We start from the raw sequence: 72089 nt of genomic DNA, 5'->3' as shown, positions 1-72089 counted from the left end.
GGAGGTGAAAACTAAAAAGTCCTCTAACACGGCCAAATTTGATCGCATTGTGAAACAAATCGACGTGCATCTGTATGGGGGTAGGGTACTATCCTTGTGCAAAGTTTGAAAGAAATTGACCTGGGCATCTCTGAGATATCTGCGTGAACGAACGGACGCACGGACGGACGCACACACGCACGCACGGACGCACGCACGGACATGACCAAACCTATAAGTCCCCCCGGACGGTGTCCGTGGGGACTAATAACTTTTTGCAGAGACCAAACTTACTGAAATAATTTGGAAGGTGTAGGGACTGTGCTCCCATTAGTTGCGCCTTAACACTGAAAGTTAGTTGGAAGTTTTGATTCAATACAAACAGTATCAAGGGATATAGAATTCTACAAAACTAAGTGTTTTAGTATGCAGGGAAGAAAACATTCCGATATGTGTGAATAAGTTAGGTACTAGCAAGTACTGTTTGGATTGTGCAGCTGTCACATAGTCTGCCAGTGCAAAATCCACTGCGTATCCATCCTCGACATCATTTAAGTAATTTACGATGTCAGGAATTTCTGAACTTGGATACAAAACAGCTGTAATGCAACAAGACGTTGCAGGGCGTATTGAGTACATATAGGAAATCAACCCGCGATATTGGAGAAACATTTGCCGGCCAATGACGTGACATAAAATAGCAATATAGACAAAACTTGCTAAAAACACATAATAGGTCCATTGCAGGCGGGCCTTAGACCTCTGTCTCCACATTACATCATAGGCTAAAGCCACAATACTGGCTGCTGTTGATGTTATGGCAATGCCTTCCATTGCAAACCAAAAGTTGCGTGTAAAACCAGCATGTGGTGTTGGAAAGTTCAGCTTCAAGAAAGCCCATTTTTCATCCCTTGAAACATACTCTCCTTTGTACATATAACTTTCAACTTGATGTTCTAACACGTCATTGAGAATTTCATAAAAGTTTTCATGGGGTAGAGCATCGTCTTGCAGCAACAGAACATACTTTGACTTGTAGGTGGATGCGACGTTCAAACAAAATGCGTAATCATCATTTTCTTTTGTGAGGATGTTGTGCAAGCTATCTGGTTTTTGCTTGAAATCAGTTTTGCTATTGTTCACCATTGGAAAATACTTAGATAACTCTATAGCTTCAGTGTTATCAGCAGGGTCTACATCAACGTTGCAAATAAAAATTTTGTTGTTATGACCAAAGTTTTGTCTTCTTAGTCCTTGTTCAACTCTGGAGAGTGTCTGTGTCAAGTATTTGGGGCTAATATCCTTGTGTCTATTTTTGGTACGGGCCACTGTGACAACACCTACAACAATGTGAACGGCTTCACTTCCGAGGCTGTACTTCCCAAGTGTTGAGGCAGGGTCCAAGGTTTTCAGGTAGCTTTCGGAGGCTTTGATTCTGTTGTCATTAGCCTCCAAGACAAGTTGAAAATCCTGGTCTTTATTGGGCATGAAGTAACGTGAGTACGGAAGCCGCTGACAAAGTATTGGTAAAACAATTGAAAAAGTGACACTGTACACAATGACTGTACACATCAGGTATTTGAAAGTACGCTTACACTTCATGAAATGAGGACAGACACAGCTTGAGAAAGACATGATGATGCAGCCAATTCCTGTGTTTGGTACTCAGAGTTGTAGGGTCTCTGTATGTAGAAAATCACACCTAAGGCTCTATTTCCTCTGCGGTCCAATCACTTTATTTTGAAAGCATTTTTCAGTCACCGAATCTACCTCGTTCCTGAAAAATGGATGGAAATTTGCTTTTGAAATATAACTTATATGGCTTTGTACTGTGGACACTCTGTGGATATCATATACTAAAGTAATAAAGCACACCCAGCGATGGTATACCATGAGTGATAGCAAGTGCATATATGAAGTGAACTGGTCAAAATCGAGTGGTATACTGTCACTGGGTGTGATTTATTGCTATTATATCATAACAGTATACTGAAATTCTGGTGTGGAACGTCAAAAACAGATTTTTGCTGAAGCTGAGGGCTCACGGCTATGCCAGCTGTGGTATATTGCCAATATACCATGGTTCTTTTCGCGTCTTGACAATCAGATCACTGTATTTGTGCCATCAATATACTGGTATGATATAATTACCGATAACTAATGATACACTTTTGAGGGAAAGTCCACAAATATGGTATACATATGCAAATGCACCAAGAGATCGTATGGGAGCGACCATATGACCAGTGTAAACACTGTATCCAAGGTACGATGGTGATTGATGAAAATTAAAACATGTCTGTCATAATCTACATCATATAATTTAAATGTTGCAGCTGTGATGATAAGGTGCATCTAGAAATCGTGCACAAAATACATTGTTTGTATACAAGAAACTCGCACAGGTGCAGTTCTGAAGTGAAACCTGTTTCCCTTTAAAGGGCTTGTGGTGCAATCAATATGATGATAACCCGGGAAGATAAGGAGATTTTACAACATGAATATCAGTGTTAAGGCACAGTACTATCATGAACACGGATGCAGATACCCTACTCAGACCAACCCTACCTTCTTGGTACAATTATCGAGGTAGAGCAAATTTTACCTGTACGGTACAATTTCAGTTACCCAGACTGCTCTGCAGGGGTCAGTTCATACTTGTCTGTAAACTGATCCAAGACATACACACAGACACAGACATCGTATAATTTAAATGTTGCAGCTATGATGATGAGGTGCATCTAGATATCGTGCATGAAATACATTGTATGTAAACTTGTAAAACAAGAAACTCGCACAGGTGCAGTTATATATATATATATATATATATATATATATATATATTATATATATATATATATATATATATATATATATATATATATATATATACATACATACATACATACATACATACATACATACATATTATATATTATAGCCCAAACATGGGACTATGTGCCCGAGGGTAGGTGACCATTTGCCCGACGTAAGGAGGGCAAATGGTCTCCTGCCCGAGGGTACATAGTCCCTTGTTTGGGCTATAATATTTTTATTACATGCCTCTCTTACTCAGTTTGCACCAAAAATATTTACGTTTATTGGCAAATTATAGTCAAATGCTTTATTTTCATTTTAGACGAAAAACGGTTAAAAATAGAACAATTTTCATCATCGAATGGCGCATTGATATATTTAAACTACTGTTATGCGGTTTATCAATATTTTTATGCGAAATTTTCCAAAAACCGGATTTTCTGTGCAAAACATGCAATTTCAAGACTTTTACGTCGAAAAGTTTTCAAGTTGAAAATAGTTCCGGTTCACTTTCAGTCCAGTGATGACTATGCGGCCCGCGACGTCATCGGCGAGTTACCATTGAATCCTATGGAGCGCGCGACGTTCGATATACGAGGCATGTAATAAATATATATATATATATATATATATATATATATATATATATATATATATATATATATATATATATATATATATATATATATATATATATATATATATATATATATCCTCCCGCAAACCCTTAAACCAGCTTGCAGCAAATTTGCGGTAAACGACCAAGCTGCTATATATATATATATATATATATATATATATATATATATATATATATATATATAATATATATATATATATATATATATATATATATATATATATATATATATATATATATATATATATATATATATATATATATTCCTCCCGCAAACCCTTGAACCAGCTTGCAGCAAATTTGCGGTAAACGACCAAGCTGCTGCAAATTGCGGCAAACAAGGTTATTGCTGCAAATATGCAACACATGATAGGACATATTACCAACTATTTCATTACCAGGGCGTACAGTTTACCATCGCAATTCATGACCGGTCATTATGTAAGCAACACAAAATTGATCTTTCATTTATATTTTATCTTCATCTATTTTTATAACAGACAATTCACTTTTTAAATTATACCTGGTAGATAATGGACAGTTTAGTTGGTGAGAGTGACATAACTCAGCAACATTGCTATTTTAGGATGGAGATAAGAATGCATCTATAGTATAAAAAGAATACCCTTCAAAGATCTGGTTGGGTAGATCATTGTTAGATCGACAACTGAAATTTAGGTAAACAAGACTACTTCTTTCATTTGACAATATTTTTGTTTAATTTATACAACTGTGTTCTTGTTCTACTCCCTACAGCATGTTGAACTGTCCAGTATTCGGCTTGCTATCACAGCCTGTGTATGTGTACCATGCATTTGTATCACTGACTGTCAATCTGGACTCTAATTAAATTATCACCTAATACATATTTATATTTACAGGCTTTGTGGACAAACTGAATATTGTGTGTTTGAGCATGCTGTGGGGAAGCAGCAAGAATCTGAGTTGATATATTGCACAGAAATATTGCAAAAATCATCAACAGTTGCAGCTTCTGCCCTGTTACTAGGCTCGTTTGGTTTTTTACTACAAAGCATATATGTGTAGCTTTTTTCAAGATAAAATCACGAAATGTGACAAATTGGTTCTAGACTTTGTTAAAGTATTACAAACTTTACAACAATTGGAAGACATAACAATAGCTTCTCTGTCTATAAATAGACAAGAAGCTAAAATGGTATTTATTTTTCACTTAATTACCTACAAAAACTTGAAATTGGAAAATAAAAAATATAAAGGGTGGCCAAAAAATTTTCAATCCCCCCACAGGCAGAGCAAAATTTTCGAATCCCCCTAACCGTTTTTTGTGAACGTCACTGTTCTCTCTCATTAATATGCATACGTAAACATTTCTCCGCATTTTCCGCATAAACGACGAAAATAAAACCTGCGAGTGTTAGAATGTCTATTTAGCGTCACACTTATTCGTAGGAATTGATGACTGAGTCTACAAGATGCAACAACAGCCGCGGATACAACGACAAAATTTGTCCGAATTTCAGCATGTTTGTCCGAAAGTCGCGCGCGTGCAGCTATATTTAGTAACAAATCCGAAATCGCGATCAACGCTATTTGCATCTGAAAAATGAACCACCCGCATATTTGCAACAAATAATTTGCTGCAAATTTACTGCACAGCTTGCAGCAAATTTGCAGTAACAGCTTGCAAGAGGCCTAAAATATCGGTAAGGGTATATACACATACATGTATACACACAGACACACACACAAACACACACACACAAACATACACACACAGACTCAGAGACTGCAGAGAGACAACTTGATGAATATTGGGCAGCTGCTAGATAATATTATGCATATATATCAATTATCCCCAATGCAAACCACAGGGTCTACGTTCTAACCATAGTCCTCTATGTTCTAACACACAGGGTAAACATCGAGGTAGCAGCGAGCAAAGGCACTAAACTCGTCTCGTCGCGATCGGTGCTGATTACAGACTACAGTAATATAGTGAATCGGTACCGATCGCGAAGCGACGTGTCCAGTTCTGTTGTTGTACTACTTGTAGCGAAGATCCCAAAACTACGCGTAAACCCAAATGATCTATATCATTTATTGGGCCAATGATGTTTTACTGGCAATACAGGGATGCTACACTTACTACAACAGCTCCAGGCTAGGCTGGTACCAAAATTATGTCCGATTTGCTGGAACACTGATCGACGACTGTCTTTCACCGTCCCACTCCATTGTCTGTGCGCTGACCCATGTGACCCAGAATATCATGTGACCTGCATTTGGTGTGACACCTTGCGCACGAAGAGCGCCATCAGCGGTGAAGGACTTTTCAGAGCACAAATCATGGGGAGGGGGGGGGTACTCGAGTACGCGGGTCAGAGAGTCATGCCGCCTGGATGTAAATGTTTCATGTGGTTGGTGGCAATATTTGATCATGTATAGGGATGTCAAAGGTCATAGTCCAAAGTTAGTGCACACTGTACATACTGTGTCACAATAATATTACAAACACTTTTTCAGTAAAAAGAAAATCTCTATCCAAGGGATTGGGACAGCTCATGAATCTACATGTCCCCATTTAACTACCACTGATAAAGTATGCTCAAATATAGCCACTTTGTTTTCATTTTGGTGCGCGCATGCGAGATGTTATCGCTCCATTGACGTTTCGCGTACTTGCATTCCCATTGGACGAAAGTTCTGCTGTCAAATGTCGTTCATTTGATGGTAGAATCAGTGCAGTTTTTTGAATGCCAATTCAAAAGGGTCTTGCCGCTACACAATCAGAAACTTTATCTACACAGTGACGAAAAACGGAAGGTCTACATAACTGAATGTTGAATGGGCCGGAATTCTCATTTATTTACCTATTAAAATTCATAGGTCAAGTTGACAAAAAGCGACAGCAAAACAGTGACACGAACTTAAAGTGGCACTCCCACTTGGTACCATTTTTAAAGCACATTTTTTTTTAATGCCAGCGGTCGATATTTGACGTGGCGACTGCGCGCGGATCGCGAGATATCGATAAAAACATGTCCTCAAAAAAGTGCAAGTTTGAATTCCGGTGGCCCACCTAAATTCAGCTTCCGAACATCGAACGTTCGGCACTGGGGCCATTGTCAACGAAGCTATGGAGTACGAGTCTACGCTTACGCTGCTGTATGCCACAGTACACTCAGTGTTACATTTTTCGGACAGGGTAGTACATTTCGCCCAAAGTCGTTTCGTAAATGACCAGCAATACGAAATCTTATTACCATACCTTTCGAAACTTTATTGTGGTTATCCTCAAAATCAGTTGACACGAAGGGAGTGGTATTTCGGGGTCAAAGTTGCCAAAGTTTTGACCCCATGTTGAAGGCGTAATAATCGGACTGCAATCCCAGAAATCGGACGTCGTGTTTGGAATGTGATTAGAAGCTAAGTATTGATAATTTGAAACTTGAAACCACCGATTTTTAATTTCGATGTGTTTAGAAAACTGTATATAAGAATATTTTATTATAATTAGTTATGTTTAATCCATGGACGACTCAACTATATTTCGACGTGATAGCTCTTCGATATCGGACACGGGCTGTCTCCGTGTGTGTTGCTTTCGGCACCTTGTATCGTACGGTGGCTAACTTCGCTAAGTTTGTTCAGTGAGTATTACTTATAATTGTTTCAATTGCATATTTTGTTTGTATTAAAATCGCACAGGCATTATTTAATAAAAATAGCGAGTATATTTCATCGTATGGAATTATTTACCTGTCAAGTTTTTACGCGGTAAGTCACTTACTACATTTACACATGCTAAATATTGTCTGTCCGAAAACTTGTACACTTCTTACGTTCATTAAATGTACTTTTTTTTTCTCGAAACAACTGCGCAGTTTTCGTTAAAACTACATGCAATCGTAGCGAACAATGGAAAGAATATTTTCAAAATCATTATTCTCCCCCACATTCAAAATTCAATGCTAAATCAGGACTTTAGTCAAAATTTCAGTTACTTTGACCTGACGGCAGTATGTTGACAGTATCACTGACGCGGTATCAGACGACAATTTGTGACCGCCGCTCGTAGCGAACTCAATAGCTTCTACCAAAAAAACTATCGAAAACGAGACAACATTGTCACCTTACTTAATATGAGGTCACACGACCAGTAAAACGCTATCGATACGGAGCGAAGTGAGTGTAACTAACAGCATGTCACTAAATGTCCGAAAACTGAGGTCGTCCGAAAACTGTCACACTGAGTGTACCACTGGCGTCGGTGATCGGTCATGCCCCCTTGGGGAAAGCCTAGTCGACGTCTTCAACTGACTCTGAGAAAAAACGGAAAACAAAGTTTGATTCCACCAGAATTCGCATAGGTGACTAGCACATTTACGTGCGATTGATACATAGCCGCTGGGATCGAATGGCGACCTCAGTTGGTATTTACTTGCTTCCCAAATTATATCATTTTTAGTACCGGTACCTGCTAAATCTGATTTCTATGGCAGTAAAATGTTTATTCCAATTCTTGTAGACTTCTGAAAGGTTGACCTAAGGTTTTTAGAATATGGCAACCATTGTTGGTACCAACAGTTCCAAGGAGAATTTGTGGGTAAAATAAATTGTACTGCGCCCTCATCCCCTATCCAGACCACACACTACTCCTTCAATCCTGTGATCACTGAATAAATACATGCAGAAATGACTAATTTACTCCTTATTATGTACCATCTGATCAGTTTCAGGATTCTTAGCATTGTCTCACAGATGCGGATTACCAGTACATGTATTTCAGATATCATAGGGTGATACAGGCAACTTCTGTATCTGTCTGTCATTTCTTTTATGTGCCGTAAGAGAAATCATATTGTATTTCATATGATTCAAACTATATGTATGTCTACCCTAATACTTCACGTAGCAGGGAAGTCTAAATGTTGAATGTCATATTTTACTGTATTTGCAGGATATCAACTCCTATGGTGTTGACTGGGATGGCCCCATGCCTTCACCAACAATCATCAACTGAATCTTATGTGGTGGTAGTACCTGAGACATGCTACTGCAACTGACAGAACAACTGCGGGAGGAGCTGGGTATTTTGATTGAACCACTTTCCAAGTTGCATTTGGTGACTTTGGGGTTGGGATTGACTTATATTTAGAGACCTTGTTAACTCCTTTTGAAGAGTCTCGAATAACATGCAAAAATCAAGATTTTTCTCTCACAGAAATCATAATGAGCTGGAAATATGGCAAAGTATCTGGAAATACATTAGTGCTGCCTATTTTCTGATTTGTAGCAGGGGGTTGTGTGTTCTGCTCTTGTGTTAATGCTTTTATTCACAGCAGTTTTATGATAATCTTATATCTGACATTTTTGTTGTGGTTTTGTCGCTGCAAAGTGTTTCTTAATGTCAGAATTGTATGCTCTACATTGACTGTCTGAAGTAGTTTACTCTGTGCAGTTACGAAGATGTACCGCCCTATGAGACATGTTGCCACTGATATCTGGCACATTCGCTATGCTGTGTCAGTTTTCTGAGATGAGACTTGAAGCTTGTCATGTTCAAAGTGAGAATAAGTTCATTCAGCCACGGGCCGAAGTTTTATGTATAAACCAGTAAAACCACAAGTTTACTGGTCAAAATTTCCATCCTATGATATTAAGTCACATTGCAATGTTTGGTGAATTCCAAAATTTCTGCAAATCAGTATTTCAGTATTCCATGTGAGGGCGCCGTTTTGTATGGTAGACCAGAAGTGGGATATATACCAGTACTAAGTGGCTGCAGATGAACATGTAGTGAACTGTTGTCCGAGGATAGATCAGATTTTCAGCAACCTTGAAAAGTGTACTTGTTATTTAGTAGCATAGCGCATGCCTTACATCTTTTGTGATGTGCTTAGTCTTAATTATGTTATCCTGAACAGACTGCAGTGAAGGCTTAGCCCTAACCAACAGTTCCAATGTGTGGAGCAGCCCAAAGATACTTTCATTGTCGGACATTTTGGAAATCACCCATTTTACTTTTTGTAGGGTTTGACACATTTAAATTGTTTAACCATGTAAAATGGCTTCAGTTATACATGTAAGAGCAGTGCCTTTTTCAGCTCTGGTGATAAAGTACATGTTGCATAAAAAATGTTAAATATGATGTAAAGGGCGAGGCAATTGGTTTTTAAATTTTCTGCATCTTTGATGGTAGAGTACGCTTGGGAGGACAGATATTCAGGTTTTCAAATTTTATCAATTCTCTTCTGATCTACCAATTAGGTCCATTTTAAAGGTCTGGGTGTAAGACAAGTTTTAACCACCTTAGTTTTTTTTTTGAAAATAAAAAAAAAATATTGTTCTACACTGAGTTAACACAGGGATGACAGCGAATGTTAATTTCAAATATTGGGAAATCATGGGTAATTTGTCTCAGTCTCTAATACCAAATTTGCACAGTCACCCCTGATTTATCATTGTTATTTTGGTAACAGAATGGTCAAAAGTTTCATTGAGGAAAGTTTGAGCCAAAGCCCAAGTCCTTCACTTTCAATGATGCAGCAAATACTGCCTTAACTGCTTGCCTGCCTATCTTTCAGAACTTTGAGTGTACACAGAACAAAGGTTTTACATACTGTGGTCATTACGTATTGACCTAGAGTTCATAATCAAAGGTCACTCAAAATTTTATGGTTTTCTGTGATTATCAAGATTTGATCCGGCATCCACAGTTGAATAAGTTTTTGTAATTTCTGTGAGGTTTTGTTCGATAGAATAAAAACAGAATGGAAAAAACATGTTTGCACATAGGATAGTTTTATTGAAAATATAACAAGGTCAACACCTTATAAATATATTTTTATAAAACACAGCATGCACACTTGAACAGTCTGTAAATCTAAAGTAAATGTGTTTTATCAGCAGAAATTTAAAACTCATTTCAATTCCACTGACACTTGTACATGGATAACAACATGCCGCTGTCACAGTTGCCATCCAACGTAATTTGCTCCATTTTATCTGACATTTCTCTGTTTTTATCATGTGAATGTTTGATGATCATTTTTTCTGTTTGTCGTTGTCCTTTCATTTTTTTTCCATTTTTGATGTATGATGGGACAGTGCTTGAGGTGTTAGACACCTGTTTTTCTCACATTCCTGGCCGCTGGTAGTGCGGGATCGACAGTGTGGGAAAAATCGATCCCACACTCTCAGAAACCGTCCCACACTCTGCAGTAAATATTACACAAGCTCTGATTGGATGATAAACAGTCTATTTTGTTCCACGCGCAAAATGTTATCCAATGGCACGACGAGTAACACATGGACTAGAACTACAAAGTAAGTAGGTCAAAGTATGGTGGCAGACGACAGAGTTGTCACGATTTTTGATAATATTATACGAGTCCAATATGAATTTAACGCATTTTGTGGTCATGTGAGAAAAAGAATCTCACACACCAAGGACCTGGGATCAGATTTCTCACACTCGTTGGGGATATTTTGACAAAATATCCCCAACTCGTGTGAGAAATCTAATCCCACGTCCTTGGGGGTGTGAGATTCTATTAGTCTCTACCATTCCCTGGCTTCTGTTTTAGTCTTGACTTTTTATTATACATACATGCTCAACTGTGTTGCAAAGGGGTTTTCTCTTGCAGTCTAGTCGGGTTTTTTAGCGACGAAGTTACGTAAGTGAGGAAGCTTATAGAGTTGGGAGAGGCAAAATTGACGTCATTTCCGTCAACAACTTCCGTAAAACTATTTTGTCACACCACGTGATCACCACTTCCGTAAAACTATTTTTTATTTTTGGGTGTCTATGTTCTGTCTTGTAATCTTTGAATGCCAGTGAGGAAGTATAATAAATAAAATAAAAAATAAATAAATAAACAAATAAATAACTATGGGATGATTTTCATTAAATTATTTATCTTTCAAAATTTTGTTTTACAATGTAGCTGCAACTCCTAAGTGACTGGGCCTATTTTTGTACCTTTCCTCCTTAGAGTGACGTGAAGCAACTCCAGTGTTAGTTGATTTGAAAATGTATTGTCACTCGGTGTAAGGAGTGAGCTTGACATTTTGGACAGCTTTACTACTGTTAGCTATCCTTCATATGCATGCTTCCTCAAATGGCGGAGTGATTTGAATATTAATAGTGTCATTGTCTTAACTTTGGCAGCCTGGCAAACTGAGGCGCTGTAAATGTCAAAGATCAAATAATTATAGTTGAAATAGCTTCTGAAGTTATTGAGAAGTTATTGCATATTTGTATACTTGTATATTTGAAATTGGCAAATAAAGTAAAGTTATCAGTAAATAGGGGTAACGTTACAAATTTCTCTGTATATGACAAAGCTGTGATATAATTTTATTTAAAGACAATTTCACGGCACATTGAAACAGCAATAAGCTTAAACCAGTGTATGAAATTTCAAAATCAACTTTTCAGCAACACTGGAAAAAGGGATAGCTTGTGACATGAAGTGGAGCGATGCAACCAAGCAGTGGTCAGGGGGGGGGGTGTCACACCTATTGTTGAAACTTGAAAATTTAGCTATCGCAATGGTGTAATTCTGTGGCAATTTGGGTGAATTTTAGATATGTACACACCATTAATGCTAACATAAATTAAGCGTGGGCAAATATATCCATGTCTTGAACAAAAAAAATTGAAAATGTGTTAAATTCCAATTTTATCAACTAAGAAACTGAAGCGAGTGTTTGGGAACACAATAAAATTTTAAAATGAGAACGAGCAAGGAAATTTCAGCAAGTTCGTAGTTGTTTGAGATTTATTTATTTATTGTTTTTTTTTGCAATTTATGGAATGTATGTATCTTTCCTGTCCAAGTTTTGTAAATTAATACGCTCAGATCGATGGGCGCAAACAGAATCACTGTTCTGAACATGAGTAGAGTTAAATATTTCCTCTGGTTATGCGACGTAGTTGTCTACAGGAGGAAACTTGTCCACGCGACAGGCGACTCATCGCCTGCCTGAAAAACCGACATGTTGGTTTTTCCATGCGACCTCGCCTGACCTAATCACGACATCGTACAAACAAGGCAACGCGACAGGCAACTCAAGTTGATCAATCAATCAATCTTTTATTACTCAACACACACTGACAGAGAGTGTGGTATGGTACATTTCTGAAGAAAGAAGAACGTTCAAAACTGAACACCATCAAATGGATATTAAAATCCAAGTAAATTGAATTGAAGTACATAAATAACTCTGACTGTAAAAAGCTTACTTTAGGTAGCTACTCGGGGAGGGGGGGGGGGGGGGGTATCAGCAAACACCAGAATTCCTTATAAATATAGCAAGGTTCAGAAAATTCTGTTCCATAATCTTTTTCAGGTTTTCTACTTTTTCTTCAACACTCACAGTGATAGAAAAATCTGTTCTGCTTTTCTGGCACAAAATTGATCTCTCAGAAATATGACACTTGCATTTGAATAAAAAGTAATGATGTAACTTTTGATGTTGATTTTGCTTTCCTAGGAAGCGCTTCCTCGATATCATTACGACTGTCATCCACTTCAGTTATGTCTTCTGTGTTGCATGCAGTACCTGTAGTAACATCGACATTATGATGTTTGTCAGTTTGTGATGTGCTCGGCTGCTCTCTATCTTCTGTCGATTTGTCACCCACAAGTTTCTCTGACTCAGAATCTGAAGTATTTCTTCCCTTGGAAACGATTCGGTCTGAATTCGGAGGTTTAAATCCATGAAAATATACACCGATACCTGTGCGCCGATCAACGATTGTGTTGCATTGCGATACCTGTGCCTACACAATGCTAAAGCTGGAATTTTCCCAAAGTCCATCATTCATATACACAGTTCGCTACACTGTGTGCTTGGGTCACCGTCATATGTCAGTATTATGTGGATGTCTTTTGCTTGCTGTGTTTTGTGCGCGATTTCTGCGCTGTCAGTAACTTTTTCAGGGCAGATGATGGCCTGACTGTGTCACAATATTACAAACACACTTTTTCAGTAAAAAGAAAATCTCTATCCAAGGGATTGGGACAGCTCATGAATCTACATGTCCCCATTTATCTACCTCTAATAAAGTATGCTCAAATAAAGCCACTCTGTTTTCATTTGTACTGCTGGATAATGGAAGCACTCATCACAAAACAGACTTTGACCATATACTCAGCCACCGCACTTGAACAGAAAGGTCAGAGACTTTAAATATTTTCACAAAGCAAAACTGTGCATGGCATTGTACTACAGCGTGCAAGACAGTTGCACTGAGACCTTGCAAAATCTGTTGCTATGGGATTTACAACAAATAGTATGTGAATAGCAAAATTTTTAGGTTTGTAAATGTAACAAAAAAGGATCACTCCTTTTTCCAACATCAAATTTTCAAACATGCGATTTAATCTGTTATAGTTCTGTTACCATAGGGCTAAGTACTCTGTCCACATTTTGTTACAATCTGCTTTTTGCAATCTACTGAATATCAAGATTAAGACCTTATGCCCTTTAGAAAATCTCCAATTTTTGTTGCATGTATAAATTTGTCACAAAAATATTTACAGAAGCTTTGCATCTAGTTTTGGGAGATGAAAAGCTATTTTAAAATGCCCATTTGCTTAAAACATTTTATTTACATTTTTGTATTCTGTCAATGAGTAAATTATATAAAAACATAGAAAATGAAAAATAAATGGAAAAACAATTTCTCGGATAATGGCTGCAATGAGAGTTTGCCAAAATTTGTCTCATATGATATCTGTGGCCAGACTGTATGTTCTCACATTGTAACAAACATTTAAATATGTAAATGTGGTGAGTGAACACTCATACAGAAATTTTTGCTTTACATTTTTTTTCCCGTAAAAAACTCGCAACCATCTTTAGTGAATGAAAGGACAACTTTGTCCTTTGTCATTCATATTTGTACTTTCATTCCGAGTATTGCCAGTGGTTTCCCACCATTTTATGATGGAATCATCACTCATGCCAAATGGTTTAACAATGTCATGTGCAGGAGGGTAAATGACTGTATTCCGAATCAAGTATTCTCGCCCGCTTTCCTTGTACGCTACACGTATTCTGTCCCGCACTGTTTTGGGATTTACCCAATTGGTATGTGGTGTGTCATCTGGTATATTATGCAGAGCGAAAGAAACTTCAGGCTGGAACAGAATGAAGCTGCTGGTTGCTCCAAAAGCGTATCTGGAGTGTGAGCTTGGATAACATGGTGAAAATGTAGTGATGAATAAAGTCACCTTGTTGAACTCAAAACACCATCCTCGCTTTCCGATGAAGGATTTTCTCATACAATGATAACTGGCTGGGTCAGAGTCAGATATGACAGTCAACACACGCCGGACCCCTTCACCTAATGTCTCTGGATTGCTGGTGAATTCCTTGCCAGATAGTTCAAACACAAAGCCATCCAAGGATTTAATTGCGCATACGGCAGTGAACTTCATAAACATCGGAACTGATCTGTAGGAAACAAGAAGAAAACATGAAACTGCAATCAATGAAATGATACTGGAGCTGAAGACTTCTCTAATGGGTCACGGTATCAACATTAGGTACCATAAATACTAAATGTACAAAGGGCAACTGGGAAAGTTAGAAACATACCTGTATGAAAGACTCTTTTCTCAAACAATGTTATCAGGGCTTTGTATTTTTAGGGGGAGCTGTCAAGAAGGGGTTTCAATATCAACATGGTATTGAAAAAAATGCATAAAAATATATTGTCAGCTAAAGGCTTCCTTTCAAGGGGCTGTGGATAGTGTCTACAACCTCTTGAAATGTAGCCTGAAATATTATCGGTGTATGGGTCTCCGGCAACTCCATCGAACCAAAGACTAAAGGTGCAGTGCAGGTTGCCATGGTGAACTCAAAGAAATGAAGCTTTGCCAACAACTGACGTGGCAGCCTTGTCAAACATGCAAAATGAAGTTTTAGCCTAATTAAAATGGTTATCACGCCATTTTTTGATAATGGATATTCAACACTACGCCATCAGTCCTTGTTTGGATTGGAGTTTGTGGAGACCCATACACGACTGAATCTTTTAATGTACTTGAAAGGAAACCTGAATATTCATAAAAATATTGCAATATCCAACATGGTCATGGGATTCCACCAAGAGTTTCTTTAAAGCTCCATAAGCTATCTTTTGACTACTTTTCAGAACTTTTGTTTTGTGGTTTCCCTACACTTTCTGCATTGAATCTTTAAACTGTAATTTAATGCCAAGTATTTTGCATATCCACACAACCTATATGAGTATAATCTACATTGTTATTGTTGAAAATTGTATTCAAGTCCGGACTAGAATTCATTTGTAAACAATAAACAATGATCACTACACACATACACGCCGTATTGACAAAAAGAATACTTGAAATTTCAGCACGACAAAACAGATGAGGGTCAACCACAGTTAGTTGATATACAGAAGTAGAATACTGAAAAACTTTGCCACAAGTTACAGCTTATGTTCCTTTAAACATTCTACAGTATCTCACTTTGTGACAACACCTTGATAGTGTACATGCAACTTTTTTCTTTGTCTCATCCTGGTGTATTTAATGTCTTCATTGATGAACAATGACAGTATGACTAGAAATTTGCAGGAGAAGAAATCTCACAGATTACCAGTCACACTTCTGTTTGTAATATGATATAATGAAGAATTCACTCTTCTGTTTGTAATTCTCTCCCCTTTTTGTACTATTTTGCCCTTCTAAAAGTCTACAAGACACTCCACACCAAAACGAAGTCACACTACACCATTTCTTCCCATACCAATTCAGATCACATCAACCTAGTAACAAAATCTCTTCGTACTAACAGTCACTTCACTCTGAAAGCATTTCACCCCCAAGACCACTCCTTCTTGCCCAAAACTGTCATTTTATACCAGTAAAGATGAAAATCTCCGCTAATGCTCAGAAAGATCTCATCACCAATATGAGGCGATATATTCCCATAACCAAGGTCTTGAAAGTTAACACATTTCAGGCATACAATGTTGCCAAGCCCTAACAACGTATTGGGAGATGGTGTTGCCATAGTCACATACTTTTGCTATGCTATTACTATTAGTGCTAATAGGGCTACATTTCAACATTATGCAACTGATGATGACTTAGGGCACGGTCCCTAAGAGGGACCATGCTTAGGGTAAGCCGGTACCTTTCTATGAATCAGTTTTGGCACGAAATGGTTTTGGGATGATGTGTGGGTTAACCTGGTTTTAGTGCAAAGTCTCTAGATCCTGAACAACAATAGAAACAGAAGAGTGCTTTTTCAGAATGTTTCATTCTTTGTCATCTGCCTGAAAGAGAAAAGTGATATTACAAACAGAAGAATTAAGTTGTCATAACCAGCAATGGTGGAAACGGTTTGTCTGCATAAACAAACAAATAAACAATCAAAATAAACTTACCTCTTCACATTTTCCTCTGTAAGAAAGAAATAAAGTAGCGATGAGGAATGTTTTCAAATAAGTTCAATGAAGTATGACAATTGCACAAATTTAATTTTAAAACAATGTGGATGACCAGGAACACCTACAGTATTGCAAGCTTCTTTTGTTTGAATTCCAGACCTTTCGTTGAGTTTTTATGATGAATGTAAAATAATACTGTGACATGCAATGTCCGTCTATTGTTAATAGTACCTGGATGCACACCCTCCAGAAAGTGTATTAGTATAAAAGTTAACATGAAAACATACATACATACATACATATATACAGACACCACCGACTCACAATATAAGCTCTTTTTGGTATTTATACCGCATATGAGCTAAAAACACACACAGTTGCAGGTGATGGTTTTGAAATCTCTTACCTAGGGTCAGCCGATCATCATAGTCACATGATCCCCAGAGCTTGGCATCTCTGGCAAAAATGCACTCCGTATTCATTTGTATTGCTTTGAAATTATCGATGGATAATACATGTTCTGCATCATAGGAGACAAAACATGACATGTCATGTTCAAGCTTTTGCTTGACCTCTTCTGGAATATCATTTTCACTTCTGTGGCGATTATTCCCTCTGATCTTGAGTTTGAGAGGAGTCTTTGGGCCATCAAGGTCAATGTTTCCAATAAACCTGGCAATTATCCATACCACTGCAAGTTAAAAATAATGATTAGCAAAATTGCCTCAAAAATGAAATTTTATCGTTTTCCACTGGTCCAGGTGTACAGACACAGATACAAGTTCAACCATAACTATATTATAATGTGATCTGTATAAAAATATTGCCTTAAGTTTGAGTCTAGTATAATGACAACACATAAACACTATATTTACGTGTGAACATCAATTACTGGTATCTACAATATTCAACAGAACAGTGTTATCTAAGTCATATGAGATAAGTGTATACAGAACAACAGGATGTACAAACAAGTGTAATTCTTTTGTGTGGTTTTATCCTATCAATCAATCATCCTTTATTCAGTATTGCAGGCCTCCGGCCTTTCATACAATAAGTGACAATAAATATACAGACAGATACAGTTGGGCTTACTACTTGAAAATGGTTACATTATACAAAGAATTGAGAAAATCCATGTGTAATATCAATTTGCCTGCAATAGACCATCCCGTGTCTTGAAACTATGGTAAATAAACTTTGACAAGTTTATTAAAGTATGGGGGTTCTGGGAATTTAATAGGCTGGTATATTTTAATCACTGATGTTTGTTCATAAAAGAATGGCGAGAGGAATTTTTCCTTAAATCGTTATACACGGGACAAAGAAAGCAGAAGTGAAATTCTGTTTCAACACATTGCAAATTACATAACTGGCATATTCTATTTTTCTCTGGCTTGATCTTTAAAACGGCCACCTCCAATAAACAGGTTATGGTTAGAAATTCTAAATCTACAAATAGCTGTTCTAAATATTTCAACATTTACACAACTCAAATACTTTTCGAAAGTCAAAATACTTTTAAAAATACGATATGAGTCCAGCTTTGAGGAATTGGCTAGATCACATGACCATAGTTGACTACCAATATCAAAACACCTCTGTTGAAAAGTAGAAATGAAAAGTAATTCATTGCCTACAGACTGCATATCCCATGTTATGCCAAAACCAAAACTGAACAAAAGCTCTTTGACCTTTTTGGCCCAACTGTGGTAGCTCTTCTCAGCCATTTCATATTGATAGTTGTAACATTGTCTAATGTAACTATCATTATCACTGTGAAGTAATTTCAACCAATACTTCATAATACGTGGAAGGCGGAGTGTTTTCAAAGATTGTCGACCAAGTTCACCCAGGACAGCAAGATAGCTTGCACCTGAACTGACCTTTAGAATGTGTTTACAAAATTCTGTGTGAACCCTTTCAACATCGTTCCCATCATGAAATCCCCAAACCTCGCATCCATACATAAGTATCGGAAGGATTTTACAGTCAAATATACGTAAAGCTAAATTAATATTTACATTTTTAAATTTACTGAGATAACTTTTAATGCTGTACATAGCCTTTCTACCTTGTTTAGCTAAGTTTTCTTGTGCCTTTGACCAAATTCCATAACATGACAAGGTCAGGCCAAGGTAGTTAAAATACGACACAGTTTCAACGTGCACCCCATTAAGTTTCCAATTTTCATAGTTTCTGAACCTCCCTCCATTCCTAAATACCACAATTTTGGTCTTAGATACGTTAACTCTTAACTTCCACTTGTTACAATAAAGGCTCAATTTGTCGAGTTGTCTTTGTAATCCAATTACAGAACTACTTGTGACGGATAAATCGTCAGCAAAACAGAGATACAAAAGCTTCAACATTCCTACATAGATACCATTATACATTCCATTCATAAGAGCTTCACCTATGGGTTTATCATATATATATATATATATATTATAGATATAGATATAGATATATATATATATATATTATATATATATATATATATATAGATATAGATATAATCCTATGGTATTTTGCTCTGTTTGACGTCATTGTATACGAGTGTTTTTTTGCGGACCTGTACAACTTCGAGCCGAAGGCGAGAAGTTGTGCAGCTCCACAAAAACATGAGTATACGATGACGTAAAACAGAGAAAAATTCCATGGGATTATATATTTATCACATGAACAGTCTTCTTTTTCTTTGACGTGGATGGATCAAAATCAATGTAATAAAGTGCATGATTTTTATCGCGATTTTGTGTTTTATTTACGCGGATTACTTTTATTTAATGAGTAAAGCGGCCCGTCACCCAGGGGATGTGCAAATGTTGACAGGTATACTTTCATTCCTGTGTTTCCTCTGCCACTCTTGAATTCGTAAAATTACTAATTTTTTAGATGATTTACCAATTTTTTTCATTGTTGATTCGTAAATATACAAATGCAAGGAAGAGCAGCTAGTTGATTGAGAGCTGAAGGCCCCCAAACCTCAAAATAGTTCTGTCTAAGCACATGTTGTACTTAATTTGAATCTGATTGAATGATAATCCGTATTGGAACGGTTAAGTTTACTTATGAATTTCAAAATTTACGAAAAGTTTCAATACCCAATTCGTAAATTTACTAAAAAATTTCAGAAGCTAGAGAAAACACAGCATTCGTATTAAAATCCAATTAAGCCTAAATTTTGTTACACCGAATGGTATCTCCACCAATTGGACATACGGATTCGTTTACGTGTGTATGTCAATCATTATCTCGAGCTGGATCGATGCCAAGGCAAGTCTGCCATCGGCGGACATAGCTTTCACTGCACCAACGACGGATAACCATAGTATTTTGAGTTATTTCAAATATTTACAATTATATTTTTGAAGTTAATGCAATGACACGATTGAAACAGTAGTTATCATTCTTAGAGATGCCGTGGCTTTTAAAATATCACAAGTTTATGACTTTGGCGAGCCAGAAAGATTCTGATCAAAGACACACAGAGTGTAAGCTTATATGCTTGTAGTGGGCACTGCTGTCACCGGTATCCGCCGGTGGCCATCTCATCGGTCTGTGTCGCGACGTGCGCGTACGAATGGTACCAATGCAGGAAAAAGTTCCGGTCGATGACGTACAACAGGGGTATGGATTTCTTATCTGTGCTGGGTGGTGTACGTGACACAGGTGGAGATACGGGCCAGTTCATGTGATAAAATTATATATATATATATATATATATATATATATATATATATATATATATATATATATATATATATATATATATATATATATATATATATATATATATATATATACACTATATATATATTTAGTTCTGTCTGATGATTGCAGGATGCATGAAACTTAAGTAACAGATATTACTTTGTACTTGAAGTAATTTTGTGTTTTATATATATATATATATATATATATATATATATATATATATATATATATATATATATATATATATATATATAATATATATATATATATATATATATATATATATATATATATATATATATATATATATATATATATATATATAATATAGAGATATATGATAGATTAGGAGAGAGAGAGAGAGAGAGAGAGAGAGAGAGAGAGAGAGAGAGAGAGAGAGAGAGAGTGATCGAAATAATCGGTGGCAATGGTGGCATTTGCCACCAAAACTGTCAATCTGCCACCAAAATTTTTTTCTGGTGGATTTTTCTGCCACTAAATTTGGGTCATCATGTCATCGATCCTACGGCTTGAATGAAGGAACATTGAAGGAACATGCGTTGTCTGACTGCGGAAAAACTCATTACGAATAAGTGTGACGCTAATAGCCTTTCTAACACTAGCAGGTTTTTATTTTCGTCGTTTATGCGGAAAATGCGGACAAATGTTTATTTATGCATATTAATGAGAGAGAACAGTGACGTCATTTGCGATCAGCGCTATTGCGACATTTCGGCATGAATGAAAACACAGCGTGAATCCAAACTTGTGATTGGCTAATCTCCATATCGATGACAGCAGCTTTTGTACACTTGACATGTTGTTGCACTCTGTGATAGCCGCATATGCAGTCATACGGCACAAGATAAAAGCATGTTGTGACATTTTGAAAACAAAGCCAAACTGCAGCCTGCATGAATTTATAACAACAAGGCAGTATTGCTGAAGGCAATGAGTACTTGGGCCGAGATAGAGTAATTTTGAGGACTGTACTACTATTCAAATATGGTCTTGAATTTCCTCCTGTCAATTAGGCATTTGATTAACTGGTTATTAAACGAAGCAATGGCATGACAACGGCAAAATATGTCTAGCAACTTTTGTGGAGTTTGAGGCAGGGGTTCTTTATTTATAGTGAAATTGCTTAAACTCCTTAAATATTCAAATTACAGCAAATTTCTTTTGTTCTCGATGGTAGATGTCTAATATTTAGATGGGCATATTTAGATTTCTACCCTATAGTTATCCCTATATACCAAAAATCGGACATCCAGCTCTATTGGCTTGCTCAGAATTAGATATGCGAATAATTAATGAGGTAAAATATGTGGTGTCATAAGGTGTCCCATCATACCAAATATGAAGGGTGTAGCACTTGTGGTTACTGAGTTGCGGACAAATATATATATTGATGTCAAAGGTCATTGAGGTCACGTGACATTTTGTCAATTAATTGTATTGCTAAGTTATTCCTATATACCAAAAATCAGACCTCTAGCTCTATTGGCTCGCTCAAAATTAGATATGTGCATAATTAATAAGGTACAATATATGGTGTCATAAGGTGTCCTATCATACCAAATATGAAGGGTGTAGCACTTGTGGTTACTGAGTTGTGGACAAATGTGTAATTGATGTCAAAGGTCATTGAGGTCACGTGACGTTTTGTCAAACAAATTATATTGTTAACTTATCCCTATATACCAAAAATCAGACCTCTAGCTCTATTGGCTCGCTCAAAATTAGATATGCGCATAATTAATGAGGTACAATATGTGACGTCATAAGGTGTCCCATCATACCAAATATGAAAGGTTTAGCACTTGTGGTTACTGAGTTATGGACAATAATGTATATTTGAGGTCAAAGGTCACCAGATTTTTGTCAAAATGTCTGAGATATCTGCGTGAACCGATGGACTCACTGATGGACTCACGGACGGATATGACCCAATCTATAAGCCCCCTGGACTTTATCCGTGGGGAACAAAAAACTGTGTCACTGCATCCTTTAGGCAATATGAATACGATGAGAAACTAAATTTTATTTTCTTGGCTTTATAAATGAAAGTCTATGGAGAACTGCCTTATACATGGGAGTCTATGGAGGTGTAAACTAAAAAGTCCTCTAACACGGCCAAATTCGATCGCATTGTGAAACAAATCGACGTGCATCTGTATGGGGTTGGGTACTATTCTTGTGCAAAGTTTGAAAGAAATTGACCAGGGCATGTCTGAGATATCGCGTGAACGGACGGACGGACGGACTGACATGACCAAATCTATAACTCCCCCAGGACTTCGTCCGTGGGCACTAAAAACAACGCAACAGTTATTACAGCTACACCGGCGGTAGGTTCATATCCAGAGCCCCGTACGGTCTGCCGCCGTCTTGAAAACAATCTCATAAACCTGGCCATATGGGCAACTGTGTGTGAGCAGCTGGATGCTTGACTTCCCGGAGAAGGCGAGCTGTCACGTTCAAGCTCAGGATTATTTGTCGATCAAATTTCAGTAAATTTACCTTACCTAGATGAAATTTTGTCTATATGCTGAAATTTCGCCGAAGTTTGACAAAATTGCATCGATTTTTCAGGTTCATATCCGACATTTTTGAGTTTTGAGTGCAGACAGAAATAAGTTTTGAGGCAACATGGCTGCGACCCCATGTTGACCCCGGATGCGCTATTTTGCGGGTTGCGGGCTGCGGGTTGCGGACATAAAAAAATGCGTGATTTTCGGTATCATTTTCGCTAGTAGTTAGAATAAATGCCAAAATAGTATCTAGATGTATTTGTTTATGGAATAAAAGCCGTGAACTTCTTGAATAATGCCGTTATTTCAGCTTAAATCTGGTAAAGCGCCACCAACGTCAGAACAGTCCATTTCCCATCCAACATTCGCCGTTGCACAGCGCACTGCCGATCGAAGCTTTCGAAATGATATGACTGAACACGGATGAGTAACAATATGAGCACAAGACAGATTTCACAACAACTCGCTATATTAACTTTTTATGTTATGATTAGGATGGATAGTTTAAAAGTAAGTTTCGGATCGTTGACAGCACAGATGAACTGGGAGATGAACTTCAGTTCGTTGAAACTGGACACGCCTAATAATTGTTACTTTTTCATAGAATGCCATGCCCTTCTCACACTTCAGATTAGTTCAACCGCCGATAAAAGCACAATATTCAAAATCGTTTTCAATGCCGTTTAAAATTATTCTATTGTGGTGAACACGATAATAGTCCTAGGAAACTTTTCATAGTCACGCTAGATCAAATGCATGGAGCGACTATCATACTGCAGGTGCAAGTCATACCACGTTCATGATATTAAGAGATACACAATTATTGAGAGCTACAGAACACAAACTCATTCAAAAATATTCCTATTAGATCGATTCCTGAAATAAGTCAACGCACCGGTGTGTTTTTCCCGCTGAAATTCTCGCGTAAAATGTTAGCGGAATGTCGTTCTCTGCGGTCGCGACCTCGGTTGAACCGAAACGGCAAAGTAAACTAAGTCCTTTGTTGTACGTCTTTTTCTTTTTAAAGATTTCATGAAAAATACAAGGCATTTAATACACATCACTTCTACGCTTTTTGAAGTCAAATCTTTCTATAACTTACACATTGCATTTAAGTAGGCATTGTTTAATTTTCTGTATGTGTTGCCCTGGAACCGAATTGTGAATGGATGCATTACAAAGAATTTACTTCCTATGGCCTGATACTAGAAATGTAACAATTTTCATTCCGCGATAAGTGGCGACATTTCCGAGGCGCGAATTTTTTTTTGTCAGTCTGGTATTATTCTCACTGACATCCATGGCAAGAAAGAAAAGTGATTCAGATCCGAAATTATTTGTAATGGCCAGGCAGGTCGGAATAAATAAAGTGGTCCTCGGAATCGCCGCTTTTAATTAGCAGATTTTGATTTTTTTCAGAAACTTGACGTATTTTCACCCACTTGGTTGGTCTGTTATAGCATATTTAGTCCAAAAATCAAGTTTACAGCATTTATGTTTTCAACAGCCTTCAAATGTACAGTATTATGTTAAAATACATCATATGGAATATGTTGTGTTTCATTAATTTTAACCATCTTGACCTGATGTTGAAATATGACTTGGCAGGAAAAGGGATACTGTACGATAGACCTGATCATGATTATTGATAATAGACACCTTCTAAAGGTTTTATTTCGTATATACTAAATGCCATATTACATATATTAGAAATCTAGCCATAATTCTAAAAGCCCGCAGCTCGCAACCCGCAGACCGCAACCCGCAGCCCGCACTATAGCAGATACCTGTTGACCCCTAGCCCTGCGTACGATGCTATGTGGTACAGCTAACACACAGCATCGTACGCAGGGCTAGCGAGAGAGTTGCCGACATCGACGGTTATTTACGAGAAGTGAATAAAAGACTGTCATTTTTGGAAGCGATCGAGTAGCTGAGGTAGGCTGGGATACGACTTGGGCCCAAGAACGCTGAATTTCGGCAGTAATTTGGCTTTTTACGTGAAGTCCCAAAATGGATTTGAAGTCACCGACCCTAGCTACGTACGGGTCTTTGCAGGGCTGTAGCGGAACACACAGCATCGTACGCAGGGCTAGTTGACCCCAAGTGAAAATGTGTTCGCGATCAAATCTTCCTATATTTTTTCAGAATTTTCGACAAAATCATTGCTTCTTACATCTTTTGTAAAATATAAAATATTAATATAAAAATGCGATGTGCCATGTCTCCAGATTTCTAAAATATCGTTCGTTGACCGTTCGACGGAATACTCATTTCGCAACTTGTGACGCAGTTGAAATTCAATACTGACCGCCAAATAATCTTAATGAGACTAATCATTCTAGACATCCTCCAAATTATCCAACCATTCGCGTTAGAGTTCAGCTCGCTTAGAGGATCATAACATTCTTCGGCCTTCGTTTAGATCGACCCTAATCTCTCCCATTTAGGAAATAAATACACAAGCTACCTTGACAAAACTTCGTGCACCATCCAGGACCAAACACACTACAAATCTGTCTTGACGTCATCATCTCCTTACATGGTAATCGGCATACCGTATTTTTAGCAAAGGAGACACAGAATACGTCGGAGTATTCAGTTTCAAAACGTATTACATTGTGTGATGTTGTCAAAAAAAGGTAATGTTACTGCAGTGGTATAAATTACAAAACACAAAAGTTCAAATCAGTTTATTTTGGACTGGCTTTACCCAACATTTCATATTGTTTCTTATGCCAGATTTGACCACGTGCTTACTGGCGACCCCTTTACATGCAAATTTTGTGTCAAATGGTGTGTTCTCCTGGAAAAACAAACGTACGATTTCTATATGAAGGAGGCGAAATTTGCCCTCAAAACTCGAAACCACCCCTCTGGGGTGTACCTAGCTATTTTGAACGAGCTTCTCGAATCTGCAGCTCTATTTCGAAATGATGGTCTGGTTTTCTCAGCTCAAGGATAAGTGTTCTCCATCGCTGTGGGCATTACTATTCTCAACTGGGGGTACAGTTTCCAGTCGTAATGTTTTTCATTGTGTCCGGGATATAAAACCTTTCCTTTTCACAATTTTACTTCGGTTAACACTAGTCCACATCTTGTCAGCGATTAAACATGTTTCAAGTTTAAATGTTAAATTCTGGTCTCGAGCCCTCTTGTTCGACCAAACTGAAATTACCCTCCCACTTTGGCTCGTCCAGTGGGTGTAGCAAGGGTCGTGCCATCGCCTAGGAAACGGAGGGTGCATTAATTGTTGCATTTCGATGCACATTTTGATTATATTCAGAAGATTTTGTGGCAAAAACTCAGATAGAGAAGCATTAATATTCACATCTCACTTATTCAAGACTGGCTGAGAGCAGCACTTCCATTCAGTTAACATCATTACGCCATTTATTATGCCAAGAAAGATGAAGCCAAGACATTTTGCCCTCCCTGGTCTCAGCCAGGAATGGTTATACCTTACAGAGTTTTTTCCCACGGAATGAAAACAAATGTACTTGGGCTGAGGCCCAGTACAATAAATACTTGCAATTCATTAGCCAGTACAGGGCTCAAAAATTCCTATCGCCCGACGCCCGTGGCTGGTGAATTTTGCGTTCGGGCGCGGCAAGTACAATCAATATCAATATGCTTCCCGGCCGTCCGACGGGCAAGTGCACCAGCGGTTGAATTAACTAAGCTCTGGACAATTCAAGCTTGAAGTTGAAAACGTATTTCATTAGGTCTGTACACACCTACAATCATTGTAAGTCCTTCAACTCTCAGAAGTTTTTTCTGAAAACCCTTGAAAATCAGCCCGACATGCTCGCGACATCGCAAAATAATCGTTCTCACTGTTGTAAAACACAAAATGTCGTAAAAATAGAGTTTTGCGACATGTTCTCTCCGACGACACGGAGTGAACTCACTGTTTTGTATGTGTGCTGTAAAGTGGTATGCTCAGTGGTTGCCATTCTCTTTGTGCAAGTGTATGAGTCGTACGACAGTCGATCGGCTTCCCGCGATAGTGTAATTGCACCATGTGCTTGGTAAATGGATGTAAACTTATTCGAAGCCATGGATCTCGGCAATGCTTACTGTTCAACGTAAAACAACCCACAGTTGAAAAAGTACAAGTTTACATCATAGTCGAAACGGGCTCAGTCGACCAAGGAGGCCACATAAGCTTATTGCAGCTACGTATTGCGTGAGATGCAGACAGTTTCAAATTACGTGATGTACATATGCACACTAGCAAAGCAGTTGTTTGTGATCTCAGCTTGATAATAAAGAGCAGCAGCCAGCCATGCACATTGTAAATCACACAATCTTATTACTCTTATGCAAAGATTTAATTTGGATTAGGTTGTGGAAAAATTCCAAATTCAAAGATGTTTTCTAGATGGCCAAATCTACAGAAAAAACTAAAGTATTCTCACATTTCTTCTGCGACATTTCAGATTTGGTAATAGTCCTTCATTCTAACAAGAATGTAGTTCATGTTTGAATCTGTTTTTCCCTGTTTGAATTCACTTCATATGGCCAAACTCTTGCTCTCTGTTACAAATTACTAGTACAGTTATTATAAATTTAAGGCAAGTAATTTTTCCTCTCAGGCAAGTAAAAATGAAATTCACGTGTCCCACGGTTAGTAAGTTTGAAAAAATATTTTCGAGGCCTGCAGTATGAGTTGATTTTTTGTGACGTGTACTCACCATATTTTCAAGAATTTATAAATTAGAATGAGTATGATGCAATGAAAAAATGTTGTATTATACCAATCACATGATGTGTTAAATTGCCACCAGATTTTTCATAATTGCCACCTGATTTTATATCCGGTGGCAAACTTTTGCCACGAGAAATAAAAAAGTATTTCTATCCCTGATATATATATGTATATATATATATATATATATATATATATATATATATATATATATATATATATATATATATATATATATATTTTAATTACAGGCATGCAGACAGACAGACAGACACAATCTCAATGGATAAACCATGGAGGTACAAACTTACAACATGCACCGCAAACAATGCTCAGGGCCGACAGCACGCCAGTGTTCGTGGACAAGAGATACGCCACTACTAAAACTCCCGTTGCCCACAGTAAAAATCCCATGTTCATACAATTATAGAGTCAGCTTGCAGCATAATGAGGCTTCACGTGAAGAGGCCGCAGTATGCAATATGTAGTAGAGTACTGTATTTACTGTACGGCTGGATGCGAGTAAGAGTATACACATCGAGTCGACTGGTCTCCAGAATTTCCCTGGTTTGAATGTGAGCAGACATTATTCATTTGACCATAAAGTTTTCCAGATTGGGATGACTTATACTAGTATGCGATGAGCCACGCTCCAAATTCCAACGTGGAAACGAAGACGTCGTATCACACACACTGATACCATCACCGGTCATGGGTCAAAGGGTCAATCGTCCAGAAGTAGCTTCCGAGCATGCGCTGTCAACTTGTAGTCGACCCTGTCTGTTGACATTGCATCGGCGCGCGGCACACGTACGGCCAGTGCTATGTAAACGTCGCTAGGCGACGTCAGTGAGCTAAATCAGTGGGTTTTCACTTGTATGTATTTAGCTCACGTCATGGCATCACTCTGTTCTTGCAGACGTATTTCGTCCTCAGCTGGGTCAATTCAAAGATGTTTCTCTGTCAATATACGAAGGAAGTACACAACTCCCGGGGTGCTTGGGGGAAAACCAACTGTGCCTTTCCTCCGGACCGCCGCCGCGATACCGAACATCACAGTGCTTTTTTTCAGAGGTGACAGATTGACAAGATTTAGACAATTCTCAATCATTTCTGGGCTGAATGATGTCATTCATACTCCAGATTCACGAGTTCAAGTTAGCAGGTAAGATATGTCGATATTCTTGTTCCTCCAGTTTTCCTTGAATCGTAGAGAATAGAGCAGAGGTGTACAACTTCATGAGTGCATGGAAAAAGAATGCTTCTCCATATTCAGATGATGTTTTATTTAGATCATGGCGGTAGAGCAAGACAAGCGAACCACAGTTCCGTTGAGGGAGGGATGAAGTCTGTTGACAAACTGGCGCAGCCACACCAGACTCTGTCAGTTGCTGTTCGGTACGGTATCCCTATCACGTGATTTAGGGACTGGACGTAAATTAGCAGGGGGGAGGGCCGGGGGGATTTCGTAAGAGAGTGACCAAAAATTTATGACCCTCCCCCAAAGCAAGGCTGAAAAATTTATGACCCTCCCCCAAAGCAAGGCTGAAAAATTTGTGACCCTCCCCCACTTTCAAAAAAATAGAATATTACAAATTGATCGAATCTTCAACGATCAAAAATTGAGGTGGGGATTTACAACACAGGGCAATATAGATGGATACCAGGAAGGGATGTCTGCAAATTTTTTATTTGCTTCTGCTTGTGACAAGAACAAGTCTAGATATGGATGTCAGCATTACCTAAGAATACTTTCAATGACATGGTGTCAGTCCCATTTGACCAGCATGGTTAAAACTAATCTTGTAGAAAAAATCTCGATAATTCTATGCTACAGATTTTTCAGTACTTTTAATAAAAGGAAAACCCCTGATTTCTCTGCCTACACAATATGCATTTTGATTGTTATGATAATAGTTTAACTCTTACACTGTTAAACCTTTTTAACCCTTTCACCACCATGGTTTGGCCCAATCCCATTGTTATCAATGGTGAGTGTGGACCTGTTTACAGGGAATTGGGGTGAACAGGTTAACTTAGTAAACCAATCACCAGATAAAGGAGTACTGGTATTCTTGTTTCCAGTGTGGTATGGGTGGATTGTTCTGGGGAACACCATAGGATAAACTCTATGATTAAATTAATTCATTGTTTGATTTTCTGCACAAGTTTGATGAAATGCTCTATTTTCCAATTTTTCAGCACACTTGTAAATGTGGAACAAACCACAAAAAACAGTTTAAGACTTCACTGAACACAAAAAAATGACACCACTGCTCAAGTGTCATCAAGCTAGGCTGACAAACTGAACCAATACAGAGCATATCATGCTAAAATACAGCAGCTAATACTGAAAAATTCTTAAATCTTATGAATTTATATAACTCTGACCTGCAAAGTAAACAACAAAACCAACATCATGTCCATACAGCATTGTTTCAAATTACAGTGACTGACAGGCAAAACTAACAAAACAGCAAACATGGAATTTAGCCATTTTCATTGGCCATTAAAAGGACAAAGTCACTCATTTTTGACAAAATTTGGGTCATTTTAATTTCCGTTGAATATACATGCTTTACTGCTGCTCACTGAAATGGGCTTAATTGCAATCTCTTGTTGTCACAGGTCAACTCATATGCATGCATGGATATAACATGTGGTCACTTAATAATTTAATTTAAAGTATGTACCAAAAATTGTCACAGTAAATTTCACATGTTAATGTGTCTTATAAAAAGTGAAAATTGAATTGCAATAACCTGAGAGTGAGCATATTTCAGTGAGAATAATCTATCAAAAGAAATTTAAATGGCAAAATAATGTCAATAATGAGCAACTTTGTCCCTTTAACTTGGTACATATCTAGTAGAGATTCTTTTAATTCAAGTGTCAAGCAGCATGACCATTGCACTGTTGAAGTATTAAAATGGTGGCAATGAATATTTTTATAATTGGTGCATTGACAAAATAGTACTGTAAAATATATATGTCGACAAAAAGAGCTTTGTTCAAAGTATCATAATATTAGCCATTTCTGAACAGGGATGTAAGATTACACCACCATGTGAACTCACAAATATTTCCAATATGAAAGTGCAGTCCTCTGCTGAGTGCCGAATCATGTACCGGTATGTTGTACACCATGGAGGTAGACACCAAGCATAGCATTATGTGAAAAAGTTAAAGTCTTGGTACTAGATGACCACTAAACAAGATTGGCAGTCCGCTTGTTTCAAAGCTATTTAAAAACTTTCTTCTGGGCCTATTTCACATCATATTTGACCCTCTGCACTTGACCTGCAAGCTTGGTACGTACTACATGTATTGTGGAAAATGACAGTAATTTCAACGTCATTTTAAGTCAGAGATTCGTCATGTAAGTCATTAATTTCACTCAATTATTTCTGTCCGTTCTTCCTGACTGTCAAAATTGATTGAGGTCTAAGTATTGAAAGTACTTAATTAAATGATGATTTTCACAAATATTTTTCACTTACGACTTGACTAAATTGTCACTACTTCCAAGTGTGACATGTGAACATCATTCTAAAGATATTCAAATACCTTCAACGCATACAAGTTTGTTCACAAGTTTCGCGCTGTACCAAGAAGTTCTCTGCATGTAAACTGTACATTTTAGCCTATCATTTTCAGGAAATAAAGGTCTGTATGTTTAAATGATTGACTTATTGGCTTATGAAAAATATATTTTGGATCAGAAGGATGTTGATATTGCAATTCACAAGTCTCGGTGTTGTTTTCCCAAGCAGGAGCGTATCAGTATCACCATGGAACTACCTAGCTCTGCATGGCAGGGCTGTGAGTTACCAGCGCGCGTTATACGGCCTCCTACCACAGGCCGTATAACGCTGGTGACACACAGCCCTGCCATGCAAAGCTAGGAGCTACCACACTCTTTTGGTAGTACCCTGGTATCATATATTGCTTTATGTAGCTGCAGTTCCGAAACTGAAGGGTTTGCCTTTTTTCGAGTTTAAGCTTTTAGATTTTAGGGTTTGATCAAGTTGACGTCCTACCTAAACAGCAGTCCAAATATTGAGGTACAACGGCAATATTGCCCTACGCTAGGAGGATACTGTATGTGTACCACCGTCGCTACGCAAATACTATTTACCCCAAAGAGCTCTCTCTCTCTACCGGGTGCATAGGCCTTCGCGTTGCGACTGTGGTTGCACCTGTGTGATGAGTATGCCGTTGTTGGAGGCAATCAAAGCAGCCAATAGCTGAATACTCTTACCATTCTCGTAGGGCTTAGACTACTACACCAAGTCAATGGCATATATCATGTAAAGTAGGCAGTAAATATGTGCCCTTTCACTTTGGCTTTGAACTGCACATGTGGAATTTTATGATTCAACAGACTGTCCAATAATTCCAATAATGAATGCCCAAATTGGCTCATAATGGAATAGAGCACACTTATACTCCATTAAGAGTGATTGTGATAAGTAATGCTCTTCAAATGTTTTCTTTTATATTAATGCACATGCATGTGCCTGCCATTTTTTCTAAGGAATTATAATTTAATATTTATCAAAATATCAGTGAAATTCATAATTTTGGAATGTATCACATTGACAATTGAGGGAATACTGGAAACACAATGTGACACTGATCTCAATAACAATGATATATGGTCATGTACAATGTATTGAGCAGTTCAATCTCTACATGGGGAGGAAATATGGGAAAGTACAATGTATGTTTAAAATGTGTTCCTGGTACAGATATAGAACTACATGTGTGCATGACCCCATTATTCACTGGATTTTATAATATTCCTGATAGACCTGTGTAGTCAGAGAACTGAAAATACCTGTACATGTGCTCATTGCACTCATATCAAATCCAGTTTTACAAAATGTACTATTGTGTTCCAGTAGACAATGAGACGTTTTGGTCATGTTGCCCTGTTTGTGGGGAAAGGTCAACAGAAAGGCATAATGCCTATTCAAGCAATAATTTAAGCAAACAATTCAAAGTATCGTCATGGATGAATGCTATAGTGTGAAATTATGGTGTTTTAACATTGACAATACTTTGTCAATTTTGTGCCTCGTTTCTTTGCATTTTAAACATATATCACAGAGAGCAGCCTAGATAATAGAGGATAGACTGATCCTGATTTGACACAGAAGTGGCAAACACTATTTCATGACCAATCAAGTCTCCATATTCTGAAATGACGTTGGGATATCACCATATTTAATCAAGTTCAATCTGAATACGTGATCAACATGGCTGATTCACTGTATAAATTACCCACATTAAATTTCAACAAATGTCATATATCCTGCCTTCACAACACAAATGAACACTATCCATTCCAAAGATAGTTCCCACGTGATAAAGCCAATATAAACTTGAAAATGCCACAAGTAGACATACCAATCAGATGACTGTACCTAAATATTGAAGTATACTAAAATCACTTTTCTGGAATCAAAAATATTAATTATCACACCAAAGCTTACTCTTAATTTCAAACAATAGTATCTCTAAAAACTAAAATTCATGTACCTATAAAGTGACTGATGCAGGGTGGAGCTTGGCCTTAAACTTTAAAGGGAAGTGGCTTATGAAAGAGTGGAATGAGAAATAATATTGTCAAATAGTTATAGGTTCAAGATTGACTACATCAGTGGAACAATGCAAGATATTGTGGTAATATCCAGCAGTGTTTTTGTTAAGGGCGGTACCTAGGTAAATGTTACCGGGGTTCCCCGGTCATTTTACCAGGGTTAGCCTTGGTATATCAGTGCAGTCATACTAGCGGACAACAGAAATTTTACCAGGGTTCCCAATGTTCCCCAATCTTAGCAAAAACACTGTCCAATGTTTATTAACGAAACACACTACATGTACACTGGGCAGCCAGAGTGCCACGGGTTAGCTGAGGAACAATAGATTGGATTTGCTATAAACTTAATGGCGATAAGACTAGCAACAAGAGAGACAATCCTATTTAAGATAATGGTGGGGAAGAGATACACAGAGAGTTGGGAATGAGCACTTAATAGAAAGTAAGAGGCAGTGTGCGAGTGATGTCATGTGAGCATAATTGTCTATACAAACAATTTTGCTTTCTACCTTCAGTGCACCAACAACAAGCCCAAAAATTTGTGACCCTCCCCCTTAGAGGAGCTCAAAAAATTGTGACCCTCCCCCAAACAGAGGCTCAAAAATTTGTGACCCTCCCCCAAATCCCCCCGGCCCTCCCCCCCCTGCTAATTTACGTCCAGTCCCTTAATACTTACATGTATTAACTGCACAATACACCAACAATGATCTAAGTGGAATATTTTTTAACGCTTTATGAAGCTGACACGTCCATGGACAAGTTAAATATTTTGATTCTCACAAATCTGCACTCCCTCCTTTCTTCACCATCCTGTATAATATTTCAAAAAGTATGAAGGCACAACCTGCTCAACAGAGTCCATATCTTTTGCTAGTGTTACTAATGTGTGGGATCGTGTGCCCCCATTTTGTTTATACCTTGGTGTAGGTAGATTGATAGACCAATTTGCACAATGTACATGTTGAAAATGATACTGTGATGGAGACTCCGATTTTACCAATACATGCTTGAAATCCTACTTTTGATCACTGTAGGAGCAGATTTTCCACGTTTTAAATTTTTGTTGGAAATGAAAATGAATGTACAGACAGTGTATAAGGCCCACAAGCGTGTGGGTTAAACACTTGAAGGTGGATATGTGAAAAAATACCCATGGTCCTAAAATATTGAGTGTAAAAGATGAACTCGGCCATTATGGTTCAAGAATGCAAAAAGAGAAACTAAATACTTGTGATGATAGGGAGATTGACTGAGAATTTCAGTAGCAATAAACTATACATGTAAGCTGGTCATTCAGGAAAGCAAGTGCATTTTGATACAAAACTTGATATGTACAGTTTGCATGTCAGTGGCAAGGTTATTTTGAGCATTGAGTAAAACTACTGATTGCCAGCCACAATCTCTACCCCTGCTGAAATTAGAGTCTAACTTAGAAAGTGTTTAATAGTCAATGACACTATCGATTGCATTTGATATTATCATTTCCTCTGACATATTATTCGATTCTACAGTAGAAGTTTGGCAATATTATCTGACAAGGCACACAGTATGTCTTATTTGTCACAGTATCTGTTACTTTCCTGCAATCATCACATTCCATTAAATCTACTAATTGTTATAATGGTGTTAATGCTAAAGTGTGTGTTTTGCAATGGTTTGTTTGGGGTCGGGGAATTTTGATCTGTGATAGTATGAAAAATAAGAAGTTGAATCTCAACTCACCCAAATCAATTAAATATCTATCCTTAGAGTTATGAGTCCAGATGATGCCAACCCACTAGGATTCATCCATGGTGGTATCGTCTTACAGATGATAGGGGAAGCTGGGTACATCTCTGCAACAAAATACTGCAACAGCCAAGAAAGTCGGGTAAGGATGAATCAAAAACAATTTTTTTTCTCTCTCTTATTTTTTATTCCTCATGTGATCATAGAAAAGGGACTATCCCTGTTGTAGTATGTCTTCACCGGTATATCCTGAAGCAGTGAGATACGGCTTGAATGTCTGTCATAAACTCAGTTATTAAACAACAATCTCAGTCTGCAATTGATGAATGAAACATAAAGACAATCGGATCTGATGTGTTATTGCTATAATGTAGTTCAAATTTGTTTTATGGAATTCTTATAACTGTTTATGTACATATCACAGCAACTCAATGACATTATTTGCAGTCACAAGGCAATAAAGCTTGCTTCGCGGCATTAGCCAGGGCTGAGAGGACAGATTTTTTGCAGTCAATGTTTGTCGGGGAATTTGCCAAGGTCAATGCAGAAGTCACCTACACTTCCAAGCATTCACTTGAAGTACAGGTCACTGTGTTCGCTGAAAATGTCATGAAAGGTAAGATATTTGAATTATAGCTCAGTGCTCATGTTGATTTGAAAAAACTTGCACACCAGTTTTGGTAGATTTATTAGGTATAGAGAGAAAAGTCCTTGTCAGAATCAATAGCAGCGATTTTAGGGCTGTACACAGGTACACGTAAATGTTACCAGGGTTGCCCTTCATCTATCAATGCAATCTGATTTCGAGACAACAGAAATGTTAAATTGTTTACATTTGCTTTCAAACCTTAACGCTGCATTTATTGAGTCAACAGATCACGTACATGTAATTAATAAAGACCAGTGTATGACATCACCACCACCCATGTAGAAAATAATTATTTTTTCAAAGCATGCTGAATTGCCTTTCAAATAATAGTATTTTGCATGTAGACTACTTTATCCTTGCTACATGTATCAAATCATTATCATTGCAATGTTTCCTTGTTCAGCACTTGCAAATCTATCAACGATGAGCAACAATGTTAAATGTCTTGCAGGTACTCAGAGGTTAACCAACAGAGCACATCTGTGGTACGTACCCGTCAGTGTAGATGATGGTAAAGTTGTTGAAGTGCCAGCCATGACATACTCATCTCCAGAAATGGAAGAGCAAGGCAGATTGAGATATGAGACACAGAAGTCACAGAGACGTGATGATATAGGACAAACTAGAAATGCTGTTGAAAATGAATACTTCCATAACTTTGGAATTGAAAGTACGTATGCTTATTGACTTATATTTTGTAATTCACCGTTTATAGTAGCTCAGCAGTTTAGCTTACTTGACATAAGAGAAAGTAGCTTAGCAAATTTCATTCAAGGCTTTTAGCTCGGCTAATTTCCTCTCATGTGCAGGTGATTTTTGATGAATTTTCTTGCCAGTGTGCTGTTGAGCAAATATCTAACATGTTTGTTATTATTTTCTCAAGCAAAATATCTTAACTGAAAAGCAATTTTTTGAGGTGTTTAAGAATATTTGTGTGTCAAATATGTAAAGTTTTGCAGTAACAGAGCACCTGGCTGTGTTTACAGATAATAGATGATCATTTTTTACGTTAACTGTGTCAGTGATGATTAAAGGGACAAAGTCGACCATTTTCCATGAATTTTGTTTAATACGAGATACTACTTATATTGTTTGACATGTTGAAAGATACTGAATGAATGGATGACCATGCATATATTCAACCCCGGTTTTAGACATGATACATGAACCCATCGCGAAAATGAATTAATGGTCGTGACCATTATAAATGTAATTCATTTTCGCCATGATTTAATTTAATTTGTCTACAACTGGGGTTGAATATATGCATGGTCACCCATTCATTCAGTATCTTTCAACATGTCAAACAATATAAGTAGTATCTTGCATCAAACAAAATTCATAAAAAATGGCCAACTTTGTCCCTTTAAGATGAATCTTGAGAAAGTGTGCTTGGTTGGTTATTGAACCCCCTTTGGCATCTCAAACAGCACTGACAATATTTCATTTCGAAAGAAGTGATGTTTATTGATTTCATCACATTATGTATGATTGTCTGATCCATTTCCAAAAAGTTACAACACAGTGCCTTATCTCTCTGCTAACCTGCAAGATACAATAAACAATACAAACCCTTATTTCTACACAGGTGCCATAGTCTTAATTTAATGCTAGCATTTTTTTTTTGAAAAGCATTTCCTGATTTATTGAAACTTTGATGCATGCAGCAGACAGGTCCACCATCAACATGAAGTATTGTGTCTACAAACAGCACTTTTGTTACGGTGGAGAAACATTGGTAAATGATTTGGACGCCCGGAAACATTTCTGCTGTCTCCCAAATCTGATTGCATTGATATACATGTACGTGTACCAAGGGGCACCCTGGGAAAATGAGTTGGGAACTCAAGTAACATTTACCTGCTTACTGCTGTTAAAGGAAAACACTGACACAACTGTGATCAATGAAAAGTAAACATAAAAAATGTAAAGGAATGATTAGAAAATAGAAAGTATGAAGGAAAATAATGATATAATTTTATGATAAGGATGTTCAAGTTACTAATACATCCTGTACCTCTCTTACTTGTGTCTCGCTAGACTACAAACAGTTACTTTTGCAAGTTTTTGCCTACTTTAATCAGATTTAGATATGGATATATTATTGATTACTGGTCTCTTGACTAGCCTAGGCCCAATTCTATGAAGATACTCCAATGATTAATACATAAAATTGGTAGTATTTAAGTCTGTGAATATCTGTGAAATCGAGATCCATAATGGGTAACAAAGTATACTTGTATTCTGGAATCAACAACGACATCACTTACTTTTTCCACTATAGAGTAATCTGTTGAAGTAAGAGAATATGTTTCTTTTGTTTTGTCTTGTGCAAAGGTAGAACTTCGCTTGCTTGCACAGTTGTCATTTATCTACTTTACCAATTTCCATGTTAACTATCGCTGATGTATTTCCAAATGGCCCCTTTCTTATTTAGAATATATTTTCAGTGGGCAATCTTAGAAAAGGTACTACCACTAACCTCTTTTGGAATGCAAAGAAGTGATCGTGTGTCAGTTGAAGGTGAAATTTTGAGGGCTTGTGGGAAGATTTTGCTTGGAGTTGAAGGGCGCCCTCAAGTGACAGATCTTCAAATCTAGTGGTGCTTCAGCAACAGCATGAACTGAGGCTAACATGTTCACTGTACTGTAACTGTATTTGATAGGTTCTCAAACGATCTGAAAACTGTTATATTTCATTTCTTTTGTTCAGCTGCTGAGCCGTATACAGTGCCATATTCCCAGTCATCGCTGACCCACTTCATACTTTCTGCAGACTGCACATTGCAAGGTTATGTGAGAGGTGGTACTACAATGAAACTCATGGATGAAGTTGCTGGACTGGTGGCCATAAAGCACTGTATGTCACCGGCAGTAACTGCCTCAGTTGATGCCATCAATTTTCATAAAAAAATCAAACAAGGTAAGAGTTGATTTCTGTTCCTTTTACAGATAATACAATGCTATATTTTTATCTACGGATTGAACATGATTATACCATAAGGCCAAACTTTATATATATATATATATATATATATATATATATATATATATATATATGTTATATATGTATATATATATATTATATATATATATATATATATATATATATATGTATGTTATTTCTTATGACACAGTCTGTATATTATATATATATATATATATATATATATATATATATATATGTATGTTTTCTTATGACACAGTCTGTGATTATATGGATTGAAGTGCAGTGGTCGTCGCGCTGCGCGTGCGTGATTTTTTGTTGATAAACATAATTTTTGTAAACATAAGTCTTCTCAACTTCAATCGGAGTGAGATGGGAGCAGTCCCCCACTTTGTTAAGGCCTTTGTAAGACTCAACATCATGCAATAGTAAAATATTAAGATCGGAAACGAACTTCAGTGGTGTATTTCTATCTATAAACTTGTGTAGAGCTACGAACATTGGGACACTACACTCAGCACATTATGTCGCTGAGTTTACTGCACGCAGACACAGTGAACAAAAAGCTTTGATCGCGCGCGATCACGCTGGTTGTACACAATGCTATGTACAGTACAGTGAAAATACATAACTCAAATGATCAACATTGCCTATATATGTAGACCAGCAACAAGCACAATGCCTAACACAAAAATTACACTCAAGACCATGATCGGCAAGCCAGAGCAGGACACGTGAGATGTTGGTGGGAGACGGTCACCGCGTTGACGTACACGGATATAGCTAGAGAATCCGGTCCCACAACGTACCGGCCCGCTACGACTTGGCCCACAACCAACTGTTGATCACCATGTCTTACTTCTCCTAGTATTACGTGGTAAGAAATAGTAAAATGACAGGAAACAATAAACAAAACGAGCGGGTTTTCGCGGCATTTGGCAGGGAAATTGCACGGCTACACCGTGCATAGACGTATCGAGAGATCCTGTGCCCCGTCCTGTGCAAGGTCATGGCAGTGATCCAACTGCTAGTGGTGTAGGCCTACCGGTGCTGGGCAAACTTCGTTGTTGTACCTCCTGATTGCCGGGTAGGTCTGAATCCTCTTTCAAGTGAGATAACCCCTACATAACAAGAAGACCTATGAAAGGTCCTTCGCTTGACTTGATACCTGTACTCGGAATTCTCGTTTGCACCCCCAAACGAGGTAAACTTTGTAGTTGAGTTGGATTCTCCACAGCCGAGTGTAGCGCGCCATATACCTGGTTTGACACGGACGTTCATACAGACCACGGAACGGAACAGATGCAGAGATGCTTCTTGCTGCAGCGGGCATTGCTCTGCGAGCTGTAGATTTCTGTAGTTTGGGTTGTTGTCTTTGTACTCCTGTCGGGCCTATTGAAATGAAGCTCTCGTCCTTGCTAGCGATGTCGAAAACTAGAGCCCGGTCGTTGACGGTTGATAGTCTGTTGGCGTATACATGCGTACGTCTAGCTCTATGGCTCGAGCGATAACAGTAGCCGAGCCCCATTCAACTGATTCAAGAAAATCATGAGCAAATGTGATCTCAATCCAGCGTGCAATCATTGTTCAATATTCAGCAGATATTTAACTTAGATTAATTGACCTTTTATTGCGTGTTACATTTGGATAGTTGGTATGCTTGTGACAGATCAGCCGCCATTTTAACAAGTGGCAATATCGCAAACATTACAATCAACCCGTAACATGTGCGGCGTTCTTGGATTTGTTTACAACAGAGGGGGACCCCCTCAGGAGGATGCGCAGCGCGACGACCACTGCGCTTTAAGCAGTTTGAGAAAAAAAAATCAGTCCTCAACATCTCCTTGTCACATTGAATCTTGTAGCTATGTATAATAAGAAAAATCCACATAACACAAATGGTGTACATTTTAGCAGTTTTTAAACCTTGTCTTTAAGCATATACAGTATGTTATACTGTATATATGTTACAATGTATACTTCATTCAGTTATTCAGTGCCATTTTCAGTTTAAAAGTGTTATTTTTAGACTCTTGCTAGTCATTGGCAGAGCTAAAGATGTTCAGTTTTTTCTTCAGAGCCTAAAGAACAGAAAGTGACACCATGGTAGGTTAGTTACACATCGCCATTGTAACACAGTCAATAACCATCAGTAAGGATAGAAATACATCACCCATTAGCACAGTATTTTACTCATTAGCAAGTATGACATATCAATAGAGAACTCTATCCAGAAGCTATTTGTTAACATGAAGAAAGTGAAATGAGTTTCTTTTTAAATTTCAGCTGGATTAATCAATCTGTTTGCTCGGCTTACTTACACCAGTGACAAAAGTATAGAAGTCCAAGTACTGGTAGATGTACAGTACATATCTCTGACCCGCAGACAGATATATAAAGAGCGAGCATGTGATGCCTATTTCACTTTTGTGTCACTGTCACAAAAGGACTTCTCACCTCAAAAGATTCCACCTTTAAAGGTATTTATATGTTTTTGATCTTTTCAGCCCAATATCCAAGGTTATAGGTCAACCTAAACCTATATATTGAATGTTGTGCACCAATTAGGGTTCAATTGTAACTTATATGATGACGTAGAGGGCAGTATAGTCATCATTTGACTGAAAGTGAACCGGAATCATTTTCACTTGACAACTTTGGGACTTGAAAATCATAAAATTACATGATTTAATTTGAAATTCGGTTTTTAGAAATTTATGCAATAAACAAACAGCATAACCATGATTTAAACAGATCAATGCGTCATTCACAAGTTTTTGTATTTTTTATCAAATTGTTATCCTTGTGGAAATAAAGCATATGATTGTCAGAGGGGTATATTCTAGTCCAGACTAGAATTCACTTGTCAGCAAATAACAGTGCAGTCTGTACAGGTACAGGCTGAGTTGACAGGCTCAACTCTATGTGTCTCAACATGCTGTTGGGAGTGGAACAAGAAACAGTTGACATTAAAGTGGCACTCCCACTTGGTAACATTTTTAAAGCACATTTTTTTAATGCCAATGGCCGATATTTGACGTGGCAACTGCGCGCGGATCGTGAGATATCGATAAAAACATGTCAACAAAAAAGTAAAAGTTTGAATTCCGGTGGCCCACCTAAATTCAGCTTCCGAACATAGAACGTTCGGCACTGGGGCCATTGTCAACTAAGCATGGAGTACGAGTCTACGCTGACGCTGCTGTACGCCCACAGTACCACTCGCGTCGGTGATCGGTCATGCCACCTGGGAGAAAGCCGAGTCTTACTGACTCGGAAAAAAACGGACAACAAAGTTTGATTCCACCAGAATTTGCATAGGTGACTAGCACAGTTACGTGCGGTTGATACATAGCGGCCGCCGAGTGGTATGCATAGACGCATACCACGCGCGCGGCGTACTGTGTGGCAGACGACAAAATGTAGTCATCGGAGGCGGCTAATATTTGACACGTAAAAACTGATGTTTATGTGGTATTGGTTAAAAATATAGTACAACTGATTTAGAATAATGAAAACGACAAAAACTAAGGAAAAGTTTCACAAAACTTACTTTAGGTAATGGCAGAATGCTGTATATAAACTCTTTGCAGTGGGAAGTAAATTAATCGCGTCGTTCGAACTTATTGTAGAACTCTCTAGAATATCGTCAATCAGCACAACAACAAACCTTCGGGGAATTTCGGGTCAAAATCAGAAACGATCGTAAAACTTCGGGATGTGAAAAATACATCGGAAATGACATGTTTTTATCGATATATCGCGATCCGCGCGCAGTCGCCATGTCAAATATGGACCGCAGGCATTAAAAGATGTGTTTTAAAATGTTACCAAGTGGGAGTGCCTCTTTAAAAACGAAAAAACCTGCAAGAAAATCATCAAACAGATAATTAATATTTACCTATTTTGGATATTTTGCAGCTGTTGACTGAAGTTGAGGTAGAAAGATTTAAAAGTGGACATGAAAGATACAAAGCCAAGAAAGCTTTGAGAAATGAAGAGAAACAGAGGAAGGCATAGGTGCAATTTTTGTGTGAAGAATAAATTTGTATTGCAAAATGCCTGGCAGTCTGTGTACGTTGCAACATAACCGGTGCTGTATTTGATAGCTTGATTTGTGAAAGCAGTTTTTCCACATCAACTTGACTGTCCAACTACGTCATGTTTTCATGAAGATGTAGCAATGCAATATCCGGGTGCAATATTCTCTGTTTTGAACTGACAAACACAAAGTTTATTGATGATTTTATGACAAACCTAGTTAGATTGCTGTTGGTATTTTTGGAAATTTTGCTCGTTATTTTGTATTTAAGTTTTGGTAGTCAACAGCACTGAGTTCACTTGGCATTATTAATGTTAGCACTGTTAATGTTGTAAAGCTGACAATAATTTAAATGTGAAGCCTACCCCATCATTGTGACAATGGATCCTAGGCAAAATCTACAGATGGAAGTGAGACAGTATGCGTTCTGTAGAGCCAGTACCACTTCTCAAAGCCAAGGTCCTTTGTTTTCAAAGGTTTACATGCCAGTGTGCAAAATCACAGCTCCAGATGTAGACGTAAGCTCCTTTTACATACTCATAGTTTGTTTGATAAGCATATGATTATTGTAGTAGGTGCCTCAAAAGTGAAAGATTTAAACTTTTGCTCAAACTCTCCTCAATGAAACTTTAGACTATTCTCTTACCAAAACAAGAATAAAAACCTTGGGTCACCGTGCAAATTTGGTACTAGAGAGACAAGTTACCTATGATTTCCCGATATTTGAAGTTCAAAATGGCCGCCATCCCTGTGTTAACTCTATGGGCAAAAATAAAATTTTTGATTTTCAAATTACTAAGACAGTGAAAACTTTTCTTACACCAAAAGCTTTAAAGTGAGTCCCCACAAGTAGTAGATCAGAAGAGAAGTGAGAAAATTTGAAGGCCTGAATGTCTGTCTGTGAGACGCGTTCTGCCTAAAGGTATACAGTCACCTGTAATCTAAATATGCCCATATATGGTCAGAGGGGTGTTCCTTGGTATTCAAATGCCCATGTGAGGGCGCTGTTTTTAAAAGTGGCCACCCGCTTAAAATCTGTGATTGGTTAGATTTTCTCTCTCCATGGTAACTGTGGCAAATTGGAACAGGTGACAGGGTACCTTTAGTGGAAAGTGTTGAAGGAACCAGGAGGTAAAATTAGCAGTGCAGTATAAACAACAGCTTGAGATAACAGAATGTACAGTCAGAAATTTAAACATCTTTCAAGATGGTTCATGATCTTCCAAGAGTTGTCCACACAATGAAGTTTTGATATGAAGACAAAATTCAGTTTTTTCTGTACCAATTTATTTAATAAGATATATTTATATTTTTAAGTTGCATCAGGGAATTTTTGTGTAATTTGTAAGATATGTTGTCCACAACAAGGCAGCGCACATATATCTGAGCTCAAGAATGTATATTAGTGTCCAGCAGGTGTCAAAAAAGGCATAAGACACAGCTTACCTCATACCCATGTACTGTTTGTGCTTTATATGTGACATTCTACAAGCATCCACCTCAAACAGCTTTAAATATCATAAAAGATTAATTTGTTCTCAAAGGCTCTAATGTTTATTTATTTGTTTTGTTTCTCATTGTTGGTCTCTTCAAAGAAATGTTAATTATGTATGCTTGTTCTAACCTGTCAGACAAGCCCACAATTAATACCCAACTTGCAATGAGTTAACTGTTCAGAAGTGTACCAGTACCATGCTAAAATATGTCCCAACATTGACACTGACTGTGATTGGCACATGTAATTCTTAATTGTTCAAGGGAAGGCTGCTCATTGCTAGTCTAGATTAATGCACAACAGTATCAGAAACAATCCTCAATGTTTCATACTTAAGCCAAAGTGTTCTGCATGAAATGCATTGTACTTAAATTCTTAAATCCTTTAACAGTGTGATGTCATATTTATTTACCGGGCCAGCTTTAATATTTTGTGGCAATGTTCATGTAATAGTTACAGTACTTTGTTGATATTAAATCCTACTTTTGTGCATTGTATTGTACTTTAATTGAGTTTAACTCTAGAATATTCCTTGGACAATAGCTGTAACATTGGATTATGTTTTCATTATTTTTGTTCAGTAAAACAAACATTTCTCCTTCCACTCCCTGGAGAAGCATTAGCCTTTTGCTAAGTCAAGGTTGGTTGAAAATGTGTATTTGGTATGAACACAGATATCATAGTTTGGATCAAATTCAGTGACCAACATTGACCATTACACAGATAAGGGATGTTTAAATAAAATTTGTGTTTTGAAGACAATAATCTATCCACTTATTGACAATTATATCATACCAGTATATGGATGGCGCAAATGCAGCGATCTGATTGGTCAAGACCTGAAAAGGACCCTTATTTTGTCAAGGGTATATGTTTGACATGATGTTTGAAATAGAACATTTTTCAAGACAGAACAAAAACATTGAAAAGTGCATCAAATGTTAATGCTGATTGACGTGTTAAAGTCTTGTAAAGACACAATTTCATTTGTGAAGTTCCTGTTGAATAAATACATTTGTATGAATAATTTCAGTGTTCATTGACTCATCTGTCATGTTGTGTTACAGTCATCATCAGTCATTGATTCAACTATCAAGATGGGAAAAAATTGCAGGATATCACCATTACTTCCCAACATTTATGATTGAATTTAACCCAGCAGGACAGATTTTTGAATCATCGTTTGCACTTGAATGTTTTTTACTCTTCCTAAACATAATGTTCACTAGTATTTGTAATCACTTTGGGTCTAAATGGGACAGGATCAACTTGTCTCCATGACGACAATCGGGAAAAATAAATTTTATGTTCAAGGCACATGTTAGACTGAAGATCCGTCACTTGAGGGCGCTCTCTGCGCTTCCCCCTCCAGAGAGTGCACTGAGTGAGGGATCTTTCAGTCTCAGGCACATATGAGACCATACACATGGAGATGTTTTGAGGTTAACTTTGATCTTTAGGTCAATTTGCCACATTTCAGGACATTTACAAAGGGTAAATACAATGTATGCACATACTAGAGATAACATGTTTACCGTGCAAATTTTGGTACCAAGAAATAAATTACCCAAGATTTACTGACATCTGAAATTCAAAATGGCCGCGACACCCGTGTTAACTCTATAGAGAAAAGATAAAATTTTCGATTTTCGAAAAACTAAGTCAGTGAAAAGTTATTTTTCTCCAAGAGCTTTAAAAAGAAACCCCACAAGTGGTTGACCAGAAAAGAATTGTAAAAGTTCGATAGTCTGAATATCTGTCCCATGGCGCATTCTATCTTAATCTCGCAAAGTGATGATAAAAAGTTAGTTGCAAGGATATAATCATTCATCTGTTTCTTTATGTGTGTATTGCATGTGTCAACTTGATTCATGAATCTATTTTAACATTGGCTGTGGGAAATACTGAAATGGGAGGATGTGATTGGAAACGTATAAATCTTGTGGATATTTTTAGTGAGAGGTATTCACGCTGTCCTATCCTGCGTAGTTTCAGAAACTAACTTTAAAGGTTCAAGGAATTATTTGAAATCCATATTCCCTGGAAAATCTTTTTCTAATTGCTATTGAAATTGTACCCCTGACGGGAATTACATTTGTATACTTAAGACGGTTCAAACTTTTGGGAAAAGTGCGTAACAGATTCTAGAATCAGGTTGAGTTTGTTGTTTTTGAAGTGCACAGAGTATGAAGTGATCTTTACAGTCTACCATTGGTAGGCCTACACAGGATAAACATCACATCATTCACAGTGTACAGTGAATGCATATAAAAGTAATGTGTATTTGGTTTTTCAGTAGTATGTCAGAAATGTGAGACAAATCTTCTTATGAGCAAAACCATATCATGTTTGGCATGTGCATCAGATACCATGCATCAGACAGTAGCCATTGCTTTGGCGCTGGGTTTATAAACATTCGTTCATAAATTTTGTTCATTCACCTACTAGTAGTTGTGACATTTTCTGAAATTTCTTGCCCCCAAATTTATCACCATTTTATAAATTAAAATTTTTGGTTTGATACTTTTTGAACTGACATTATTTTGATTGGGATATTTGTGCACATACCAAACTAGAAAATGGTAGCTAATGTAAGTTTTTAAAGTGGTGATACAATGAGCAGCTGTAATGATTATGTATCAGATAACAACATTCCGAATAGATCGTCCATGGATTGTACATTGAATTCATATGGTCACCTTTTACTCGACTTCTGTAAACATACGGGACTGACACTTGAAAATGGTAGGCTACATGATGAATAAGGAAAAGGGTATCTTACATGTATCAAGGAACAAGGTGGAAGTGTTGTTGACTATTTACTCGCAAAATATGAAGATTTTGAGATCTTTAGTCATTTTAGTGTGTGTGATCGCCAAGAGTCTGACCACTTTCCCATTCTGTTTAACATTAAGTTACCAGTATTTTCACAAAGTGTCTCTGAGGAGGGTGAAACTGAACAGGTTTCCATTACCAGATTTTCATGGAAAGAGTCATGTAAAGAAAACTTGTTCGTCAAGCTTTAAACCATTTTAGAAATTGTCATTCCAAAGATGCCCTTCATAAATACATTAATTTAAAGAAAACTTATCAGAGTTTAAAAGAATGAGTGGTGTGAATGTGAAAAACAAAAATTAGCTATCTTTAGTAGACAGCCAAATTCCAGACAATTCTGGAAACTGATCAGCTATAAAAATAGTTTGCCATCACAAAATATAAAAGTTGATGAGTGGTATGAGTATTTCTCTTGTTTATTTACTGAGTCTGTTTTGTCATCGTCTGATACAGATGATGAATTTTATGAGTATGTAAAACAATTTGTAGACAATTTGTATACTAATAGAGATTTTGATGAAGATCTTATCGAGACAGATAGTATTGATGTAGACATATACATTGGAGGAACTTGAACATTCCATTTCTAGTTTGAAAGAGAATAAGGCACCAAGTATTGATGGGATTGCCCCTGAAATTTTGAAAAATGTACCTTTCCAACTTAAAAACATTATTCTCCACCTTTTTACTAACATTCTTGCAACAGGTTGTTTTCCAAAGCAGTGGGCACAGGGACCAATTGTCCCATTACATAAAAAAGGTTCCAAAAGAAAATGCCAACAATTATAGAGGAATAACCTTACTTTCTACAATTAATAAGGTTTTCAGCAATATTATTAATCAACGATTACGGTCCTGGTCTGATACGAATTTTCCATTTATTGAAGGAAAGCTGGTTTTCGTCATTCCACTGTAGATAACATTTTTATTCTTCACACTATTGTAACTAGATATCTTGCACTAAGTGGCCGACTCTATTGTGCTTTTATCGACTCTGAAAAAGCTTTTGACCGTGTAAACCATTATATGTTATTCTACAAGCTATTTAAAGCTGGTGTGAAAGGTAGAGTGTTTTCAGTCTTACATTCCATTAGTAATGTGACAGCCTGTATTCGATCTCCGTCAGGTATTTCTAATTTCTTCAGATGTGAACTTGGTGTCCAACATGGTAGCATTCTGTCTCCACTTTTATTTACTTTATTTATCAATGATATAGATAATGCTTTGGACCATGATTTTGCAGGAGTGCATATAGCAACTGTTAAACTATTTTTTCTCCTGTTTGCCGATGACCTTACTTTATTCAGTACGACTCAAATAGGAATTTAAAGACTATTGAACAATCTCAGCTTGTATTCTAATAAATGGAAACTTAAGGTTTAATATTTCAAAATCCAAATCATTGTTTTTAGGAAAGCAGGGAGGTTAAAGAATAGTGAAAAGTGGTTTATGAATGGCCAGAAATTGGAGGTGGTCCAAGCTTATAGCTACCTTGGTGTTATGCTTTCTAGCTCTGGCCTGTGGAATCGAGCTCAACAACAGTTGGCAATGCAAGCAACCAAAGCTCTTTTTAATGTCCAAAAAGCTCTTGCTAAATTTGGTTCCAATCAGAAGGAGTGTACCACCCACTGACACATGTCTGCCCAGTACAACCAATAAAACAGCGTCACATTTATGTAGAGATCATCGTTTCGTTTTCTCTGATCACAAGCGCTTGCAGTGATTGGCTCGGCTCATTGCTATTAAAATTAAAGCGATATATTTATTATACCAACTGATCATGAAAATTGAAATTAAAAATGTCGGTTTACTGAAAAAGAAATCGTTACGAAACCAGTGCTAACATAAGACCAAGACATCAAAGGTTGGCAGTACAAATCTTTATCGGCAATACATATCATAGTGAAACGTACGGACATGCATGCAACCCCTATGGTCAAAGGTAAAAAAGCGTTAAAGTTATTGGACTCCGCGTCCTCTGGTACCGAAATTTACTGTATACGACGAAACTCGATAAGTTATCACAGACGCAGGTGTATAATAATGATGGTTACGGCACGATCGTATTGTATATACCGCACACAGTTTCTGTACATGGCTATACAGTTTCCCCATTGGTAACCCCAGTGGACGGTGTTTGTAGAGAGAGAATGTGTGTGCTGCTATTGGCTGTCTTGTCTCTGGTAGAGAGGATGTACAAACAATAGGAAATAAAACAGAGACGTTTTTAAAGGCAAATAGGCCTACATCTTGATATGCTGTTTAGATTTTGTTTACTGACAACAAAATATAAAAACATATTTGCTTGTCCATTCACCCATCAATAGATGTAGATAGCAATGTCATCATCTCTTGACACGAGACGTGTAGTTAGGTGTGTAGTTTGTACACAGGTGTTCGGAGTGAAATTCAAATGAGCTCTATATTATAGTTTGGGTGGCATTGGGTATTATTCAAACAGGTCTCTTTTCTTATCAACCTCACGGATAGAGGAGTTTGCACGTTTCTCGTCCCTTGGGATACACGACTTCTGACAGGTAATGCTTGCTCTGTTTGCCATCCTAGTTCAGTCACAATCCTAGGTAAGCAGTCTTTTATCGTCTGTTTGAACCATCGTGGGAATTTCAGCTTTGAGGTTACAAGTCAACTGTAACATTGTAACCCTTCTACAGAGTGTATGTCAATTCAGACCACAGTGTGGGCGTTGAGAAGCTGCGGTAGTCACTTGCCAGTTTGCCCCGTGAGTTCGACCAACTGTAATGTAGTTTCCTTTTCGAATCAAAGAGAATTTAGGATGAAATTATTACGGAATGCGTTCATTTTTATTTGCTAAAGTAATGATGTACGAACACTAACTCAGTCGTAAATCTATTAGGGTCTATGAATATTTGAATATTTGACTTGTTAGTTCTATTTTCTCTCACATGACCCGAAATCCCCCGAAAGTGTGTTGTGGCGCTTTAAAAATGTTACCAAGTGGGAGTGCCTCTTTAATGGTAGGTTGCCAGACGCCGTCACCGAGTGCCAGCCGGTCTCATTTATTCCACAAAAACAAAAAATGTGTCGAGCATTATCATTACAGACAGAAAAGTACTTTCTCTGAAAAAATTACGTAACAGTACAACGCCCCTTTTCTAGCGCATAAGACCGCCCAGGAAAAACCAGACAAAAAAACAAACGTATATTTGAAAAAATCCTGGAAACCTGTACCCGACGCAATGTCAAATGCGCCTAGGGGAGGATTAGGGTGTCATCCTTACTTGTCGACATTAAATGCAAACTCAAAATATTTTTAAAATTTCATAACTCTGCATCATCAATAACACCTAATATTGAAAGTGGCTGCACAAGCAGTAAGTGCTGGCCTAGAATGGTCAGCCTAAACACCTGGCTTACGTTAAATACCCCTAAACACGTGACCAACAGACGCCTCTGATTGGCTGTCACTACGACGTTCAGACAAGCATTTCCCGCTATACAACGAACCGCGGGAAATTTTATATCTTATAAACTACGTTCGCACGCTCACACTGCGTACACACAAACACACAAAAACCCATATCAATGGTAGGTTGCCAGACGCCGTCACATAGAAAAACTAAAGAACGGGAAGGGAAACGGCCCCCATAAAAAATGCTACAAGCCTAACTTTTTGGTCACCTGAAGCCGATGTGCAAGAGAATCAACAACGTTCGTTTATACATGAACGCCTAGCGCCTTGGCGTTTTCCGAGCTCAATCTCCTCATGCTTGCTATTGCGCCATTCTCATTCACCTGGATACTAGTGTTGCACCCTGTTCCGTTCAACAATTTTGAGGATTATCACAATTCAGGAGCGACCCGGATCGCCACCATCGTGACTTAGAGCTGCGGGATTTTTTTCGTGATTTTTTTCGTGCACGCTGGCGAGCACAGACCGATCTATCGCGATCCGACACCGTGCTCTCATGAAGGGAGCATTCGTTATTTACGGGGAGGGGGGGTCGGTGGAAATCAGGGGGGGGTTGACTTTTACAAAACCGCTTTTCAGGGGGGGTCAAATTTTACAATCAATGATTGAAGGGGGGGGGGGTCAAATTTTACAAAGGTTTGTGTTGAGTTATGGAAAACAAAATTGACTTTGGAATTTCACCGAAATGTTGCTTGTGTAACCGATGTTTCGAGACGGCAGAATAATAACCAACCGAAGCTCAGCCAAATTTATTTCTCTAGCAGGGCCAACAAGTCCGAGACTGGCATTAACCTCTCTAGAGCAGCAACAGAGCATGTAGCCCTGAGTACAGGTCTGTGTGTTCCTGGCGTATACAGCCTCCACCACAACCCTGCAATGGTCTGTGGAGATAACTGGGGTCTCTGCAGCGAGATTCAAAATGGGGATCGCCATGGGTAAACAACTTGTCGAGTATGTTATGTTTCAGAAAATGAGCGGTTTTGGACGTTAGGAGAAGTCAATCGCATCTTTTCTGGGATTGGTTAGGAGGTAAAGGTAGGCAGGGAAAGGATTTTTTCCCCAATAGAGCAGAATTTCGGCCAAAAAGACCGTTTAGTCTTCATTGCGGTCCAGATCAGGCTGCAGAGACCTCAAGTCTGTTCAAAGACCATTGCAGGGCTGTGGTAGAGGCCATATAATGCTGGGAGACACACGTGCACACACCTGTACGCAGGCTACACAGCATGGGGCATGAAAAATTGCCCAAAATGAGGGCACACAGTCCATGTAGCCGACAATGAGATGCAAATGATATGCGGTCAAGGTCTCCTCAACTAACTTTCAGCTGGTTCTTCACTTTCTACTATTTTTTTAGTATTTTTTACAAAGGCACAGACTTATTCTACCTGCAACTTAAAACTGATCGTGATTTTGTAGCTCATTCTTTACTATTTTTCATAGTTTTTGATAGCCGGTAACACACACTTCGTGTTCGTGTCGGCTACATGGACGATCTGCCGAAATGAGGAACCAACACACAGTCATATAATGTAACAAACAACTTCTGTATATATTGTGTCAAATATCGGGGTCTACATATAAAATAGTAAAACCGTACCCAAAACTATAAATATTACTTCATGGTAACAGTAACCGTACTGATCGACCTCCCGACGGCAGGAGTCGAACACACTTTCAGAACAAAACTCTGTTCAAACCCTTTCTAAATGCTTAACAATTTCTATGGAAAACTTAACGGTACCGCAGAGGTACCTCAGACTTGACGACGCGGCTGGGAAACACAAATAGTTCACACGCGACTATAACTAATGTTCGATGATGAGCACAATTGTAAGTCCCGTGTAATGTCTGCACATGAAAGTCGGTGACAACACACGCAATTCACTGCTAAGCAGCGTCCAGTTCAGCTACCACGGGAGCAGCCATCTTACTAATATTCTTAGATCTTTTGTTTACTTCCGGTCGGGACATGCCGAACTAATCTGAAGTCTTACTCTGCTAACTCCGCGCATCGACAAAAGTTCAGTGGAACAATCATAAATAATGTTCTCATGACAATCTCAGACATCTGACTGAACTCATAAACGGAATAAAGTTCACAGTTAACACACAATTTGCTGCAGAAAGATCAGCTTTCAACTTGTGGTGATATTATCATCTTAGCAGTGCGTATATTGCAAATATACGGCACGGCTTTCACTTGTGTGAGCAATGTTCGTTCCATCATGAGGTAGTACCTCCATGGTTCCATCGACTAAAGTAGAGCATGGCGTAGGGTTAAATAAACTGTCCGATCCGCACAAAATTCGATCTCTGCCACTCACCGGTTTCTTTACATATCTGCTGACTTGAGTAAGACTCAAAATAGAGAAATATCTGACTTAAAAAGCACACGCTGACACTCAAACCTTCCAGTGCCAGTGCAGCATGCAACGTAAAACACTCTCTGGGAAGTTCCCGTTTGGACTCCCTAAGTATACAGTGATAACACACAAGAACTCCCAGGCAAAATAGAAAATACACAGGTCCTCCATACATAATCTATGAGAAGCTATGAATAATTTCTTTTAAATACAAAACTAGCTAAATCTGTGTATTTATAGATTCTTGATTAATGTACTTGATAAGACTAGGGTAGTTACCAGTGCATGTGTGAGCAAGAAATATGATTTTGGAATTTCACCGAATTGTTATTCACTATCTTGTCAGAGGAAACTATGAATAATTTTTTTCCATAACATAACTAGTTAAATCTGTGTATTTATGTACGCTTGATTATTGATATTAATTTACTTGATTAGACTAGGGTGGTAACAAGTGGATGTTTGTGCAAGAGTTTTGATTTGGAATGTCACCGAAATGTTGATTCACTATCTTGTATATATGGAAACTATGAATAATTTTTTTCCAATATAAAACTAGGTAAATCTGTGTATTTATGTACTCTTGATTATTGATATTAGTGTACTTGATTAGACTACAGCGATTACAAGTTCATGTGTGTGCAAAAATTTGATTTTGGCATTTCACCAAAAATGTTGATTCTCTAGTATGTGAGGAAACTTTTTCAGCCCGGGGCCACAGGGTGCGAAGGGTTAATGAATCAAATCTGATGAATTTTTTTTTTTCATGGGGGGGGGGGGGTCACATTTTACAATTGATGAATTGAGGGGGGGTCAAATTTTAGAAATTTGATTTGGAGGGGGGGTCGCTTTTTACGTTTCATTTGTCGCTCAAATTCCACCGCCCCCCCCCTCCCCGTAAATAACGAATGCTCCCTTAGAAATGGCGATGCGATAAATTCAGACATGGATGGAAACACGGAAGGCATGTCAAAGGAAATCTCGAGTCGCTGTTATCGAATTAGGGTGCCGTCGATCGATTTAACAGCTTAGTAACGTCATGGCTCCCGTCGTACCTGACGATAAACCCGAAAACTATACACCTCAACCGAAGTTCAACTGAATAAATAAGTATCGTATGATATTCGAGAAAGCGACATAGAAGGCACAAAACATCAAGTCATTCGACAAACAACGGTAAATTTCCTTCATCACATTAAAAATTCTGTAAATTCTCGATCTTAATTACAGGAATGGGTCTTTAAAACGCTAAGTTCTTTATAAACAGGTATGAGCTATGAAACAACTCAATCAAACTTTGATTTCGGGAAACAGCTTGAGCTCCATTGTATGCCGCAAACATGTCCGGTGGCACCTTCCAAATAATACTTTGAAGTTTCAGTCCAGGTGTAACTATTGTTTTGTACGTCTAAAATTAATTTCCTTCTTGATGATCCGGTCTGTTAAGACAGTGATCTCATGGGCGTCAATAAATTAGGCAAACTGTTGAAGAATATTTACAAAGGAGGCGGAAGTACCAAGTATTTTATAAAAGTCAGTGCCTCAAAACGATGGTATGCACTGTTTTTCACTCGGTGGGAGTAGAGACGTGCCATATCATTCACGTATCTTGTCATAAAATCGAAGCATGCATATAATATCATATACAAGCTTACCACCGAAGAAAGTCAAACACATCTGGAATTCTATCTAATAGTGTAGGGTACAAATCTGAAAAGACACCCAGAAACTTAGGATGTAGTGATGATGTTTATGTTGATTGTCATCGACATGCCGCACGTTCTGTGGCCAGGTTCCGAGGCGTGCCATCCTAAAACCATTTACCGCAAAATCAAGTTCCATTTGTTCAAATTTTTCAAAGCCTGATAAACGATCAAAGCAGCCATAAAGACGATGGGATTGTGCGACAAATGTAACTCCGGTTTGCTCGAGAATGATCAACTAAAACTATCCATAATTCAAAACCTACGCATTCTGGCGTAAACATTAATCTAGGTTATGTCAAAGCTCTTCACATAATTGAACTTTGTGAAGAGTTTGAAACAGTTATCCTATAGCAATGCTTTGTACTGGCATTCGTCTGAATTCCAATAAAACAGTTGTATGCTCACAGAATATTCATCATTGAGTGACATATAATTTACTCTAGTTTGCGGGTATCATGTGCGATGTGAGAGGATGGTCAACTATAAATATCCATATTTAGGGGACTAAATACTGAGATACAAACTTTTATTCGAGCTTACAGTCAAAGAAATATAAATTATTAAACGTTTCCATACCAGATTTCGATATTACTGAATAAAATAGTCATAAGTCCAAGTGACGGGTATATACCACTTGGATTAGACCGGTACACTCAGTATATGCGCGAGCTATCGTCAATGCGTGTACATCGGCAAGTGGCAAATATCTCGTTGTATACCCGCCCCGAAGGTGGTTTGTTGCTTAATAATCTCACTGGCTATAATCACCACTATAATACGAAATAAAATTGAGATTACAATGAAGGAAATATTTGAAGTTTGAATAAAAATTCTTCGATTACATTGCTGTATTGTTATTAATATCAAAAAACAATCCGGCCCCACTGATTAACGAGGGCTGCTACCTGATTATTGGTATATTCCAATTATTATATGTTATCGACACGTTATCATTTGCTGAACGAGTCAGAACGGATTTTATGCCCAGCATTTGAGCCTGGCCAGGACTGAATTGATATAATGCGTCGTGTGTCTTCCAAAACAGTTATAGATTTTGCTTTATTTTTACCTTTGATTCCAGTAAATCATTCTTTACTGTCATTGTCTTCCAATAAACTGTCAATGAAAACAAATACCTTAATAGCCTCGATTGAATATTTACACATCAGAATATTCCCTGTATTCTGTCAGACCAACCAACGCATGGGGTATAGCATGTTCATAGGTTTATTCTTAGAAATATTCTTGTACCAACTGCCATGCTTTTCGGAGTTTCCAGTCAAAGATTGCGAACACAAGGAATTCTTCTTTCTTTTGGAATTATGCCTACAAGGACAATTTCAAAGTTCCAGATGGTGTTTATGAGGCAGAATCAATGACAAATTTGTCTGAGTATACCAAGAGTTGCAGCAAAGTGAACAATATTGCATATGTATTCAATCGTAAAACAGGGAGCACAACTCTGGTCACCCTGATCAGTCGATTCGCAAAGACCAATTAATTTCAATAGCAAACAAAAGTGATACATCACGAGGGCAAAGGTTACAGAGGGATTACGGAACTTTATCACGTGAACGGAGAAAACCACCATAACTCAACACTACCTGTACTTGGAATAAAAAGAAAGAATCGTATTCACATGCCACGAGAGGGCGGCACATTGAATATAGCTGCTGACAGCGAGGCGAGAATACGGTGCAGATTAAAGTCACCAAATACAATTTTAGTTACCATCATCCGCAAACCGTCTGCACATTTTGAATCTGTTTTTGGTTTCTTCAATTTGAGCAAGTACATAGAGAATCCATCGCGGAAAATAAAGGGTGGAAAACTGAATGAATTCTTACGGAAGCCGGAATGCTACCGGGAACGAATACGGAGCAGGGCAAAAGGCACATTTTGGGCCATTGCAAGGAATAGCCAAGCATGGCATCTTGGCTTAGATCATAAGGACCATGAAAAACCAGACATTGTGGAGAAATACTTCAAAAGACTGAGCGAAGAGCTTGACTTGATTCTTGTTACGGAATATTACGACCATTCGCTAATCTTACTCAAGCGGATAATGTGTTGCAAAATGGAGGATATACATTGCATACTGTACATTGCCCGAAGAGTTCGGTCAAAACGTGTTCCGCTGAGCAATGATGTGCAGCAGAAGATATACAAATGGAACTCCATCGATGTCAAAATATACGATATGTTCAACAAAACCTTATGGCGGAAAATTGCGCAGTATGGACCTGAATTGGAAAAGGATCTAAAGGAATTTCGCCTGATTAAGGCAACTGTGTCAGAAGAATGTGAAAAGTTTGGAAATCTATCGCGCGAGACAATTGACTTGTTGAAAAAGTTCGGATCCAATGAAATTAATTCACGCACATTTTGCGAAAAGTTGAGAGCCTGGTTTACGATGAAGAAGGGACTTCGAATATCTTGGAGCAACCATGGAACAGATGCATTTTCGATGAATTTGGCAGGTAGGAATGCACGACATTTATAATTGAACTTCTTCACGAAGAATTCAAAGCTGGTCGTCAAGTAGTAAACTAATTATAACTCTTACAATGAAGGTCTGAACAAGTTTTCAACTCGTAATTTTTTGTTAATGACAATACCACTCTTAAATGAATCAATTCTATTTATTTTCAAGCTCTCATCAGTCTCTCTGAAACCAGAAAATTGGCAGGCGTTTTTAGTGACACAATTTGCGCATAGGGCTAACATTAGCACCTCACATTCAGAGTGAAAGTCATTCGCTTTGAGCCGTGCTCAATGCAACTCTGATGCATTGCATTTGGATTTGGCCGCACTCAATGCAACTCTCGTGGAGGACATTCCCTTTGAGCGGCGCTCAATCAATGCAACTCTCGTGAAATGCATTTGCTTTGACCGCAACTCATTTTAATCAGACTGCCTGTATTCGCTGTGTAGCTTGACTCATTTGAACTGCACTGCTTTTGTCTTGCTTGAAACTCATTTTTGAGTTGACGTATTTGAGTCGGGACACAGTCCGCGTGTGCATGCCAGTGTGTGTGTGTGTTGGGGGGGGGGACTGGTTTGGGAAAATCATTTTTGAATTGGGTCCACTGCATGCTGCATTCGAAAATGAAGGCACTTTGGGTTGAGACAAACCACAAGTGAATTGGAATCCAGTGCATTTTGCTTAACTTCTTGTGTGCATTGGATTTTATCTTATTTTAGGCCTATTTGACTCTGATATTACTTCAAATTGATTGTGCCAGAATATGGTTCACAGTGTTAAAACCAAACCTTCATTAAAGTGTTTAACTTTGTGCGAACAACACGAGATGTCATAAAGCGTCATACTGACCTCACGTAATGTCATTATATATTTAGATATTTTCTGCCATTGACCTGGGGAACCTGAAAAAATAACCCAGAAGTGTGATGTTAAATTCCCGTTTTAGCGCCGAGTTACACGACATGACGAGGCAACTCGTTGAGGAACGCGACGAGCAACGCGTTGGACAACTCAATTGCCCGCCGCGCTGCCTCGTTTGTATGATATCGTCGCGTACCCCAAGGAGATCAGGCGCTGTCGACTGGAATCAGGTGCAGCCAACGGAGCTATTCATCGAAAAGCTATTCCGGAAGCAATTTTAAAGGGCAGGGGAAATTTTAATTTTGCTAGGGCAGGGGACATATTTTAGTTTTGTTGTCGGCAGGGCAGATATTGGTTGATTGTCTTGGGGACTGGGCTTGGCGAAAAACGAGGAGAGGGGAAGCTACTTTTAAAACGGGGACAGGGGAATTTCAGCCATGGTGTTTCCGGGGATGGGGACACAGGGCAAGTACTTATATCTTTTAAAGGATACCCAGACTACTTAGCCTATCGATTGACCCCACATCTCACTCTATGTACTGCGAGATGGAAACCAAATACAAAGCCACTGCAGTATATGTCTGCATGTTAATTTTCAGGGGAAATTTTTTCACAGGGCAGGGGAAAATCGACAGTTTTTTTATCGCAGGGTAGGGTAGCTTCATGTCTGCAGGGGAAATGGAATGACAATATTTTAAAAGAGGCTTTTTTCAAGGGCAGGGGAAATCGGCAAGTTTTTTTCGCCACAGGGCAGGGGAGCTTCAAACATTCACAGTGGGGAGGGGAAACATGCAAAAATCTGTGGGGAGCGCGTAAAAATGAAGTTTGAGTGTGGCAGGGTAAGTCAAAAAAATTTCAGTGGGAGGGCAAATTATGAACAGCTAATTAATTACCCTCTTGACTTATAATTAGTCAGTTCACATTACTTGTCATGTACAATATATCTTATCATAGTAAGGACCCCTTTAAAAGTGCATTGTTCGTTGGCTGCACCTGTGGAATACCGACATGTCCGGGTTTTTCAGGCGGCGTGCGAGTAGCGTTTCCACACTGCCTCGCGTCATCTTAGAAAAGCTTTGACTTCTACTTATGTTCAGAACAATGATTCTGTTTGCGCTCATCGGTCATAACTTGTTAGTGCATGTAATTTACAAAACTCTGACAGAAACGATACATACTATAATTGGCAAAAAATCAATCAATAAGTAAATAAATAGAATAACAGTACCAGAGGTGCAGCCAGGACGCGGCCTTACGACAATATCCCCAAACGGAACCCTTGTCCCGCATTCTCGCGCACTGCGGGTCACCTCGGGCACATTCACTCATGCGTCGACTGTGTTCAATGGATGTAGTCTGCAAGTAATATCTGTTACTGACGGTGGACTTCGTTTTGCATTATTTTGAGGCTTTTTCACGTACTTTCGAAGTAACTAAATCGCTGCACTTGGTGGTAGTTGGACTGAGCTCTGATTGGAGGCAGATACCGTACGGTATACTGTTACAATTGGCTAAAATTAAAGCGTAGCGATGCGGTCCCGGTAGCTTTAATTTTGTTTTGTGAAGCTAATTTATAATAAAGTAATAAAAAACCTGATTGACAACTGACACATGTTGCCCCAAAATGTTCAATATGTCCCCAAAAATAAACCGTAGTGGGACACACTGTCCCCTCGTTGCAAGTCCCTTGCTGCAACACTGATGATAAATGAAACAATGTATTTATTAAATAAATCCTAAACAAAATCGACACCTCTGTGAATTCTATTGCTTGGGTAAATTAGTGAATCACCACTTCAATATTAAATCAACTGCTGAATAAGGATTTCTGCAAATGAGCGATCAAAATTTCCTGTTGTCCTCATACGTGGACTGATATTTTAAGGCATCGTTCAGGTAATAAATCAGCCCGAGGAAAGACTTCGTGTAAAATAAAACTTACCGCCAGACAGATATGCTTGAACATTGCAACGTTATCTGATATAAGTATTTTACTCCTTTTACGTCGAAGAAAATTTGAATAAAGTATACTATCTTTCTGATGGTGTTTGTCAATTAATGGAACTTATTTTACCAACTCTTTCTCTGTCTTTGTCGATCGATCAAAGTACTTTTATCCTCAATTAAAGTCCTGCGCGGCCCTAATTTGTCTGATTGTATACTTTACCGTATAATACTAGTACTCTGTGACGTGCTCCGGCCAACGAATACCAGGCCCCAGTATTGCACACCAACATGGACAATTTGCGACATGTTTTGCGAAACGACGAATAAATCAAGTGTTGTTATGCCCGCGGCTACACCAGGCCATTCTCAGCACGAGGGAGAGATACAAGACAACTTAGTTCTTTCCCATTTCAAGACAGGGAAGTCGGGACGGTAGCAATGCTTGCCTGAATAATGAACATAAAATTTATTTTACGACATTATTTTGTGTACGGTAAACTTTACCATGAGCGAATAATTTACATGTGAATCATTTATAATTTTTATAATTTCAAATATTATTTGGAGTGTATTTCCAACCCTCTCCTAAATAAAATATGCCATCATTCACACGTTAGTCACTTCGAGTTACGTGTCCATTAAAACTTTTGGCAAACCTAAAAATGTCGAAGTTATTTTGTATTCCTTTAAATATACATAACTCGGTGCACGTTATCATGTCGTTTTTCGTTCATTACTGACTGATATGCATACGCCAGGACGGACATTAATCGATACCCCGAACACTCTACGGTCGTATTGCACCACTATATGTCACAAAATATCCATTCTTTTTCCTGTGTTGCAAAATAGTCAAATTTTTAATTTGATATTTATGGTTTGTAAAAGTCTTAAATTCTTCCAAAATGCCAAAAATGACATCATTTTATGATAGCTAAATTTTCACAGGTGTGACCACTATCCACATCATGACCACTGCATGGTTGCATCACTCCGCTCCGTGTCAAAAGGTAACCCTTTTTTCAGTGTCACGGAAAAGTTGATTTTGAAATTTTATATTCTGGTTTAAGCCTATTGCTGTTTCATTGCCATAATTATTTTGTCTTTAACAAAAATTATATTCCAGCTTTGTCAATACAGAGAATTTTGTGACGTTCTAAATCTATAAATTCCCTAGAATCGGCAAAACTATAAGCGAAAATAATGTACCCCTCCCGGACCATAATGGACTCAAGTAAACTTTGCCGTATCGTACATTATTTTATGTACAGTGTCCTTTCCTCCCCTATTGTCCTTGAAGGGGGACATTATTCCGTAAATATTGAATAATTAATAATTGTTAAAAAAAAACAATTATCACTTTTACATATGTACGGGTATTAAATCGAGACCGAGAGAGTGATAAAGTTAGGGGAAGGCCCTAAGTTTGAAGGGAGTCACCATTTTCCACGCATCCAGTTTTTGAACCACACCATCCCAGCCCGTGTTCTCTCCCGGCTTTATATGTTACCCATGAAGCATGCTAGTGAAACCATCTCGACATGACAAAAATGTCTCTATAATTTCTGTAAATTATGATAGAATTTTAGAAATTGTCCTTTATTTATTCGATCTGTAAAAGTACTGACTAGGAGTTTCTTTTAATTCGACCGTTTGAAATATTGATTTTTTGTGGTCGAGTAATAATGCGATTTGCCACGGCCTAGAGAACGTTTTGATAATGGGTCGCCACAAATACAGTCCGCTCTTCAAGCGTGAGCCACATAATGTTTTGCAAGAAAACTAGCGACAAATGCAAACGAGTTGAAATGTTCCAGTCGCGTCGTCTGACTGTGTTGCCTACCGCGTTGATCGCGTTGCTCAACGAGTTGCCTCGTGTAACTCGACCTTTAGAGTTCCAAGAAAGTCCTTGTTATCGCGTTTGATAGAATCCTGTTCTGTGCAATGGACTTGGAGTTCGTTCGCGCACAGATTGTTTCCAATCTGAACAATACTTCATGCACTGAAAAATAATTTTCAAAATAATGGAGATGGCTCCATAGCAATAAGGTGCAAGATTATGGTGCTTTTGTGGTTTATCTCAACTCAAAAGTGTCTTCATTTAAATCGAATGCAACATGCAGTTAACCCAATTCAAAAAATTAAATGGTTTGACCAACTGAAATGCGTTTAACTGAAAAATTAGTTTCAAGCAAGACGAAAGCAGCGTAGTTCAAATGGGTCGAGCATCAAAGCGAATCGAAGCAGTCAGATTCAAATGAGTCGCGCCTCAAAGCAAATGCATTTCACGAGAGTTGTAATGAGCGCGACTAAAAGCAAAATGCATTTCACAAGAGTTGCATTGAGCACAGCTCAAAGCGAATGCGTTCCGTGGCTAATGGCGGTCAAGTAAAATCCTAATATTTCTTGAAATCAACGAATTCGGTTTTTGACGTGGTTTTAATTTTTCGAGTTGGTTTTCATTCACATGTTGCGTTTTTGAACTCATTATTAAGAATTTGCTACAATTCTCAAATTTGGTTCATCTGCAGTATCGGTCTCGCATTTCAAAAGTCGTGATTGAAAATTCAAAACCAAAATCGAGAAAATAGAAACGAACAATCTTATCTTTCTTTTGGGTGCTAGGGAGTCTCTTAATAAAATGTCACATTTGGGTATCAACAGTGTAACGAAGATTAAAGGAAAACATTACAAATGTTACAGGGTCTGTATGCCGAGTTTTCATAGCGACAGGTTTCCTGACCGGTCCCTTCACGCCCTATTTTCAGACAATTTCTCGTGCCCTTGTGACCTTCTTATGCCAAGTACACTACATAACAAATCAGCTATGTACTATCTTCAAATTGCCTTGTCAATAACTTTTGGAAATGCTCACTCAGCTGTGTGGTGTCTAAAGATTAAAACTTGAACAGCTGATCACAAATATCGTCTAGTGCAGGTATTATGAAGATTATCGCCATTAAAATACGACATATAGGCCTAGTATAAGACATTAATTAGGCATTTAGTTATCGGCGCAATCTGCGCAACGTTGCGCCAACGGAATCTAAAGAGATCCCGCTGGAAACATTGTACGCGTTCCACAATGGGGCATGCACATCAACTTCAAAATGACACTGCCGAATCGGATCTTGGTGCGAAAAACTAAAACTATCAGCCAATAATATTTTATCATATCTTTTCGACTTTGACTTTGAGTGTGAATTGCTTCCACCTTAGAGATCTTATGATTGGATAGAGTATCCACATGTCCCCATCTGTAGCCAACTTGTCTATTAACATGCTGTGTTAGCACCGTAACATTTCACTGCGACTTTTTTGGTAATGAAAACGATGATCGACACCCTTTCCCCAATATAACTCAGTGTGATTTAGGCCAACCATCAGTTTATCGCAAATATGTTTTTGCAACCTAATGCAACGTTTTACCGTTCTTTCCATACGTATAAAGTTTTAAGTTTGAAATTAAACCACAGACATCATGCCCAATATTTTGATTCTCGTTATGTGGTATAATGTACATAAAGATATATTTACTCTAAAGCGATAGACTTTGCTTTGTAAAGGGTATACTCTTGAAAGGTCACTGAAAGTTGCAGGTTCAATCTCCGATATCACTTGTCGGTAATCACTGAACGCAGGGCAGACCAGGAAAGGTTCACTTTAAAAACGGAGACCATCAAGAACCGCTCGTCCAAAATTCGATTTCATAAACTTCATTTCTATTCAGAACTTATTTAAAATACGCTTACATCACACTTTTCGCTGTCAAGTTGACACTTGAAGTAATTTGGTTGTTATACTGTACTAACGCCATGAACAGCCAGGCTGCCTGAACACAAGAACAATTATGAAGTTACAGCCTATCCCTTAAATATAATTAGCATTAGTTTCATTCATCTCCATTCAAAAAAACGAGACCAGGGATTTTCAGTATAAACCAATGAATATGACAAGAGGGAAGTCATGCAGATGGCTGCAAACGTCTGTGAGCAGCCTCTAAATTAAATCAGCACAGATCAAATTTTAAACATCGTTTATTTTTATTTTCAAAATGTGCAATAATAAACACATGTTCACCGCTAAATATTCCATATGATCGGAACCTGCATTCTATTGAAAGGTACTCACATTTCCAGACGTAATATGGTTGGATCTGTCATTAAATTTTTCTCATACGGTCCATGTTTTCGCGTACGTCCGTCAGCAACTGGCTATGATGTGCAGTCATGTACATGTACGTCAGATCATCACACAACGACGAACACACTTGCGACGGTTCTGCATCTGCCATTGTGAAACTTTCGCGATTACAACTTACATAAAACTTAATGGAAACGCAGTACAGGTACTGTTCATCCCCAAACCGTTCAAAAGTCGAGCCGGATGGACTAGCGGTTCTGACGATGTATGATGTCGTGACTTTGGAAAGAGTTGTGTTGGAAGAGTGGACGGGACGCAACAGGGTATGAACGTAAAGGTCCCGTAAATGAGTACGCTTGGATTTAACGAGGCTGATCAGAATTGCAACAGGGTTCACTTAGTGTGTTGGACGTCCGTATTTAACTGATCTCTTCATATAAAGTCAATTTTTGCTTATTGGAAAAATCTAAAGGAACAGTTTACGCGTACTTGAAATGTCAAAATTTTGCGACGATCACGACCCTTGACCTTTCGAATTTGACCAATGCTTTGTGTTCCCACACGATCGTTGTCGGATATCACATCGCATCTCTCAAATGAGATTGCGCAGATTTTTTTGAAGTAATGGCTGTTCAGACCAGCTGAATCTCACGAATTATGGCTGATTTCTCGGTCATTTCTTCCCCCAGTGACGACACATTTTGAGTCAAAACAGCAAGTGAGTTAGGTCTAAGTGGTAATGTTTCAGTTGGCATGAAGGTAAAGTGTATTTCCCCGCGACAGTGTTGGATGCAGTGGCCGAGATAGCAAGTCGTCGTGGACGATAATTTTCCATTCATCCGGTAAGTATTTGAAATGCATATTTATAAAGGGCAATTACGAAATTAGTATGCCTTATAGAGAGGCTTTTCTCTGCACATTGATGTTTTCCTGGGAAGCTTGGTTTTGTATATGGCCCGACATTTTTAACCTGAGCTTTAGGGGTGAAAAGAAAGTACGTATCTGTATACCTGGACAGGGCGGTATACAATGCAAGATCCGAGGTACATGAATATTCCACATTGATTAAGGGTCATTAGCATAGAATTTGAATACCGAAACAATGCTCATTAGTGTAATCTGCATATTTGAATATCATTATACCTCGCATCTTGCACTAATAGGTACAGTGTGGCCATTAACGCAAAACAAAGCTGGGCTTGAACAACGCCTAAGCTTAGTTTGCGTCCATGGTCTCACTCAGTGCAAAACACTGCTATAAAAAAAATAGGCGAAATGAAAATATTAAAAAAAAACCAAACTACCGGTAGATCGAGGATGAACATGGCTATGTAAACTTATGATTGTTTGTACTACCCGGTCTTACTTGCATTTTTTACTTCTTTTGTACATGGTTACTTTTAAAATCCATTGTTAATATGATATTGCCAGGTAAGAAGCCTTGTATTGAAAGACAGAAAAAATGTTTAGAAATGTGATACGTCTTAATTTTCAAGGGACAGCAGCTGTAATTTTTATTGAGTTCAATAACTTGTTTGCCTCATGTATTAACATACTTTCTTGTATTGATTCAAATTATGAATTGTGATGCCCTCACTTTGTAAAGATGTACATAAATTAATCGGTATAGTGGCTGTGGCAACTAGTCAAGTCAATACAACGTACACAAGCACATTTCTAGACATATATGTTACATTTTCAATGTATTAATTTTGCACTCGCAAAGATGTATGTAAAAAATTCCTCTATGTGTATGTAACAAATCACACACATGTTCTGAAACTTTATTGTAAAGTTGTCGTCTTAATAAATGTTGCTAAGTTCATTCTCTCCTTTCTGTTTCATTTCAGTGTGCATGTCAGCCAAGGCCCAAGAGAAATTTGGCAAGAATAATCATGACTTACGTAAAGAAGTCTTCAATGTCAAATTTCAAAACAAAATAGGACATGAAAGACGAGACTTGGCCAGAGTTAAATGAACTCTTTTAAAAACTAATCTTTGACTAAATCACTTTTCACTGTGTCTATGAAATTTGCTAAAGCCAAAAATTTATTAAATTGGTCATCAGACTTACAGATATGTTTTGTGCTTTTTATTTTGAACGTTTGGAAAGGTGAGTCTGCTTGTGTTTGCTGTGTTCAGGTGAGTCAGAGTTGCTTTTAACTCTGTTTGGCCTGTCTTAGTTTTAGGCCAAATATGGTTAAATTACATATCCAACCAATTGTATCTTATAATTCACCGTAAGAGGCTGTGTAAAAGTACTTGATTTTACTGGAATTTGATTTCACTTATTTGATGTTTGCTTACACCTTGCAAACATGCAAATGTAACAATGTTTACCAAATTCATAACGGCAACATCAAAATAAGTGAAATCGGGTGTCAAATCAGTACTTTTCATGGTGCTCTTTTTCTGCCAGGATGACCCTGTCATTCATATGTGCATTCAAAATAACCATTGGTTCACATACATGTGAGTGGATTCAGAATAACCATTCATTCACATGTGTGTGAATGGCTAGCTCATTTAAATATTTCGGCCTATACACATGTTACCAACGTGCTTCTGAAATGAATGTGGACTGCCTGACTGCCTATTCCCTATGCACATGCATTAAGTCATGCCAACTAGCCATGTGAATGCTAATTTCACATGGTACTGACAGGCATTCCTGTTCTATAAGGGATTCCTATAGCATGATGAAATAACCAGTTTCAACCAAGCCTCTGTATCATTACCAACCATTATTACTGTTGACAAATAAAGTCAATTTTCAATAATAATATTGCTCATTTTACTCATAACAACTGCATTGTGAGGTTTAAGACTTGGTATTTCATCATGCTACAAGAAGTTTAACAAGGAACTCCAGCTTCAACAGGGAACAAAAATGCTGAAAAATATTCTCTGTCTGTCATGGTGTAAAAAATTTTGGTGGCCCACCCCTACTTTCCCTGGAATTTTCATGGCCCACCCCAAGAACACTCATTTTTTTCGTGGCCCCCCCCATTTTCTCTTCCGGCCCCCCCTGCCGTTAATTGTGCTCGGTCCCTAATCTCTGAGCTTCTCTACACTCTTGATATCCAAACAAAATGTGAAAATGTGTTGCGAGACTCCCTAGCACCCGTGTAAAATTTAACGTTGTTCGTTTCTGTTTTTCCGATTTTGATTTCTGAATTTAAAAGCCAATTTGAATTTCGAGATCATAACGACAAAATCTAATTCAAAAATTGCGTCAAATTCTGAACGTGAGTACAAAAACATGTAATATCTGGGTGACCCCAAAAATTGAAATTACGCATAAAACCGAATTCGTCGATTTCAGGAAATACTAGAATTTTACTTTGCCGTCATTAACCACGAACAAAATGCCTTTCACTGCGAATATGACGTGCTGATTTTGGCCCTGATTCGCCGTTATCAGGTAGCGGCCATATTGGATTCAAATCGTTGAGGTCCTTGACGCAAGAGTAAGAAACAAAAGAGCATCTTTCTCCGTGTACTTGGAGGTTCCGTTGCCGCTGCATGTTTTTAGAAATACCAGTATGCGTTCCTCGCAAGAACATATACTTATTTCATCCCTCAAACGTGAACTTTGACCTTAGCCACTGACCTACACTTATGTTTATTAGTTTATGAAATTGTTATTGGCATACGGCGCGAAGTTTCAAAATATCCGCCGTCCTGAATACTACAAATTTTATACATTGTGTTCAAATATCGGCTCACAGTGAATGGTCGAAGTTAACACTAAAGGTAAGTTGTTACATTTTCTCTCCGCAGAGTCCAAGTCTTCGATGGTTCAAAATGTAACGTACCGTAACTATTTGCGCCAAATATTGGTAACCGTTGTAGTAACCAGTAATTCCTGATTTCACCACCTGGTTCGACCATGACGTAAAGACAAAGACAAGTGCCCAAAATCCACAAAGAAACATGAAGCCATTCAAATTGGTGGTTTTATTTTACTCTGCATTTTTGATTTTAAAAGATTCAACCTTTCATTAATTGTAATATTTTGATCTTATCGGTGGCATACATATGCATTTCAGTTGGTAAATTTGGAAAAAATTGGTCCGGTGATGACATCTTGTACAATGTGGAAAGAAGTCCTTTGCGAACCGATTGCATAACATTAATAATGCTTACAGTTTACAGGCACGTGAAGCTCATGACTCTAAAGATCATCACTGCCATTATAACAAAGACACAGACAAAATTTTGAATATCGACTAATGTCATCTTTAAACCATCAAGAAAATGTGGACCTTCAATAGTGATATTTGAGGAGAAATGTTAATGTGGTTGATTTACTGGTATTTCGATTTAATTTTTAGAAACATCAATAGCATTTAAAACAAGGAAATGGGGTGAATTGAACATGCATACTGTTTTGAATGAGTTGGCGATTGATTGAAATATTGCAATGAGGATATGAATTAATACATCTTGAGTACCCTCTGCTAATAATTGACATTAATTATTGCCCTCCCAATCAAAAAAGAACGAATTTTAAAAGGCTGTCCGACAGCCCTCACTTCAGCAATGGCTCACAGGCGAGCTAGCTGGGAACTAACTGTGATGTACCAGCCATTGTACATCACGAATAAAACAACAGGTCTTTTCGCATCTTGACCAATCAGAGTGCTGGATTTGCACGCGCAAGCTGGTTTTCTATAATTTAGTGTATGTTGTGCGTGCTCGGAAATTGAAACGGTCCCTCGTATTGCATAACTGTTACATAGTTCACAAACCCTATCTTCAAACTGAATCGTTAATAGCCGGCATATTATTCGAAGCCTAATAGAAACGCGTTGTTTGAAGATTGAGTGTTTCTCGAGTATCACAGCTACTATCGGTAGGCTTACTAAACTTCATATGTACCAGTAGTTTTATTATATAATCACTCAATTTGCTGTCAGTTTAAACGAATGTAATTAAAGACTTCCTGAGATACTAGTAGCCCACTGTGCCATCAACCACCACACAAAACTTTACTGCACCAGTAATAAAGATGTGTAATGCATTGAAAAATACTGGTATATAGTTGTTTAGAACATGTTATGACATTTCATTCCGGAGTTTACTACTTGATAGTTTTATGTGGCACAGAATGAGACTGTTGGACTGAAGAAATTTCGTATAAAATAAGCACAAAGGCAAATATAAGAAGAGAAATGAAAGTCATGGCATATTATAATCTCACATGAGGACAATTTTGGCCTCCTTCCCTTCTTTTTGATGGCTGGTCCTTTTACACACAAAACTTCACCATAGTGTACCCTGAGGCAAACAAATAATATGAATTTGTTACAATGACTTCAGTACCTTGTGCAGGTAAGCGAAAAATTGTTTCCTTTTAAGCTTGCGTGATTTATTAGAAACAGCAAAATTTACCAAAATCATGCATGCTTTTTCGAAATGGAAGGAAAAATTAAAAAATTAAAAGAGTTGGTTTGGTCACTGAAAAAAATCACATATTTTATTATTTGTTTAGATGTTGACAATTCAATGTATTTCAATAAATAGAGTTATCATGAATAATAACTTAAAAGTACATAATCTGAAAGTTAAAGCTACACATTTGAATCCAAGCAGAATTTTGAACTTAAAATCAATGAATTTTATATAATTTCAGGATATTTACATGGGTTTATACTATTTTAAATGTATATACATAATTAATAAAGGATTATTAATCAAGTTTTTCCATTATTTTACTAGTATTTTATATCTACTTACCGAAACGATTGTGGACTTTCATTTTTCTTCAATGACCCGTAACATTTGGCACGAATCTTCCACCATTATCAAATACGTTAACTATATTAATATAGAAAGAAAAGTAATAAATGTAATAAATAAAATTTATGAAATTTTATACTGATGCAAAAAGGATACAATTGAAATATTTTTACTCTTGTTTCTTTAATTTGAAGTTGTATGTCACCGTGAATTTGCAGCATAATTTTCAGCACACAGATTGAAATTATGTTCCGACCGGAGACACGGAAAGTTGGCCGCTACCTGATATTGGCGAATTATGCGCCATAGACGCAATCTAACTCGTTTAAACTTGTTCACAGGAAAATGTTCATTTTGATTGTGTCGTCTTCTTGAGGTTGAGGCAAAAAAAACCCAATATTTTTCACTTGATCTACCACGTTATCTTTAAAAATGTCAGAAGAAGTACATTATTGCCTTACAAAAATATTATGAGTTTCTTAAAGTCGCAAGTTCCAGCTTTGACAGAGCCCTAGTGTACATAGTAAACTTATAAAGAGCTTAAAAGTGAGAGAGATTTTGATGTTTATTTTTCATGTTTATCTGTAAAGCTTCCAAAGTCACGATACCTGGTGTGCTTCATGTCGAAAAGAAGTCAAACACTTCATCAAGTAAGATGGCTGAGACGTACTACTGTTTGAAAATCCACTACCGTAACTTGATGTCAAAGAGTCACAGCCGAGCCCTTGATCTGTATATATCAGCCAGCAATAAGATGCTTGGCTGTGATTTCAAAGTACAGAAGTCCGAGAATAATTCCTATGTAGGCTTCCAACAAATCGAAAGTGTGGAGGATTTACAGGTAAGTTGAATAGTTTAACGCCTGATGTTTCGAATCGAATCTAATGTTTCGTATTTTAATTAAAATCGATTCAGAATATCAGTTAAATTGATAGTTTGGTTGGCATTCATCACTTGGTCGACAATTTGACTCTCTTGTATATAATACACAATCGGACCCCGACCTACAATGATTCATTATTGTAGAACACATATCGACGACATATCGACGAAGAGAGCTAATCTTCTAAACATCTTCATTTGCAACTGATAAGTATTTTTATGATCTTCATTGAGAAAAACAAACTGCCAGTCCTAGAGGAACGCTACTCTCTTTAATCATTAACGAAAAGCGAGAGTATGTAAAGTAAGTAAAACAAACCTCTTTTACGGCTGTTTTGCCAATTGTTGAAGTGTTGAAGTTACTCAGTTAGCAGTCTCAGTCATAGAACATTTATTGTGTGTCTTAATTAATTACTATAAACTTTGGATTCTCCATCACCACATGTATCAATTGTATCCATATATGGTATGAGCCATCTTTAGTTTTAGAAGCAAAATTGGTACTGATGACGCGCTTCATTTCGCTTTACCATCCAAATGAAAATTCCTTATGACTTTTAAAGGGAATGCCCGCTAATGTTCCGATACAAAATATCGGAGAATTCCAGTGATTTGGTTAATGATGACTTAATTATGTCAAATGATTTAAAAAAGCGAATAGGTCCAAAGTTTTATAGTCTATATTGTGAAAATTTTACATAATCTTCGTTTTACCTTAAAGTGAAAGGAATTATTAGAGCTATTAGAGCTATGGTAATTTCTACACTAAAATTGTATGGCTACCAATGCCCTAAGTTGACTTATTTCCCTTGGTTTCCTTTATTTGTATACAGATAACAGCCGAAGGGAAATTTTCAACTGAAAAGTTTTCAATCGATCAAGTAATCCTCATCAAGAGCCAATGTGACAATGCTTCAAATTTCACTGATCACTAGAAAACGACAGCTCTGGATCATGGAAATGTGATCTTTCAACATACTACGTGGTAAAAATCAAACCACCTAGAAAGGAATATTGCAAATCAAAAATTCAATGTAAAGCTGCAAATCAGATACGATGAAAAAAAAACAGTCATCCCATCATAGCGCCAGGGCAATTCCCATTGAATCAAAGTGTACAAGATAGATTAATTACTGTGCATTAAATGTAACAAGACATATGAAATTATAATTGAGTCATGCGGGGTTCTATAAATTATTGCGATTCGTTTAAAACTGACATTAGCCATATTATATTTGGATGGCTGACCTTGTGTATTTTTTGCTTTATTTTTATTTTGTGTGTATTCTACACTTGTGAGGCTTGATCCCCTAGTATTTCAAATTAATAACTAAATAACTAAATAGCTAAATAAATAAATAAATAAATAAATAAATAAATAAATAAAT

The 72089-nt window shown here is 37.7% G+C and overlaps 3 protein-coding genes across 3 annotated transcripts in view; 1 reads left to right on the top strand and 2 right to left on the bottom strand.

Annotated features, from left to right (window-relative positions):
* The window catches only part of LOC139114696 (post-GPI attachment to proteins factor 4-like), a 5898-nt gene extending 210 nt beyond the window's left edge, over nt 1–5688 (bottom strand). Inside the window, exons 1-2 of the mRNA XM_070676567.1 lie at nt 5565–5688; nt 1–1756 (exon numbers count right to left, since the gene is read on the bottom strand). The exon at nt 1–1756 is cut by the window's left edge and continues 210 nt beyond it. Of these exons, the coding sequence (XP_070532668.1) occupies nt 367–1614 (1248 nt within the window). The 5' untranslated portion in view covers nt 1615–1756; nt 5565–5688 and the 3' untranslated portion in view covers nt 1–366. The remainder of the gene's footprint in view (nt 1757–5564) is intronic.
* Nucleotides 5689–12494: 6806 nt separating this feature from the next.
* Nucleotides 12495–28547, bottom strand: LOC139114695 (uncharacterized). The gene is made up of 4 exons (XM_070676566.1): nt 28130–28547; nt 17260–17544; nt 16851–16866; nt 12495–14887 (listed from the first exon to the last, which is right to left on the bottom strand). Exons 1-4 carry the CDS (start codon nt 28236–28238, stop codon nt 14290–14292), a joined length of 1008 nt encoding a protein of 335 aa, XP_070532667.1. The 5' UTR covers nt 28239–28547; the 3' UTR covers nt 12495–14289.
* Nucleotides 28548–28570: 23 nt separating this feature from the next.
* Nucleotides 28571–45310, top strand: LOC139114694 (putative cytosolic acyl coenzyme A thioester hydrolase-like). Its single transcript, XM_070676565.1, has 7 exons — nt 28571–28983; nt 35173–35293; nt 35599–35767; nt 36252–36470; nt 38513–38722; nt 41033–41226; nt 42668–45310. The coding sequence occupies exons 1-7, from the start codon at nt 28697–28699 to the stop codon at nt 42764–42766; spliced, it is 1299 nt and encodes a 432-aa protein (XP_070532666.1). The 5' UTR covers nt 28571–28696; the 3' UTR covers nt 42767–45310.
* Nucleotides 45311–72089: the final 26779 nt, after the last annotated feature.

This window comes from Ptychodera flava, chromosome 16 (assembly GCF_041260155.1).
Source record: "Ptychodera flava strain L36383 chromosome 16, AS_Pfla_20210202, whole genome shotgun sequence".
NCBI classification, from domain to species: Eukaryota; Metazoa; Hemichordata; class Enteropneusta; family Ptychoderidae; genus Ptychodera; species Ptychodera flava.
This window is presented reverse-complemented; position numbering and strand designations above follow the sequence as displayed.

Bases quoted from the DNA above. Each gene is read 5' to 3' on its own strand.
- LOC139114694 (XM_070676565.1), top strand. From the start codon at position 28,697: ATGTATTTAGCTCACGTCATGGCATCACTCTGTTCTTGCAGACGTATT. The intron at 28,984-35,172 runs GTAAGATATGTC...ATCTATCCTTAG, and splicing joins TCACGAGTTCAAGTTAGCAG to AGTTATGAGTCCAGATGATG. The intron at 35,294-35,598 runs GTAAGGATGAAT...CATTATTTGCAG, and splicing joins GCAACAGCCAAGAAAGTCGG to TCACAAGGCAATAAAGCTTG.
- LOC139114695 (XM_070676566.1), bottom strand. From the start codon at position 28,238: ATGAACATGGGATTTTTACTGTGGGCAACGGGAGTTTTAGTAGTGGCG. The intron at 17,545-28,129 runs GTAAGTTTGTAC...TTTAACTTGCAG, and splicing joins CATTGTTTGCGGTGCATGTT to TGGTATGGATAATTGCCAGG.